Source organism: Somniosus microcephalus, chromosome 6 (genome assembly GCF_052327205.1).
Source record: "Somniosus microcephalus isolate GS21.2 chromosome 6, FLI_Smic_1.0, whole genome shotgun sequence".
Taxonomy (NCBI): Eukaryota; Metazoa; Chordata; class Chondrichthyes; order Squaliformes; family Somniosidae; genus Somniosus; species Somniosus microcephalus.
The window spans coordinates 164,756,017-164,828,105 of record NC_140992.1 but is presented as its reverse complement, the minus strand read 5'-3'; the positions used below and the strand labels follow the sequence as shown (position 1 = coordinate 164,828,105).

Genomic DNA, 72,089 nt, shown 5'->3' with positions numbered 1-72,089 from the left:
CCAAAATTATATTCCATCTGCCAAATTTCTTCCCACTCACTTAGCCTGTCTATGTCGTTTTGCAGGTTTTTTATGTCCTCCTCACACACTGCTTTCCCTCCCATCTTTGTATCATCGGCAACCTTGGATATGTTGCACTTGGTCCCCTCCTCCAAATCGTTAATATAGATTGTAAAGAGTTAGGGTCCCAGCACTGACCCCTGCAGACTACCACTAGTTATTGGTTGCCAACCCACAAATGAACCATTTATCGCAACTCTCTGTTTTCTCTTAGATAGCCAATTTTCCACCCATGCCAGTATATTACCCCCAGTCCTGTGATTTTTTATCTTGTGTAGTAATCTTTTGTGTGGCACCTTGTCAAATGCCTTTCAAGGCTCTTACTCCCTGTGAGGACGGGAATGGGAACTGCTGGCAGGATGAGCAACCTGGCCACAGCACCGTGGAACAAGGGGCCATTCAAGTGGGGGGAGTAAAAAGAAATGTTGTATTGGTGGGGGATAGTAACATCAGTGGCATAAATAGGGTTCTTTGCAGCCAAGAGCAAGAGTCCCAAAGGGTGTGTTGCCTGCCCGGTGCCAGGTTTAAGGACATCTCCTCTGGGCTCGAGAGAAACGTGGAGTGGGAGGGTGAGGATGCAGTTGTCGTGGTCCATGTTGGTACCAACGACATAGATTAGACAACGAAAGAGGTTCTGCTGAGGGAGTACGAGCAGCTAGGGGCCAAATTATAAAGCAGACCCACAAGGGTAATAATCTCTGGATTACTACCTGAGCCACGAGCAAATATGGCTAGTGTAAATAAAATCAGAGAGTTAAATGCGTGGCTCAAAGACCGGTGTGGGAGAAATGGGTTTTGCTTCTTGGGACACTGGCACCAGTACTGATACAGGAGAGAGCTGTTCCATTGGGACGGACTTCACTTGACCAGTGCTGGGCCTAGAATCCTGGCAAATCGAATATCTAGGGCTGTAGAGAGGGCTTTAAACTAATTAGTGGGGGGGGAATATTCAACAGAGTGAAAAATAAAAATGTCAGCGGATAAGGCAATAGAGCAAGGTAGAAGTGGCGGAATTAAAAACCAGAGCATGTTAGGAAGGGACAGAATATATAAAGATAAAGTTAAAGTAGTAAAGGGGGTAAAAGCAGGAATAAATAGTCACAAAACATATTTAAAAGTACTTTATCTGAATGCACGCTGCATTCGTAACAAAATAGACAAGTTGACGGTACAAGTAACAACACATTGGTATGATCTGTTGGCCATTACGGAGACATGGCTGCATTGTGACCATGACTGGGAACAAAACATCCAGGGGTATTTGAATTTTAGGAAGGACAGACAGGAAGGAAAGGGAGGTGGGGTGGCTGTGCTAATAAAGGATGGAATCACTGCAATAGTGAGAAATGATATTGGGTCAAAGGATCAGGATAGTGAAATGGTTTGTGTGGAGATAAGGAATAATAAGGGGAAAAAGTCACTAGTGGGCGTAGTCTATAGGCATGCTAACAGTTGCAACTCTGTTGGTCGGAGTATAAATCAGGAAAGAGTTGGGTCTTGTAATAAGGGAACAGCTATAATCATGGGAGATTTTAACTTTCATATTGACTGGACAAATCAAATTGGGCAGGGCAGCCTTGAGGAAGAGTTCATAGAGTGCATTAAGGAAGGATTCCTTGAGCAGTACGTTACTGAACCTACCAGGGGTAGGCAATCTTGGATCTGGTCCTGTGTAATGAGACAGGATTAATAAAAAATGTACTAGTAAAGGATCCCCTTGGAATGAGTGAGCATAACATGAACAAATTCCAAATTCAGTTGGAGGGTGAGGGAGTTGAATCTCAAACCAGCGTACCAAGATTAAATAAAGGAGACTATGAAGGTATGAGAGCAGAGTTGACTAAAGTGGACTGGGAAAATAGATTAAGGTGTAAGACGGTACATGAGCAGTGGTGTACATTCAAGGAGATGTTTCACAACTTTCAAGAAAAATATATTCCACTGAGGAAAAAGAGGCATAAAAGAAAATATAGCCATCCATGGCTAAGTAAAGTAATAAAGGATAGTATCCGACTGAAAACAAGGGCATATAAAGTAGCCGAATCTAGTGGGAGGATAGAAGATTGGGAAGCATTTAAAAGGCAGCAAAGAATAACTAAAAGATTAATTAAGAAAGGGAAGATAGATTATGAAAGTAAACTAGCAAAAAATATAAAAACAGATAGCAAGAGTTTCTACAGTTATATAAAAAGTTAAAGGGTGGCTAAAGTGAATGTTGGTCCCTTAGAGGAAGAGACCGGGATATTAGTAGTGGGGGACATGGAGATGGCAGAAACGCTGAACAAATATTTTGTATCAGTCTTTACATGAGAGGGCACTAAAAATATCCCAACACTGGATGAACAGGGAGCTATAGCGGGGGAGGAGCTCAACACGATTAAAATCACTAAGGAGATGGTACTCAGTATGATAATAGGACTTAAGGCGGATAAATCCCCTGGTCCTGATGGCTTACATCCTAGGGTCTTGAGAGAAGTGGCAGTAGGGATTGCGGATGCATTGGTGGTAATTTTACAAAACACCCTGGATTCAGGAAAGGTCCCAGCAGATTGGAAAACTGCTAATGTAACGCCCTTATTTAAAAAGGGAGGTAGACAAAAGGCTGGAAACTATAGACCAGTTAGCCTAACATCTGTGGTTGGTAAAATGTTAGAGTCCATTATTAACGAAGCAATAACAGGACATTTGGATAAGCATAATTTAATCGGACAGAGTCAGCATGGTTTTATGAAGGGGAAGTCATGTTTGACAAATTTGCTCGAATTCTTTGAAGATGTAATAAACAGGGTGGATAAAGGGGAACCAGTGGATGTGGTGTATTTGGATTTCCAAAAGGCATTTGACAACGTGCCACACAAAAGATTACTGCACAAGATAAAAAATCATGGGATTGGGATAATATACTGGCATGGGTGGAAGATTGGCAATCAAACACAAAACAGAGAGTTGGGAAAAATGTTTCATTCTCGGGTAGGCAATCAGTAACTAGTGCTGTTCCGCAGGGGTCGGTGCTGTGACCCCAACTCTTTACAATCTATATTAACGATTTGGAGGAGGGGACCAATGCAACATATCCAAGTTTGCCAACGATACAAAGATGGGAGGGAAAGCAGTGAGTGAGGAGGACATAAAAAACCTGCAAAAAGACATAGACAGGCTATGTGAGTGGGCAGAAATTTGGCAGATGGAATATAATGTTGGAAATTGTGAGGTTATGCACTTTGGCAGATAAAATCAAAGAGCAAGTTATTATCTAAATGGAGAGGAACTGCAAAGTGCTACAGTGCAAAGGGATCTAGGGGTCCTGGTACATGAAACACAGAAGGTTGGTATGCAGGTACAGCAGGTGATCAGGAAGGCCAATGGAATCTTGGCTTTTATTGCAAGGGGGTTGGAGTATAAAAGCAGGGAAGTCTTGCTTCAGTTATACAGGGTACTGGTGAGGCCACACCTGGAATATTGCGTAGAGTTTTGGTTTCCATATTTAAGAAAAGATATACTTGCTCTCGAGGCAGTTCAGAGAAGGTTCACTCAGTTGATTCCGGAGATGATTGGGTTGACTGATGAAGAAAGGTTGAGTAGGTTGGGCCTCTACTCATTGGAATTCAGAAGAATGAGAGGCGATCTTATCGAAATATATAAGAATGTGAGGGGGCTTGATCGGGTGGATGCGGGGAGGATGTTTCCACTGATGGGTGAGACTAGAACTAGGGGGCATAATCTTAGAATAAGGGGCTGCGGTTTCAAAACTGAGATGAGGAGAAACTTCTTCACTCAGAGGGTAGTAATCTATGGAATTTGCTTCCTCAGGGAGCTGTGGAAGCTGCGACATTAAATAAATTTAAAACAGAGATAGACAGTTTCCTAGCTGATAAGGGAATTATGGGTTACGGGGAGCCGGCAGGGAAGTTGACGTGAGTCTAGGTTCGGATCAGCCATGATCCTATTGAATGGTGCAGCATGCCGAGGGGCCCTTTGGCCTACTCCTGCTCCTACTTCTTATGTTCTAATGTTCTTATTTTCCACTTACAGAGTCTTCCCCATATTCTGCATTATACGGTTTCAATTATTTTGGAAACTGCCAAATGTGGCAATTGTGTTCCCATTCAAAGTTGAACAATGATGGTTATGTATTGGAGGATGATGGTGTCATCAAACTTGTAAAATGTTACAAAGACGTAGAGAAGGATGAGGAGGGACAGTTGACCATGGTCACCATCACAGAGGATGTCCTTATAACTTTGTTTCGGGTGATTTCAGTGCTTTGACAGTGAGGAACACTGATTGTAATGGTCAAAACATGATGTTGCGGGACTGATTGTCATTAATATGGGTGGCATACCTTGTTCAGGAGATTGGAGGGAAAGGAAGGTTGTAAATGAAGCCGTATTGTGCAAATGCAGAGGGAGCAAGATTTTATCCATTGAATAGGGGTGCATGCAGTTATCAAAGTGAGGAGGGCAGTGCCTGAGGAGAGGGAAACTTTCACAATCTCAGCTAGCACCAGGGTCAGGAGATGGAGCTGAGTGTTGAGCAGTTTTGTGGAAATTGTAAGCTTTCAGATCACAGGTCACACACAGATTAACCAAAGGGTCGTAGGAGTAATAGGTCATTATATTAAGGAGTGGCAATTCAAACATATTTAAATCAGGATAGACATAGGAGACATACATAGAGTCATAGAGTAGACAACGGCACAGAAGGAGGCGATTCGGCCCATCGAGTCCGTGCCAGCTCTGTGAAGAGCGATCCAGTCAGTCCCAATGCCCCGCTCTGTCCCCGTAGCCCTGCAAGTTTATTTCCCTCAAGTGCCACAAATGTTTAAAATTAGAAAGGGGTGCGACAGACTGATAGAAAGAGAGGGCTCTAGAACAAGGGGGACATAGATACAAGATTAAATGTAAAAGATTTTAGGTCCGAGAGCAGGTGCAACCATTTCTACAGAGATGGTCGCGAGACTGTGGAATGCATTCCCGCAGTTAGCAACTGAAACATAGACTGCGCCAACATTTAAGAATGGGTTCAATCGGTGGTTCAAGGAAATGGGAATAAAGGGATATGGGAACAGGACGGGTACATGGGATTAGGATACTGCTACCGAGGCCCACAGCCCCGAGACCGGAGAAGCAGCAGACCTGCGCGGGAGCAGCCCGAGGCGGGAGAGCTTGAAGGCTTGAGAGGGAGCAGTCAGAGGCACCGAGGCCCACAGCCCTGAGACCGGAGAAGCAGCGGACCTGCGCGGGAGCAGCCCGAGGCGGGAGAGATTAAAGGCTTGAGAGGGAGCAGTCAGAGGCCCGACCAATCCAGGTTCCAGGAGAGAGGTCATAGAGTCGTAGTGTCATAGAGTTTTACAGCACAGAAAGAGGCCCTTCGGCCCATCGTGTCCGCGCCGCCCATCCACCCCTGTCCTGTCTAATCCCATTTTCCATCATTTGGTCCATAGCCTTGTATGCAATGGCATTTCAAGTGCTCATCCAAATGCTTCTTGAATGTTGTGAGGGTTCCTGCCTCTACCACCCTTTCAGGCAGTGAGTTCCAGATTCCAACCACCCTCTGGGTGAAAAAGTTCCTCCTCAAATCCGCTCTAAATCTCCTGCCCCTTACCCTGAATCTATGCCCCCTTGTTATTGACCCCCCTACTAAGGGGAAAAGTTCCTCTTTATCTACCCTATCTATGTCCCTCATCATTTTGTACACCTCAATCAGGTCCCCCCTCAGCCTTCTTTGCTCCAAGGAAAACAACCCCAGCCTGTTTAGACTTTCTTCATAGCTGAGGCGTTCCATCCCAGGTAACATCCTGGTGAATCTTCTCTGCACCCTCTCCAAAGCAATCACATCCTTCCTATAGTGAGGCGACCAGAACTGCACACAGTACTCCAGCTGTGGCCTCACCAGCGTTTTGTACAGCTCCATCATAACCTCCCTGCTCTTATATTCTATGCCTCGGCTAATGAAGGCAAGTATCCCATATGCCTTTTTAACCACCTTACCGACCTGTTCCACTGCCTTCAGAGATCTATGTACATGTACACCAAGGTCCCTCTGACCCTCTGTACTTCCTAGGGTCCTACCACTCATTGTGTATTCCCTTGCCTTATTTGTCCGTCCAAAATGCATCACCTCGCACTTTTCAGGGTTAAATTCCATTTGCCACTTTTCCGCCCATCTGACCAACCCGTTTATATCGTCCTGTAGCCTGAGGCTTTCCTCTTCGCAATTTACCACCCCACCAATTTTCGTGTCATCTGCGAACTTACTGATCATACCTTTTACATTCTCATCCAAATCATTTATGTAGATCACAAACAACAAGGGACCCAGCACCGATCCCTGAGGTACCCCACTGGACACAGGCTTCCAGTCACAAAAGCATCCTTCGACCATCACCCTCTGCCTCCTGCCACTCAGCCAGTTTAGGATCCAATGCGCCAAGGCACACTGGATCCCATGGGCTCTTACCTTCTTGACCAGTCTCCTATGCGGGACTTTGTCAAAAGCTTTACTGAAGTCCATGTAAACCACATCCACAGCATTTCCCTCATCCACCCCACTAGTCACCCCCTCGAAAAATTCAATCAGATTTGTCAGACATGATTTACCCTTGACAAAGCCATGCTGACTATCCCCGATTAATCCTTGCCTCTCCAAGTGGAGACTAATTTTGTCCCTCAGAATTTTTTCCAATAATTTCCCTACCACAGATGTTAGGCTCACTGGCCTGTAATTCCCTGGTTTATCTCTGCTACCCTTCTTGTATAATGATACTACATTAGCTGTTCTCCAGTCCTCTGGTACATCCCCTGTGGCCAGAGAAGTTCTGAAAATTTGTGTCAGAGCCCCTGCAATCTCCTCCTTTGCCTCCCACAGCAGCCTGGGATACATCTCGTCCGGGCCTGGGGATTTATCCACTTTTGGCCTGCTAAAACCGCTAGCACCTCCTCCCTCTCGATGCTAATATGTTCAAGTATGTCACAGTCCCCTTGCCCGATTTCGATGTCTGCATCGTCTTTCTCCATAGTGAACACAGATGCAAAAAATTCATTTAAAACCCCGCCTACATCATCTGGCTCTACACACAGATTGCCACTTTGGTTCCTAATGGGCCCTACCCTTTCCCTGGTTATCCCCTTGCCCTTAATATACTTATAAAACATCTTAGGATTTTCCTTTATTTTGCTCGCCAGTGTTATTTCATGGCCGCTCCTTGCCCTCCTAATTTCCTTTTTAAGTATGCCCCTGCACTTTTTATACTCCTCTAGGGCTTCTTCCGTCTTTCGTCTTTTGTAACTGCCAAAAGCCCCCCTTTTATGTCTAATGCATTTTTGTATATCCCTTGTCATCCAAGGTTCCCTTTGCTTGTTGGTCCCACCCTTGACCTTTAAAGGAACATGTTGGCGTTGTACTCTCTCTATTTCCCTTCTGAAAGTCTCCCACTGTCTTGATGTGGATTTTCCTATAAGTAGCTGCTCCCAGTCCACTTTGGCCAGATCCTGCCTTATCATATTAAAATCGGCCTTCCCCCAATTTAGAACCCTTATTTCCGGGCCGTCTTTGTATTTTTCCATGACCACCTTAAATCTCACCGAATTATGGTCACTATCGCCAAAATGCTCTCCTAATGACACTTCCACCACTTGCCCGGCTACATTCCCCAGAATTAGGTCCAGTATCGCCCCCTCTCTTGTAGGACTTTCTACATGTTGGCTCAAAAAGCTCTCCTGGATGCACTTTAAGAATTCTGCACCCTCTAAGCCTTTCACACTCTGACTATCCCAATTTATATTGGGGAAGTTGAAATCCCCCACTATTATTACCCTATTATTTTCGCACTTTTCTGAGATTTGCCTACATATCTGTTCCTCTATCTCCCCCTGACTGTTTGGGGGCCTATAGTACACTCCCAGCAAAGTGCTTGCCCCCTTTTTGTTTTTAAGTTCTACCCATATGGCCTCATTAGAGGAACCCGCAAATATATCATCCCTCCTTACAGCAGTAATTGACTCCTTAATTAATATTGCAACACCCCCTCCCCTTTTACACCCCCCTCTGTCTCGCCTGAAGATTCTATACCCCGGAATATTGAGCTGCCAGTCCTGACCCTCCCTCAACCATGTCTCCGTGATAGCAACAATATCGTACTCCCATGTGTTCAACAACAACTTCAGTTCGTCCACCTTATTTGCAAGACTCCTTGCATTAAAATAAATGCCTTCCAGCCCTGCCATATTCCCTTTTGCCTTCGCATATTTGCTCTGCCTTGTTTTTTTCTCTGTATTTGGCTGTAAATCACCCCCTGCTAAAGCTCCACTGTGTACCCCATCCCCCTGCCAAGTTAGTTTAAACCCCCCCCAGCAGTGCTAGCAAACCTCCCCACAAGGATATTGGTTCCCCTCTGGTTTAGGTGTAAACCGTCCGACTTGTACAAGTCCCACCTTTCCCAGAAGCAGACCCAGTGATCCAGGAAACTAAAGCCCTCCCTCCTGCACCATCCCTTTAGCCACGCATTCATCTGTTCTATCTTTCCATTCCTATACTCACTAGCACGTAGCACCGGGAGTAATCCAGAGATTACAACCTTTGAGGTCCTGCTTTTTAATCCTTCACCTAGCTCCCTAAATTCTTGCTGCAGGACCTCATCCCTCTTTTTACCTATGTCGTTGGTACCAATGTGGACCCCGACCTCTGGCTGTTCACCCTCCCCCTCCAGAATGCCCTGCAGCCGCTCAGTGATATCCTTGACCCTGGCACCAGGGAGGCAACAAACCATCCTGGATTCACGCCTACGGCCACAGAAACGCCTATCTGTTCCCCTTACTATAGAATCCCCTACCACTATTGCTGTCCCACTCTTTTTCCCCCCTTCCTGGGCAGCAGGAGCACCCCCAGTGCCAGGAAGTTGGCTGCTGCTGCCTTCCCCTGGTGAGTCATCCCCATCAACAGTATCCAAAGCGGCATACCTGTTTGAGAGGGGAATGGTCACAGGGGTCTCCTGCACTACCTGCCTGCTTCTATTGCTCCTCCTGGTGGTCACCCATTTCCTATCTTCCTGTGCAGCCCTTCCCTGCGGTGAGACCAACTCACTAAACGTGTTATCCACGAACCTCTCAGCATCGTGAATGCTCAACAACCCATCCACCCGCAGCTCCAGCGCCTCAATGCGGTTTGCTAGTAGCTGCAGATGGATGCATCTCTGGCACACGTGGTCATCAGGGGCACCGGCAGTGTCCCTGAATTCCCACATAGAGCAAGAGGAGCATATCACGGGGCTGGGCTCACCTGGCATGACCTTCCCTTTACTTAATTTAAATTAATTTACTATCACCAATTAAAAATATCTCTAAGGCGCTTGTATAGTCTACCAACAGTCCCTGCTACACCAGAAAAGACCCTAGTTACTATAAACTACAGAGTTTAAGTTTAAAAAAGAGAAATACTCACCAACCAATCACTTACATGCTCCCTGGTGACGTCACACTCTGATTACTTTTTACCTCTCTCCTTTGCTGTTGATTTGGTGCGCCTCTGCTGAACCCGCCGGTTTTAAGTGCCGCCGGTCGCGCTGCTGCTCTCCCACAGATCCAAGCTCTCTGACCTCGCCTCTGCTGAACCCGCCGGTTTTAAGTGCTGCCGGTCACGCTGCTGCTCTCCCACAGGTCCAAGCTCTCTGACCTCGCCCCTGCTGATCCCGCTGGTTTTAAGTGCCGCCGGTCGCGCTGCTGCTCTCCCACAGGTCCAAGCTCTCTGACCTCGCCTCTGCTGAACCCGCCGGTTTTAAGTACCGCCAGTCGCGCTGCTGCTCTCCCACAGATCAAAGCTCTCTGACCTCGCCTCTGCTGAACCCTCCGGTTTTAAGTGCCGCCGGTCGCGCTGCTGCTCTCCCACAGGTCCAAGCTCTCTGACCTAGCCTCTGCTGAACCCGCCGGTTTTAATTGCCGCCGGTCGCGCTGCTGCTCTCCCACAGGTCCAAGATCTCTGACCTCGCCTCTGCTGAACCCACCGGTTTTAAGTGCCGCCGGTCGCGCTGCTGCGGGTTCAGCAGAGGCGAGGTCAGAGAGCTTGGACCTGTGGGAGAGCAGCAGCACGACCAGCGGCACTTAAAACCGGCAGGTAAAAAGTAATCCAAGTGTGACGTCACCAGGGAGCACGTAAGTGATTGGTTGGTGGGTATTTCTCTCTTTTCAATACAAGCTTGAATTCTGTGGTGTTAAATTTCTGTGGTGTAGTGGGGACAGTTGGTAAATAAAGCGCCTAGAGTATACCTGTAACTGGGGTATTGAATAATTTTTTTAATTAATTAAAGGAGTAAGTCATGGCAGGAGAGCTCAGACCCGTGTTCTGCTCCTCTTGCTCCATGTGGGAAGTCAGGGATGCTGCCAGTGTCCCTGATGACCATGTGTGTGGGAAATGCATCCAGCTGCAGCTACTTGTAGATCGCATTGTGGCGCTCGAGCTGCGGGTGGATGAATTTTGGAGCATGCGCGATGCTGAGAGGCTCGTGGATAGCACGTTTAGCGAGTTGTTCACGCCTCAGGGTAGGGCAGCACAGGGGGTGACCATCAGCCGGAGCAACAAAGGCAGGCAGGTAGAGCAGGGAACCCCTGCGGACATCCCCCTTTCAAAAAAGTATACCGCTTTGGATACTGTTGAGGGGGATGACTCACCAGGGGAAGGCAGCAGCAGCCAACTTCCTGGCACTGGGGGTGCTCCTGCTGCCCAGGAAGGGGGGAGAAAGAGTGGGAGAGCAATAGTGGTAGGGGATTCAATAGTAAGGGGAACAGATAGGCGTTTCTGTGGCCGTAGACGTGAATCCAGGATGGTTTGTTGCCTCCCTGGTGCCAGGGTCAAGGATGTCACTGAGTGGCTGCAAGGCATTCTGGAGGGGGAGGGTGAACAGCCAGTGGTCGTGGTCCACATTGGTACCAACGACATAGGTAAAAAGAGGGATGAGGTCCTACAGCAAGAATTTAGGGAGCTAGGTGAAGGATTAAGGAGCAGGACCTCAAGGGTTGTAATCTCTGGATTACTCCCGGTGCCACGCGCTAGTGAATATAGGAATCGGAAGATAGAACAGATGAATGCGTGGCTAAAGGGATGGTGCAGGAGGGAGGGCTTTCGTTTCCTGGATCACTGGGTCTGCTTCTAGAAAAGGTAGGACTTGTACAAGTCGGACGGTTTACACCTGAACCAGAGGGGAACCAATACCCTTGTGGGGAGGTTTGCTAGCACTGCTGGGGGGGTTTTAAACTAACTTGGCAGGGGGATGGGGTACAGAGTGGAGCTATAGTAGGGGGTGATTTACAGCCAAATACAGAGGGAAAAACAAGTCAGCTGGGAAGGCAGAGCAAATATGTGAAGGCAAAAGAGAATATGGCAGGGCTGGAAGGCATTTATTTTTTAATGCAAGGAGTCTTGCTAATAAGGTGGATGAACTGAAGTTGTTGTTGAACACATGGGAGTACGATATTGTTGCTATCACGGAGACATGGTTGAGGGAGGGACAGGACTGGCAGCTCAATATTCCGGGGTATAGAATCTTCAGGCGAGACAGAGGGGGGTGTAAAAGGGGATGGGGGTATTGCAATATTAATTAAGGAGTCAATTACTGCTGTAAGGAGGGATGATATATTAGCGGGTTCCTCTAATGAGGCCATATGGGTAGAACTTAAAAACAAAAAGGGGGCAAGCACTTTGCTGGGAGTGTACTATAGGCCCCCAAACAGTCAGGGGGAGATAGAGGAACAGATATGTAGGCAAATCTCAGAAAAGTGCGAAAATAATAGGGTAATAATAGTGGGGGATTTCAACTTCCCCAATATAAATTGGGATAGTCAGAGTGTGAATGGCTTAGAGGGTGCAGAATTCTTAAAGTGCATCCAGGAGAGCTTTTTGAGCCAACATGTAGAAAGTCCTACAAGAGAGGGGGCGGTACTGGACCTAATTCTAGGGAATGTAGCCGGGCAAGTGGTGGAAGTGTCAGTAGGAGAGCATTTTGGCGACAGTGACCATAATTCGGTGAGATTTAAGGTGGTCATGGAAAAGGACAAAGACGGCCCGGAAATAAGGGTTCTAAATTGGGGGAAGGCCGATTTTAATATGATAAGGCAGGATCTGGCCAAAGTGGACTGGGAGCAGCTACTTATAGGAAAATCCACATCAAAACAGTGGGAGACTTTCAGAAGGGAAATAGAGAGAGTACAACGCCAACATGTTCCTGTAAAGGTCAAGGGTGGGACCAACAAGCAAAGGGAACCTTGGATGACAAGGGATATACAAAAATGCATTAGGAATAAAAGGGGGGCTTTTGGCAGTTACAAAAGACTAAAGACGGAAGAAGCCCTAGAGGAGTATAAAAAGTGCAGGGGCGTACTTAAAAAAGAAATTAGGAGGGCGAGGAGGGGCCATGAAATAACACTGGCGAGCAAAATAAAGGAAAATCCTAAGATGTTTTATAAGTATATTAAGGGCAAGAGGATGACCAGGGAAAGGGTAGGGCCCATTAGGGACCAAAGTGGCAATCTGTGTGTAGAGCCAGATGAGGTAGGCAGGGTTTTAAATAAATGTTTTGCATCTGTGTTCACTATGGAGAAAGACGATGCAGACATAGAAATCAGGCAAGGGGACTGTGACATACTTGAACATATTAGCATCGAGAGGGAGGAGGTGCTAGCGGTTTTAGCAGGCCAAAAAGTGGATAAATCCCCAGGCCCGGACGAGATGTATCCCAGGCTGCTGTGGGAGGCAAAGGAGGAGATTGCAGGGGCTCTGACACAAATTTTCAGAACCACTCTGGCCACAGGGGATGTACCACAGGACTGGAGAACAGCTAACGTAGTACCATTATTCAAGAAGGGTAGCAGGGATAAACCAGGGAATTATAGGCCAGTGAGCCTAACATCTGTGGTAGGGAAATTATTGGAAAAAATTCTGAGGGACAAAATTAGTCTCCACTTGGAGAGGCAAGGATTAATCGGGGATAGTCCGCATGGCTTTATCAAGGGTAAATCATGTCTGACAAATCTGATTGAATTTTTCGAGGGGGTGACTCGTGGGGTGGATGAGGGAAATGCTGTGGATGTGGTTTACATGGACTTCAGTAAAGCTTTTGACAAAGTCCCGCATAGGGGACTGGTCAAGAAGGTAAGAGCCCATGGGATCCAGGGTGCCTTGGCGCGTTGGATCCTAAACTGGCAGAGTGGCAGGAGGCAGAGGGTGATGGTCGAAGGTTGCTTTTGTGACTGGAAGCCTGTGTCCAGTGGGGTACCTCAGGGATCGGTGCTGGGTCCCTTGTTGTTTGTGATCTACATAAATGATTTGGATGAGAATGTAAAAGGTATGATCAGTAAGTTCGCAGATGACACGAAAATTGGTGGGGTGGTAAATTGCGAGGAGGAAAGCCTCAGGCTACAGGACGATATAAACGGCTTGTTCAGATGGGCGGAAAAGTGGCAAATGGAATTTAACCCTGAAAAGTGCGAGGTGATGCATTTTGGACGGACAAATAAGGCAAGGGAATACACAGTGAGTGGTAGGACCCTAGGAAGTACAGAGGGTCAGAGGGACCTTGGTGTACATGTACATAGATCCCTGAAGGCAGCGGAACAGGTAGATAAGGTGGTTAAAAAGGCATATGGGATACTTGCCTTCATTAGCCGAGGCATAGAATATAAGAGCAGGGAGGTTATGATGGAGCTGTACAAAACGCTGGTGAGGCCACAGCTGGAGTACTGTGTGCAGTTCTGGTCGCCTCACTATAGGAAGGATGTGATTGCTTTGGAGAGGGTGCAGAGAAGATTCACCAGGATGTTACCTGGAATGGAGCGCCTCAGCTGTGAAGAGAGGCTGGACAGGCTGGGGTTGTTTTCCTTGGAGCAAAGAAGGCTGAGGGGGGACCTGATTGAGGTGTACAAAATGATGAGGGGCATAGATAGGGTAGATAAAGAGGAACTTTTCCCCTTAGTAGGGGGGTCAATAACAAGGGGGCATAGATTCAGGGTAAGGGGCAGGAGATTTAGAGGGGATTTGAGGAGGAACTTCTTCACCCAGAGGGTGGTTGGAATGTGGAACTCAATGCCTGAAAGTGTGGTAGAGGCAGTAACCCTCACAACATTCAAGAAGCATTTGGATGAGCACTTGAAATGCCATTGCATACAAGGCTATGGACCAAATGCTGGAAAATGGGATTAGACTGGACAGGGATGGATGGGCGGCGCAGACATGATGGGCTGAAGGGCCTCTTTCTGTGCTGTAAAACTCTATGACTATGACTCTATGACTGCTGGAGTGGAGGCCAGACACCAACACGGACTGGATGGGCCACGTTTCTGTCTTGTAATTTCTATGTAAAAAAATTATGCAAATATCTCCCAAGTTGATTCAGATACAAAATGGCTTTGCAGCACAGAGGGTAGCGAAAGCTGAGGGTAGCGAAAGCCGAGGGTAACCCGTAACAGATGAGAACAGTTTACAGGCCCAGGAATGGATGGAGGGAGGGATGGAGGTAGACGCAGAATGATAGTCCTGGATCCATGCTGCCTGCGGCAGCGGTCTCTTCCTCTTTGTTCATCTTCTGAGCTCGCGGAGGTGTTAGCCAAAGCTAGCATGGAATTGACTTCGAATTTAAAGTCGACCAGGGTGTTAAGCCGAAGCTAGCATGCATCCACCTTGGGGAAGCTATCCACCCTTTTTGCCTGCCTTTCCCTCTCGGCTGCCCATATATATACCTTATATTTTAGGGGCTGTTGAATACCTCACGCCAATCACTTGTTTTAATCAACTTTACCCATTCAGTTGCCCATTTACGGAGGAATGTGCACCTGTAGCACATCCCTCACAGTCTTACAAGACCACCCCTTTGCTTATCTCTTGCCCTTTCTCCTAGACAGCGTGTTTATCTTACTGAACATCTTATCAGCCCCAGTTATGCCCACTCGAAGGGCTGTTTTGTGTTATGACCTTGCAACGACTTCAGCTGTTTGTACAACAGCTGCATCAGCAGCTTATTCTGGCTGCTCAGCTCGGATGAGCTTATTTGTTTTATAAATCCATTGTTTCTTATGATTCACAATTTCTTCTAATTCACGATGTCCCACTTTGGGAAGGAAATATAGTTATTGACTTCTCACAATCGTCTCTTGACTAATATAGCTAGTTCTTATTGCTTTCTCAATTTATGAGTTCGTTAGTATGGAGTCTCAGAAATGAAAAGTTCCCCCATTGTACAATCCATTCTTTTGAGGGGGAATAGCAACCTCCTACCCTTCACACAGTTTCCATTCACGGTTCCGGTGTTCAAATTCTGTCCCACCTGGGTTATCCTTCCTGATCTTACACCAACTGGGGTCTCCCCTACATTGCTTTGGATCTTCTCCTTCGGTGTGCTCAATTAATTTGTTAGTGCCGGTTAGTCATAGGCCTGAGTGCACGATTGGCTTTTGCATCAAAGTCTTACTACATGGGTTGCATATATCAAATACACTAATGTTACAAGTTGGAGAACTACCAAAGCATGTGAAATAATATGAATCTTAAATGTGTGCTGATATATTGAGCTCAATGTCCCACCAGTGTGAATCGTCCCCTCTGCTGCCAATTTCAATATCTATTCTTGAGTTGTATTTCTCCAAAACATAAAAATGCTTTAGCAAGGAGTTCAGTCGCATCATGAGCTTACAAAGGCCCTCACACAACAGAGGAATGTCGTACCCAATTGTCCACATAATTGTACAGCTCCCACTTAAGCATCTCATTTACTGTCAGTTTCACTTGAGCATAGGTTTTGATACTGAGTAAAACGTGTTGTTTGATGTGATGTGAAGCAGAAACTGGTCCTGTTAGACAGGCAGTAGTGACACAATGGCACCACCAAAACCACCTCATACTGGCCTCGTACTGGCTTTTCCCATGCTCTGTTACCTACAAACCACAATTATTACAGTTACAAGTTATAATTCAGTCTTACAATCAAGTAGATGCATTTCAAGCGGCAATGATGCAGACATACTGTGCCCGAGTCCATTTTATCAGTTCAAACGTATCCCAAGTCCAATTAGCAGAATTGTTGGACTGATAGGTTTTGCCAATGTTCAATTTTATTTCCCCGCAAACTTTCTTCCTTGATCACAGCAATTGGCAGGACCACCTAGACTGCTCTCAACAAGTTTATTTTAATGAAAATGTAATTATCCCCTTCAACTTCAGGTAGATTTCCTCTTCTTGTACCTTACATTATGAGCTCCAATTTCAGAGACAAGTGATTCCCAGGCTAGGTGGTTTACATGGTGGTTTAACAATAGAGACGGAAGTGCTGCAATTATTTTACAAGGTATCTTCCATATAACAAAAGAAAGCAGAAAATCCATTGTGGCACTGCTTAAGAGCTCAAGGGATTAATTCATCAAATTATAATAGTCCTTCTGTCACTGCGGGGCAATATTGAATTACAATTAAGGAACTTAAATTTAATAGTGTCCAATATCTTTAAATTTCATTCAGCAATACAAAAGTTGCTGTGTGGTGAAAAAGAAACGGTTGTTAGCAGAAAGGGTTAAGTCCTTGGCAGTTTTGTCAGAAGATGGAGCAAATATTGTCAGATGCACACAATTGCGTCACTTCACCTAAATTTAGAAAAATCTTTCCCGATCGAAAAAGACAGTTTGGTTTTGACAATTTAATAGGTTCGTTTACTTCAATAATTCCACTAAAATTCAGTCCAATATTTTATCAACTAAACACGATACAAGACAGATAAAACAAAATAGAAGAGCACCTGATTGCAGAAAGCATTAAATTACATCATATTTCTTATTGTCCTCTCTTCAGGTGCCTTTTTAAATGATTGTAAAATACTAAATATAACTGGCGAAAAAATTGTTGTTTCACATTCCTTCCTGCCACCTCTTCACGTTGCAGCTGCAGTAAGCTTAAATGTATAGATTTTTATGAACATGAAATATCAAAGCACAGTTTTGTGTGCAGAAATTTCAGGTCGCCATGGCTCTGTAATATGCATTCGGTTGTATGAACTGGAAAAACACTTTAGTTACAGATATCTTGCGAAACCTGGTGACTTAGAAATTGTGTCTCCAAAATATATCAGGTTATGCGAATGAAACTGTGATGTGAATAAAACTGTATTTACTTGACTATATCAGAACTTGAGACAAAAAATTCTCTTCACACTATCATTAGAGTAACTAGATAGATGCTTAGAATCTGCTTGTGTTTTGATTCGCTAAAGATGTAATAGCATTCCATACTGTGGCGATATATATATAATTCTCTTTCCAATCTAGCTATTTGCTGTTTGTAAGTTAGGATTTTTACTTTGTTTGACAAAACTTATTTATAACGCATAAGTTAACTGGTATATGAGAATAGAATAGAAGATATATTTGTAAATATAATGATGCATTCCATGGTACAATAGCTTGATAAGGAAATAGTTGGTTGAGCACAGCTTAAGCTACATGAACAGTTTGATCATAAATAACTGATAGCAAGCAGCTACGGACATCTGAAGGCCAAGAATGGCAAGTCTGACTCCAACCGTGGGATGATTTCAACGTTGTTTTGTGCATTGTTAATTTGACCAATGAGAGCTCAACACCTATGTTTCTTCCATTATTGCAAATAACCATATTATTACGCTAAGTTAGAATTTGGCGTTCATTTAACAAATCAGCCTGCAAAGATAATTAATATAAAAGATGTAGAAAAAAGTAATTTATGGGAGGTAAGGTATCATCACAGGGTTGAGTAGACTGTTCGATCAAAGGGAGATAGTTTGGATAACGACAGGCTGAGCAGACAGCCCCTGATTAATAGAGTACAAGGCCAGGACTTGTACTGGTTGTACCAGCGAAGATAAGGGACAAGAGAGATAAGACGAACTCCAATGCAATAGCCTTCAGGATGGATAAACAGGAAAGACAAATGGGCAAAAAGAACACGAGGCCCAGTTGGGGAATGTTTCCATTCGAAAGTTGAGACAAGAAACTCGATGTGCCATTGGGCACCTTGGTTTACAATTAACCCTTACAGGTCAGATAGCTCTGTCCATATCAAACTTTAGGCCCACGCCTAAAAAGAGGAATAAAGAAAAACCTAGAGAGTTTTTTCACATAGACAGTGAAGGGGAGAGCTTCCAGGACTGCAGACATGCTGACCAAAGTTAACACTCTTGGAGGTGCCAGATGAGTGAAGGAAAGGCCGTAAGCCAGAGAACTGCTTGCGCATGCCAACCATCTGTCCGATCGGGTCCAGTACCAGCTGTTTGTCACGGTTGCAAGTTTTGGATAAATAACTAGTGTGTTATTTTCTGTCCAAAACTCTGATTAGATACAATATTCCCACCATATTAGTTTGCAGTCGATCCTGATTATTTGAAATACTAGAGATAGCTGATGAAACGAGACTATCTTCATTTGTGAACAAAAACATTTGCTGATATATTATTGATTCATGTCATGATGACCGAGTGAGATGAGTAAACACGCACCTGAATACTCCATGAATATACACCAACACTTGATATCACTTTATTGCAGAGGTAGCCTCATTTAGTGCCTCTGAGAAGCATGGCACTGTACAAAATGTTGTTTGATGAGTTGCAATTAAAAATCAGCGCAATATTGGGACACTACAAGGGTTGATCCAGTGGCCATGGATAGGTGATTGCTGGAAACACTGGCCAGGAAATATTAGGTCCGCAGTACGTGAAGTTCTGTGTAGTTAAGTTAAAGGACGGAAGGGCAGGCATTATAGACCACCAATTTGCTGGTCAGCTCCCCCTGCGGGCACCCTTCGGCCCCTGGAGCTCCCAAAGGCTCGAATCAGCCCTTGTATATGCTTGAGCAGAGAATGCTGTGCAATGCCCTAATTATGTTTGTAACTCTTCTGTGCAGAACATGGATTTGTTTTGAGGTTTAATTGCACAGTTTCAGGAAAGGTTGAATAGATCAATAAAAGCAAGGGAACAACTGAAAATTGTTAACTGACCTTGTGCAGGGTTTATTCCAAGAATAAACAAGGGAAGCGAGCAAAAGTTTAAAAAACTAAATGAAGGCACAGGCTCTTAGTGGAATACATTAAGGTATTAGATAATTTTAAGTAACACAATTGTTCAGTATTTTTCAAAAAAGTCCAAGTGTAGGACTTTATTCCTATAATGAAGATGTTACCTTAGTTTAGAATGGCTTTGTTTCAGAGTCATGTTTTAGAAATGCGACTTAATCTCAAAAGTCTTTGAAATGTCGGTTTTGCTTTCTCTAGTGCACCGTGGATATTTATTGATAGAACAGGTGTCCTGGTGAATATTTATCCCTCTGCCAGCAGCACCAAAACAGATTATCTTGTCATTCTTTCATTGCTGTTCGTAGGATCTTGCTGTGTGAAAATTGGTTACATTACAGCAGTGACGCTTCGATAGTAGTTTATTGTATGCAAAGCGCTTTGGCAGGTCCTGATATAATGAAAGGCGCCACATTGTTCTTTCTTTCTTTCTTTGCTTTCCTTCGTTCTGCTAGCTCTTCATATTTTTTCAACCTTAATGTATTCCACTAAGAGCCTGTGCCTTCATTTAGTTTTCTTTTAAATTCTGCTCGCTTCCCTTGTTTGTTCTTGGAATAAACCTTGCACAAGGTCAGTAAACAATTTTCAGTTGTTCCCTTGCTTTTAATGATCTATTCAACCTTTCCTGAAACTGTGCAATTACACCTCAAAACAAATCCATGTTCTGCACAGAAGAGTTACAAACATAATTAGGGCATTGCACAGCATTCTCTGCTCAAGCATATACACGGGCTGATTCGAGCCTTTGGGAGCTCCAGGGGCCGAAGGTTGCCCGCAGGGGGAGCTGACCAGCAAATTGGTGGTCTATAATGCCTGCCCTTCCGTCCTTTAACTTAACTACACAGAACTTCAAGTACTGCGGACCTAATATTTCCTGGCCAGTGTTTCCAGCAATCACCTATCCATGGCCACTGGATCAACCCTTGTAGTGTCCCAATATTGCGCTGATTTTAATTGCAACTCATCAAACATCATTTTGTACAGGGCGATGCTTCTCAGAGGCACTGAATGGGGCTACCTCTGCAATAAAGTGATATCAAGTGTTGGTGTATATTCATGGAGTATTCAGGTGCGTGTTTACTCATCTCACTCGGTCATCATGACATGAATCAATAATATATCAGCAAATGATTTTGTTCACAAATGAAGATAGTCTCGTTTCATCAGCTATCTCTAGTATTTCAAATAATCAGGATCGACTGCAAACTAATATGGTGGGAATATTGTATCTAATCAGAGCTTTGAACAGAAAATAACACACTAGTTATTTATCCAAAACTTGCAACCGTGACAAACAGCTGGTACTGGACCCGATCGGACAGATGGTTGGCATGCGCAAGCAGTTCTCTGGCTTACGGCCTTTCCTTCACTCATCTGGCACCTCCAAGAGTGTTAACTTTGGTCAGCATGTCTGCAGTCCTGGAAGCTCTCCCCTTCACTGTCTATGTGAAAAAACTCTCTAGATTTTTCTTTTATCCTCTTTTTAGGGGTGGGCCTAAAGTGGGATATGGACAGAGCTATCTGACCTGTAAGGGTTAATTGTAAACCAAGGTGCCCAATGGCACGTCGAGTTTCTTGTCTCAACTTTCGAATGGAAACATTCCCCAACTGGGCCTCGTGTTCTTTTTGCCCATTTGTCTTTCCTGTTTATCCATCGTGAAGGCTATTGCATTGGAATTCGTCTTATCTCTCTTGTCCCTTATCTTCGCTGGTACAACCAGTACAAGTCCTGGCCTTGTACTCTATTAATCAGGGGCTGTCTGCTCAGCCTGTCGTTATCCAAACTATCTCCCTTTGATCGAACAGTCTACTCAACCCTGTGATGATACCTTACCTCCCATAAATTACTTTTTTCTATATCTTTTATATTAATTATCTTTGCAGGCTGATTTGTTAAATGAACGCCAAATTCTAACTTAGCGTAATAATATGTTTATTTGCAATAATGGAAGAAACATAGGTGTTGAGCTCTCATTGGTCAAATTAACGATGCACAAAACAACGTTGAAATCATCCCACGTTTGGAGTCAGACTTGCCATTCTTGGCCTTTAGATGTCTGTAGCTGCTTGCTATCAGTTATTTATGTTCAAACTGTTCATGTAGCTTAAGCTGTGCTAAACCAACTATTTCCTTATCAAGCTATTGTACCATGGAATGCATCATTATATTTACAAATATATTGTGGTGACACGCCACCACTGGACATAATCCGCTCACGGCGGCACAGACAGTCTAAGCAGAAGCCCCCAGCCGGGGGCCCTTTCCTCCAGCAACTTGTTTCCCACAGGGACAGGCTGCCGGGAGCTCTTCCTGTCTGGGAAGTATTTAAGTGGATGCGCGGGCTTTTCCAGTTCCTGTTTGTCATGTGGTTAGAATAAAGCAGTTGTGTTTTCAATAGCTCTGGTCTCGACTCCCACGTTTGCCGCGGTATCTCAACGCTGGTGACCCCGACGCTCAGGACGAATCCTAAGCTAGCATGGCGGATACAAACGCAGTCACGGTTAAATTACCAGACTTTTGGGAGAACCTCGCCGAAGCCTGGTTCGTTCAAGCTGAGTCCAGATTCCGGCTGAAAGGCATTACAGTCGAGGCCACGAAGTACGACTACCTCGTCGCCTCGCTCACCTACGCTACAGTCCCCAAGGTTTGGCCAGCGCTGCAGAATCCACCAACGGATGGCAAGTACGAACATCTGAAGGCTGCGCTACTTAAAAAATTTCAAACGTCCTCTTACCAGCGCCACTGCCAACTCCAGGACATCCCCGGCCTTGGTGATGCTTCACCATCAGACCTGCTTTCCCACATGCTGTCCCTCTCAGACGACAAAAATCCCGGTGCCCTTTTTCGCACGCTTTTCATTCGGCAGCTCCCCGCCAGCATCCGCCCACTCATTGTGGAGTCTGACTCCACGGACCTGAATGATATAGCCGAAAAGGCCGACCGGCTGCTCTCTGCACAGGCTGCTCGCGACGTCGCGCCCGACCTCACGGCAATGACCACGCGGTCTTCCCGGGCCGCTAGGCCCGACCGCCCTACCACTCCGGGTCACTGCTACTACCACACCCGTTTTGGCGCTAGGGCTCAACGCTACACGCCACCGTGTTCCTTCAAACACCCCCCCGCACCAGCCCCCGTGATGGCCGCGGGGCAGAAGGAGCCCCTACTGTACGTCACTGATGACAGAACCAACCGCCGATTTCTGTGCGACACAGGGGCCCAGCACAGCATCACACCCGCCTCCGCCCTCGAGATCCAACGCGGCACACGGGGTATCACACTGGCTGCAGCCAATGGCTCTGAAATCCGCACATATGGCACCCGCATGGTCACGCACGACCTCGCGGGCCGCCGCTACCGCTGGGAGTTCCTCACAGCCAACGTCCTCTGCCCACTCATCGGCGCCAACTTCCTACGCGCCCACGGCCTCCTTGTCGACATTCCGAGGCACCGCCTCGTCGACATCAACACTATGGCCCCCATCCCCGGCGCCTTTACCCCGGCCCGTTCGGCCGGCCTGACGACCTACTGCCTCGCCAGAGCCACGGACGACTACTCGGCACTCCTAGCTGAGTTTCCCGCCCTCACTAACCCGACCTTTTCGGCCAAAGCCGCCAAGCACGGTGTGGAACACTATATCCCCACCACCGGCCCCCCAGTTTCTGCTCATGCCCGCAGACTCAACCCGGCCAAGCTGGAAATCGCGCGGGCCGAGTTCACCACCATGGAACAACTCGGCATCATCCGCCGCTCCAGCAGCCCTTGGGCCTCGCCCCTCCACATCGCCCCCAAGCCCGGCGGAGGCTGGCGCCCTTGCGGGGACTACCGCCACCTCAACGACGCCACCACCCCCGATCGATACCCGGTGCCACACATCCAGGAATTCTCGGCCCGACTGGCCGGACGAACCGTCTTTTCCAAAGTCGACCTGGTGCGTGGTTACCACCAAGTCCCCGTACACCCCGCGGACATCCCCAAAACGGCCTTCATCACCCCATTCGGCCTGTTCGAGTTCCTGAGGATGCCCTTCGGCCTCAAGAATGCAGCACAGGCTTTCCAGCGCCTTATGGACTCAGTCCTCTGGGACCTGAACTTCCTATTCGTCTATCTAGACGACATTCTCGTGGCCAGCTCCTCCAAACAGGAACACCTCGAACACCTTCGCATCCTGTTCGGGCGCCTAGCCCAACACGGGCTCATTCTCAGCCCGGCGAAGTGCCAATTCGGCCTAACCGAGATCGATTTTCTCAGTCACCACATCACCCCTGCTGGAGCCGTCCCCCTGCCCAACAAGGTGCAGGCCGTCCAGCAATTCCCCCGCCCCACAACCATCAAGGGCCTCCAGGAGTTCCTCGGGATGGTGAACTTCTACAACCGGTTCATCCCCAGAGCCGCAGCCCTCATGAAGCCCCTATACAACTCCCTCCGAGGAAAATCTGGCAAGATGGACGTAGCCTGGGCCACTGACACGGCAGCCGCCTTCGACGCCACCAAAAACGCGCTCGCCGACGCCACTCTGCTCGCGCACCCGAGGGCCGATGCCCGGGTCACGCTCACCACCGATGCCTCCGACCACGCGGTCGGGGCTGTGTTCGAGCAGTGGGTCAATGGCGCGTGGCAGCCACTTGCCTTCTACAGCCACCAACTGCGACCCCCGGAGGTCAAATACTCCGCTTTCGACCGCGAGCTTCTCGCACTCCACCTGTCGGTCCGCCATTTCAGGTTCCTCCTGGAAGGCCGCCCCTTCACCGCGTATGTGGACCACAAGCCACTCACATACGCGATGGCCAAGCACACCGAACCCTGGTCCGCTGGGCAGCAACGCCAGCTCGCGGCCGTCTTCGAGTTTACTACGGACATTCAGAACGTCTCCGGTAGAGACAACGTGGTTGCCGACTGCCTTTCCCGTCCCGCCGTCTGTGCGAATCACCTCACGGTCGACTACGCATCACTAGCAGCGGCCCAGCTCACGGACCCAGACCACCTCTCAGCGGCTACCAGCCTGCCAGGGCTACGGCTAGCCAAGGTCGCGCACGGGCCCGAAGCCACGGCAGTCACGTGCGACGTCTCACTCGGCCAACCCAGGCCGGTCGTCCCTGAGACCTTGCGCCGCCGCGTCTTCGACGCGCTCCAAGGGCTCTCTCACCCGGGTTCCCGCGCATCCGTCAAACTCCTCTCCAAGCGCTTTGTCTGGCGCGGCCTCAGCAGAGATGTTCGGACTTGGGCCACCACCTGCCTCGCCTGCCAATGGTCTAAGGTACAGCTGCACACCAAAGCACCCCTGGGAGACTTCGAGGTACCCAGCCGCCGCTTCGACCACGTACATGTCGACATCGTCGGTCCCCTGCCGCCATCGCAAGGCCAAACTTATCTCCTCACGATGGTCGACCGCAACACACGCTGGCCTGAGGCAGTGCCGCTGACCTCCACCACCACAGCCGACATCGCCAGGGCATTCGTTAACACCTGGGTTGCGAGGTTCGGCGTACCGGCCGACATAACCTCCGACAGAGGCGCCCAGTTCACCTCCGAACTCTGGACGGCCACAGCACGCAACCTTGGCGTGACGCTCCACCACACCACGGCGTACCACCCGCAGGCCAACGGACTTTGTGAACGCTTCCACAGGTCACTCAAGGCCTCACTCCGCGCCGGCCTGCAGGACAGTACCTGGACTGACCGCCTACCGTGGGTGCTACTCGGCCTACACACCGCGGTCAAGGAAGACCTCCAGTCCTCGGCAGCAGAGTTAGTCTACGGACAACCGCTGCGCGTCCCAGGTGAATTCCTTCCGGAGCCTACAAAGCCTTGGTCGGCCGAACAGCAGCGGCTCGAATCTTTCTCTTCCGCTCAGCAGTTCGCCCCACTTCCGGTCAACCGACACGGCGAACTCACACCTCACATCCCACCAAATTTACAGCAGGCGCGCTTCATCTTCGTGCGACACGACGCGCACCGCAGGCCTCTGCGACCCCCGTACGACGGTCTGTATGAGGTACTACAAACCGGGGACAAGGTCTTCAAGCTGTGACTCGGCGACAGGGTCGAGACAGTCTCCATCGACCGGCTCAAACCAGCACACACAGAACCAGGGGAACAGGTCCCCGTGGCCCAGCCTCCAACTAGAGGCCGTCCCCCCGGCAAGCCAGCACAGCCGGCGGCGAACCGCCCGACCCAACCAACCATACCGGCGACCACTCAGAGCCGCTGCGGCAGAACCATTAGACCACCGTCACGACTCGTCCACTCCTCCTAAGCGGATTCTGGGGTGAGCTCTGTGGCGACACGCCACCACTGGACATAATCCACTCACGGCGGCACAGACAGTCTAAGCAGAAGCCCCCAGCCGGGGGCCCTTTCCTCCAGCAACTTGTTTCCCGCAGGGACAGGCTGCCGGGAGCACTTCCTGTCTGGGAAGTATTTAAGTGGATGCGCGGGCTTTTCTAGTTGCTGTTTGTCATGTGGTTAGAATAAAGCAGTTGTGTTTTCAATAGCTCTGGTCTCGACTCCCACGTTTGCCGTGGTATCTCAACAATATCTTCTATTCTATTCTCATATACCAGTTAACTTATGCGTTATAAATAAGTTTTGTCAAACAAAGTAAAAATCCTAACGTACAAACAGCAAATAGCTAGATTGGAAAGAGAATTATATATATATCGCCACAGTACGGAATGCTATTACATCTTTAGCGAATCAAAACACAAGCAGATTCTAAGCATCTATCTAGTTATTCTAATGCTAGTGTGAAGATAATTTTTGTCTCAAGTTCTGATACAGTCAAGTAAATACAGTTTTATTCACATCACAGTTTCATTCGCATAACCTGATATATTTTGGAGACACAATTTCTAACAGTCAGCAGGTTTCGCAAGATATCTGATACTGAATTGTTTTCCAGTTCATACAACCGAATGCATATTACAGAGCCATGGTAACCTGAAATTTCTGCACACAAAACTGTGCTTTGATATTTTATGTTCATAAAAATCTATACATTTAAGCTTACTGCAGCTGCAACGTCAAGAGGTGGCAGGAAGGAATGTGATTTACATTTATTTTAACAGAACACATTTTACAAGTTGATTTATTGCTGAATACAAATGAGTAAAATAAGAAAGGAAAAATTACTATATCCATATTCTATTGTATTAATACTCTTTCTTCTGGTCATTCTGTTAACTCTCGAATAACAGTGACACACTGGAAAGTAGGTTACAGCTAAATTGATAATAACAACAGAATGAAAGTGAAGGCACAATAAAGACCAGTCATCCCACTGAACCTCATCGCCCAGTAACCCAGCTCTCCCACTGGAGCATCCAGACACATTTACAATACACCTAACAATTTTGGTTCTGTAGCCCATTTTGAAGAAGTGGTCAAGCCTCTGAGTAAAAAAAAACACATCCTAATACCTGTTTTTTAAAACTATTTCTTACTTGTTTAGTTATGTTTTGTCCTTCAGTACTACTTCCGAGATTTACTTTACAATTCAGCATTCACCTTCTCTGAAATATTTAATGTATTATAGATTACAGTAAGTTCCTAAGTTAACTGCTTTCTTCCTGGGCATTAGTGCTTGACTTGCTCTAGTGCCCCTCTTCGCTCAGTGGTCGCATTCTCCTTTCTGAGTCAATTTTTCAATCGCCACTCACAGACTTGAGCACATAATCTAACCTGACACGTCGTTGCAGCATTGAGGGATCCTGCACTGTCAGAGGTGCCGTCTTTTGGATGAGCCTTTAAATCAAATTCATGGCTGCCCTCTCATCATAATGATCCTGTTGTAAGAAAACTACTAGGCACTTGGTCTAAGCGTTAAACAAAGATTTAATCAACTGTTTTACAACATGGAGGTCTAGTTGTGTCATTCACTAGTTCCTGTTAAGAATGTCCTGCGCAAGCTGGGCCCGTGCCCGAGTATTTATACTCTACCTGGACAGCACCACCCACTGGCCGCACAGTATTTTTCCATAAGTCTTTCTTTCATGAATGACTGATACATGTCAGATCCCATGGCAAAATTTGAAGAAAAGCAGCGAAGTTCTCCTGGACTCCTGGCCAATATTTATCCCTCAGCCAACATCAGTGAAACAGTTATCTGATCATACATTTATTCACTGCTTGTGGGATCCTGCTGGGCGTAAATTGGCTGTCCAATTTTCCCTACATGACAATAGTGATTCAACTTGTAATGTACTTCCATGACTATGAAGTGATGCTGGATGTGTTGAGATCTCAGAAAGGCATATATACATGCAGTTTCATTATAACTTTCATCCAACTCATTCCCTGTTCAGTAAGATTAATTTTGCTCCTTGCAGCAAATCCAAAACCAGACTTCAATATAAAGGAAAATCGAGTGTAAGCCAGTTGTCTATTCTCTTGTGCTCATTTTATGCTCCCGCTCAAAATGAATTGATACCCAATGTAGATTAAATGCACGTTCCTTTAAATTTCAAATAACTCAAGTTACTGATACTTGGGCGATCATGGTGTTGTGATTGAGGATTTATCTGCCAATCTGGAAACCATGCAAAATCGAAGCCCTTCCAAAGCTGCACACAATTCAAACAGCACAAAACAGCAACTACCAAATAGAAGTGCGAACACGAATTGGATGCTTGGCCTTGGACGGCTGGTAACTGTTAGAACAAAGCTTGGGCATCGTGTCAGTGGGATTTTACAATCTATTTCATCTGCAGCTGCGAAAATAAGGCCAATAGGGCAGTCAGACAGGAGTGCCGCTTTTAATTCATGCTGGCCGTTAGTTGCTTAGTATTTCTAACGTGATGCTCCGCACCACTCCCCATAGAATAGTTGCAATAATTTTGCCTGTTATTGATGTTAGGTTAAGTGGCCTCCAATTAGATATACACAAATAAAACGGGTTCCGTTTTGGACGCCACTATTTCCTGGCTTTGCGTTCCATGTAAATAAAGTCTGCTCTTTGATTTGTCATCTGTAGCTGAGCATACCTCCGTGCTCTTATCCTTAAAATAAGGCTTTGCTGTTCTCTTGGAGCCTGTCATGTCTAGAGCAGTGTAAGTCAGCTTATTATCAGGCGCCCTTTGCTTGGTCTGTTAAATCAATGATTGGGAATATCATTACTTTGATATTGTAGTTGTTTATAGTATAATGTTTAGCAGATTCATTGGAATAGCTGGGTCCTCACAGAATTAGCATTAAATATAAAAGATTACCATAGTACTGTTCAAGGTATTTCTTACACTACCCCACATGCCCATTAATTACAGTTAATCTGTGTCTCTTTGTTCTGTTCCTCAGCCCTACCTGGGCATAAAATGTCCTCTCTTGATGCTTTTGTCTTGGACCTTTCTGGGAATTGGTCAGAACTAATGCCGCATAAGGCGCCATCACAGCGGCTGCTCCCTGCATGGAAGGGACGTTAAAAATATATCTTGTTACGGCCTAAGGGCAGATAATGCGGTTGGCCGCTCCCTGCGCAGATCGATGCGAGCAGGCCGAATAACCGCAGGTCCAGAGTACATCCATTAAATGAATTGATGGAATATCAGTCACTGCTGCCACAAACTCCTTGCCTGTGCTCAATGTCTTCACTGTAAGTGCCCAGCAGGCGGCATCAGTCGGATTATCACAAGTATTCAAGCAGTTTGGGGGAGGGTGCAAGGAGGCTTTTTCTTTATTTCGTGGACCTGAAGCATCGTCAGGGCTGAGCATGGAGTGGAAAATCTTTCGGAGCCGCTGCTGGCAACAGAACCAGTGCATTTTCCTAAAATTGAAATGAATGCAAAGAAATTCCCTCGGGATAAGTGATCCTCCCCACCAGATGTTGCTTCTTGTGCTCCACCAATGCATTGCTTAATGCTCAGACGCAAAAGACTAAAATCTACCCCCTCAAATCCGCAGGTCTCCTGGTCTCACTTTGCTGGATGACCAGCAGAAGCCCCATAGTACGTTGTAATAGGCTGAAAGCGCTCTTTACGTCATTTGTCTGGGAATTCCATGCAGGTCCCGCCGAAGTTACGGAAATCCCATGAAATTTACAAGTCAAGAAAATAAAAAAATTAACGGATCAAAGTTCATCCCTGAAGTACATTGGTATTAATCTTGTTAAAATATCCTTCATCTGGCACGGTGTCCATACTTGAAGTTACACTTTCATTGCAGCAAAAAATAATAAAACCATTTAGAATCTTTATAAAATTGAACTTTAGACATAATAGGTGAATGTGTCGTAGTTTGGATAATCATAATTTAATAGGACAAAGTCAGCATGGTTTTATGAAGGGGAAGTCATTTTTGACAAATTTGCTGGAGTTCTGTGAGGAAGTAACATATAGGGTGGATAAAGGTGAACCAGTGGACGTAGTGTATTTAGACTTCCAAAAGGCATTTGACAAAGTGCCACACAAAAGATTATTGCTTAAGATAAAAAATCACAGGATTGGGTGTAATATTCTGGCATGGATAGAGGATTGGCTATCTAACAGAAGGCAGAGTTGGGATAAATGGTTCATTCTCAGACTGGCAATCAGTAACTAGTGGTGTTCCGCAGGGGTCAGTGCAGGGTCCCCAACTCTTTACAATCTATATTAACGATTTGGAGGAGGGGACCGAGTGTAAAATATCAAAGTTTGCAGATGATACTAAGATGGGGGGGGAAAGTAGTGAGTGAGGAGGACATATAAAACCTTCAAGGGGACATAGACAGGCTAAGTAAGTGGGCAGAGATTTGGCAGATGGAATACAATATTGGAAAGTGTGAGGTTATGCACTTTGGCAGGAAAAATCGTAGAGCAAGTTATTATCTTAATGGCAAGAAACTGGAAAGTACTGAAGTACAAAGGGATCTGGGGGTCCTGGTGCACGAAACTCAAAAGGTTAGTATGCAGGTGCAGCAAGTGATTAAGAAGGCCAATGGAATGTTGGCTTTCATTGCTAGGGAATAGAATATAAAAATAGGGAGGTATTGCTTCAGTTGTACAAGGTATTGGTGAGACCGCACCTGGAATACTGCATACAGTTTTGGTGTCCATACTTAAGAAAGGACATACTTGCTCTCGAGTCAGTACAAAGAAGGTTCACTCAGTTAATCCTGGGGATGAGGGGATGGACATATGAGGAGAGGTTGAGTAGATTGGGACTCTGCTCATTGGAGTTCAGAAGAATGAGAGGCGATCTTATCGAAACATATAAGATTGTGAAGGTGTTGGATCGGGTGGATGCAGGGAAGATGTTCCCGATGATGGGTGAAACTAGAACTAGGGGGCATAGTCTTAGAATAAGGGGCTGATCTTTCAAAACTGAGATGAGGAGGAACTACTTCACTCAGAGGGTGGTAGGTCCATGGAATATGTTGCCCCAAAAAACTGTAGAAGCTACATCATTACATAAATTTAAAACAGTAATAGACAGTTTCCTAGAAGTAAAGGGAATTAAGGGTTACGGGGAGCGGGCAGGAATTTGGACATGAGTCTAGGTTCGGATCGGTCATGGCCCTGTGGGTAGCGGAGCGGGCCCAGGGGCCATGTAGCCTTCCTGCACCTATTTTGTGTTTCTAATTCTGTTAGATGCAGGAGATGGTTCTGTAATAGTGGATTGGCAGTTAGGTTCAGATCAGCCATGATCTTATTGAATGGCGGAGCAGGCTCGAGGGGCCGATTGGCCTACTCCTGCTCCTATTTCTTATGTTCTTATGTTCTTATGTTCTAGTTATACAATGGATGGAATTAAATTAACACAGGGAGACAGAAAGGGCTCTGGGGTTAATAGTAGTCAGCTCATTTTGGATGAGAAGACAAGTAAACAGCGAATATAATTCTGGAATCAAGCATCAGAACATGGACTACAAGAGATTTTATTAAAGCTTGTCATTGATCTCCTGGACTACACATAGAGTCTTATGATCAGCTTTTAGTTCATCTGCAATGTCGCAATATCAATTTCAATATCTATAACTATATATAATATCTATCTATCTATCTATCTATCTATCGATATCTATCTATCTATCGATATATATATATATAGATATATATATAGTGTTATTTATACATCAATGTCCATCTCTCTTTCACATTAAGGTAGATGCTGATGACTCAATCAAGGAGAGGAATTAGAACTAGGGATACAAATGGGAAACAACTTTCGATAAGATATCTGGAAAAACGTATACACTGAAAGAATCAGAAGCTAATTTGGGGGAAGGTCGATTTTAACATGATAAGGCAGGAACTGGCCAAAGTGGACTGGGGTCAGCTACTTGTAGGAAAATCCACATCAGAGCAGTGGGAGTCATTTAGAAAGGAAATAGGGAGAGAGTACAGCACCAACATGTTCCCGTAAAGGTCAAAGATGGGACCAACAAGTCCAGGGATCTCAAGGGATATACAAGAATGGATTGGAATAAAGGGATGCTTTTGGCAGATACAAAGGACTAAAAACAGTGGAAGCCCTAGAGGTGTATAGAAAATGCCGGGGTTTACTCAAAAAGGAAATTAGCAGACGAAGAGGGCGCATGAAAAAATACTGGAGGGCAAAATAAAGGAAAATCGCAAGGTGTTGTATAAGTATATTAAGGGCAAGAGGATAATCAGGGAAAGAGTTGGGCCCATTAGGAATCAAGGCGACAATCTGTGTGTAGAGCCAGAAATGTAGCTGAGGATTTAAATGAATATTTTGCATCTGTGTTCACTATGGAGAAGGATGATGTAGGCATAGAATTCTGGCAGGGAGATTGCGGTATACTTGAACAAATTAGTATTGAGAGGGAGAAGGTACTAGCTGTTTCAGCGGGCTTAAAATTGGATAAATCCCCAGGCTCAGACGAGATGTATCCCAGGCTGCTGTCTGAGGCAAGTGAAGAGATTGCAGGGGCTCTGCCACAAATAGTCAGTACCTCTCTGGCCACAGGGGAGGTGCCACAGGACTGGAGGATAACTAACGTAGTACCATTATTCAGGATGGAGAGTAGGGCTAAACCAGGGAATTAAAGGCCAGTGAGCCTAATATCAGCGGTAGGGAAATTATTTTTAAAAATTCTGAGGAACAGAATTAGTCTACACTTGGAGAGGCAAGGATTAATCAGGAAGAGTCAGCATGGCTTTGTCAGTGTAAGATCATGTCTAACCAATTTGATTGAAATTTTCGAGGGGGTGACTAGGTGTGTGGATGAGGGTAGTGCAGTTGATGTATACTATATGGACTTCAGTAAGGCTATTGACAAAGTTCTGCATGGGAGACTGGTCAAGAATGTATCAACCCATGTGATCAAGGACAATTTGGCACACTTGATCCAAAATTGTCTTAGTGGCAGGAGGCAGAGGGTGATGGTCGAAGGTTGATTTTGTGACTGGAAGCCTGTGTCCAGTGGTGTACCACAGGGATCGGTGCTGGATCCCTTGCTGTTTGTCGTGTACATTAATGATTTTGATATGAATGTAGGAGGTAGGATCAGTAAGTTCGCAGGTGTCACGAAATTTGGTGCAGTGGTAACTAGCGAGAAGGGAAGACACAGGCTACAGGATGATATCGACGGGTTAGTCAGATGGGCAGTTCAGTGGCAAATGGAATTTAACCCTGAAAAGTGTGAGGTGATGCATTTTGGGAGAACTAACAATGCAAGGGAATGACCAATAACGGGTAGGACCCAAGGAAGGACGAAGGATCAGACGGACTTTGGTGTGCATGTACATAGGTCCCTGAAGACAGCAGGACAGGTAGATTAGGTGGTTAAAAATGCATAGGCGATACTTGCCTTCATTAGCCAAAGCATAGAATATAAGAGCAGAGAGGTCATGATGGAGCTGTACAAAATGCTAGTAAGGCCACAGCTGGAATACTCGGTGCAGTTCTGGCCGCCACACTATAGCAAGGATGTGATTGCATTGGAGAGTGTGAAGAAGATTTTCAGCAGAATATTTCCTGGGCTGGAGCACTTCAGCTATGAAGAGCAACTGGAGAGGCTGTGGTTGTTTTCCTTAAAGCAGAGAAGGCTGAGGGGGGACCTGATTGAGGAGTACAAAATTATGAGGGGCATAGATAGGATAGATAGAAAGGAACATTTCCCCTTCATAGAGGGGTCAATAACTAGAGGGCATAATTTTAAGGTAAGGGGCAAGAGGTTTAGAGGGGATTTGAGGAGAAACCTTTTCAAGGTGCCTGAAAGGGTGATAGAGGCAGGCACCCTCACAACATTCAAGAAGCATTTAGATGAGCACTTGAAACGTCATAGCATACAAGCCTATAGACCATGTGCTGGAAAATGGGAATAGAATAGACAGGGCTTGATGGCCGGCGTGGACACGATGGGAAAAAGGCCTCTTTCTGTGCTGTATAGCTCTATGACTATGAATCTATGATATGCTTGACATAACTCTCTTGATGGACTGGAATTTTTGGGAAGCTTCCCGGGATTGTTAATCACATTAAGATGGAGAGTGAAGAAGTTGACTCAGAGACTAGGGTGCTGAATTTAAATAAAGGAAACTACGATGGTATGAGGTGGGATTTGGGTAGGATTGATTGGGAAATGTCACTCAAAGGGCTGATGGTTGATAGGCAGTGGCAAACATTCAAAGATCGCATGGATGAACTACAGAATTTATTCATCACAGTTTGGCATAAAAATAAGACAAAAAAGGTGACTCAACCGTGGCTAACAAGGGATGTGCTGTCTTTCTTTAGGGATTTATGTTAGTTTTCCAGTTAATTCAGGGCTTTGAGTAATTTGGGTCGATTCCCATTGTGTGCCGCCACCTAGTGGATATTTGGTACCTAGCAACTGCATTAAAGGTGCAGTAAAGTGCAGTAAAGCACAGTAAGTGCAGTAAAGTAAACTACTGTATATCACAGACATACAGCCACACATGGTCTGGGAAGTTATATTGTTGCCACGCTTCAGCCTTGGGCACTATTTGTCTGTAAGTACTTGAGAATGTTATAGATGATTAGTGTACACTATATTTTGCAGAAAATGTTTAGTTTGTAACCTTTCTTTGTAAGCAAACTTACACAGCTAGCCGTGAAGTGCTCACTCTCTGTCTAGCTGGTTAACTTATAGCTATATTTTGATGCACTATGTACAGGGCTAATTTAAAGAGAATGCCTTCCAGTTTGCTAAATGTATATTCACAGTAAGCTGTGTTTCCACGTGTTTGGTAAGTTACATGCCAAATGTACTGTGTTGCTCAGGCGCACCTAAATTTGTGTATGCATATCAGTTATGTGCTTGTATACTAATGTGTGCTTCAATTTCTGCATTGTATTTCAGTTTCACAATAAGAATCTTTCAGTAAAGTTTACAGGAAAAGTCAAGCCTTGTGATTTTTATGGGAAGATATCAAGTTGTTAGCTACCTGTCTAGCTCTGCACAGGAACATGCTGCAAGGGCAGAATAGTGAAAAGACAACAGCACAGCGGGCTCAAGCACAAGAAGATACCTCTCAGCTACCATGAGTCTACGCTCACAGAATCACAGAAACCCCACAGTGCAGATAGAGGCCATTTCGGCCCATCGAGCCTGCACCGACACATATCCCACCCGATCCCCGTAACCCCTACGACAACACATGTCCCACTCTATCCCCGTAACCCCACGTGTTTAATCCCCCTAACACTAAGGGTCAGTTTATCATAGCCAATCAACTTAACCCGCACATCTTTGGACTGTGGGAGGAAACCAGAGCACCCGAAGGAAACCCACGCAAACACGGGGAGAATGTGCAAACTCCACACAGACAGTCACCCGAGGCCGGATTCGAACCCGGGTCCCTGGCGCTGTGAGGCAACAGTGCTAACTACTATACCAGAGAGGACGTCGAGCAGCCAACCGAGAAGCATGAACCTCTCCGAGCAAATGATGCCAAGTCACAGTCCTCTAAAGCATCCTCTAGATCATCTCGGCGGTCCAGCAGACCATCGTCATCGACAGCTTCTGCAGCCACCAAAGCACGTGCCAAGGCAACAGTTGTCCAGGCTCAAATGTCCTTCGCTGAAAAAGAAGCTAGTGTGATGAAGCAGAGAGCTGACCTCGATGCCAGTCTCCACATTCTCCAAAGCCAGAGTGCTGCCGCTGCTGCTGAAACTGAAGCTGCAGCTTATGACAAGGGTGAGGAGAATGAAGGCGGGGAGCACAGCCATGAAGCATATGTTCTAGAACAGCCCCTCAGTCCAGTACAACGTACAAGTGAGTATGTCCAACAACACTCCAAATTGTTCTTCAAGGAAACATCCAGGTATCTTGATGCAGAACCAGCTACTCACCACAGTAACAATCAGCCTGTTTTCGGAGACACTGAGCTTAAAAGAGAAGAAACAAGTAAGATTTACCTGCAGAGACCTTCACAGCACTCGGCCAATCCAGCCAAGCAGTCCTCACCCGAGCCACAAGGTGCACAAGACCTCGCTAGGTACCTCATCCACCGAGGATTGTTAAGTTCAGGTCTTCTAGAATTTGATGACCGTCCCGAAAATTATTGGTCATGGAAAGCATCCTTCCTGAGTACCACCAAGGACTTGAATCTGTCAGCCAGGGAAGAACTAGATTTGATGACAAAGTGGCTAGGAGCTGAGTCGTCAGAACAGGTGGGGAGAATTCGCTCAGCGCACGTCCGCAATCCCACAGCAGTCCTCAACCTGGTTTGGTGACGTCGCGAAGACTGTTATGGGACACCAGAAGTCATTGAACACGCACTGCTTAAGAAGATTGAGGACTTTCTGAAGCTAACCAACAAACTTAATGTCGAGCTTCGAGAACTGGGCGACATTCTCCTCGAACTGGAGTGTGCTAAGGGAGAAGGTTACCTGACAGGCCTCTCGTATTTGGATACAGCTCGTGGGGTAAACCCAATAGTGGAAAAGCTCCCCTACAACCTTCAAGAGAAATGGATAGATAAGGGATCCAAGTACAAGGAGGACAACGGAGTTGCATTTCCTCCCTTTTCTCTCTTCTCCAGGTTCATCCAACAACAGGCAAAGGTGAGGAATGATCCAAGTTTCACTTTCTCCACCTTCAGCAGTCATGCTCCTTCGAGAACAGAGAAACCCACAAAGTACAGCAACAAAGCCTCTGTGAGCGTGCACAAAACAGATGTTCCAACCGAACCCCCAGTCAACCAATCCAGTTCTGCTGGGAATAAAGTGGATGACCCAGATCGTCAGTGTCCAATACACAAGAAGCCCCACACACTCAAAAAGTGTCGAAGCTTTAGAGACAAGCCTATTGATGAGCGCAAATCATACCTGAAAGAGAATCACATCTGCTTCAGGTGTTGTGGGTCGACTATGCAAATGGCAAAAGACTGCAAGGCGACAATCAAGTGCTTCGAGTGCAATGGTGAAAAACACATCGCAGCCCTGCCTCCAGGTCCTCCTCCTTTGACCACTGAGTGTGCTGCGGTTGACAAAGAGGATAGCGGGGAGCACAAAGTATTGTATTTCAGTGTCACAATAAGAATCTTTCAGTAAAGTTTACAAGGAAAGTCAAGCCTTGTGATTTTTATGGGAAGATATCAAGTTGTTAGCTACCTGTCTAGCTCTGCATAGGAACGCGCTGCAAGGGCAGAATAAGGGAAATTCGGGATAGCATAAGATCCAAGGAGAGCACATATAAATTGGCCAGAAAAAGCAGTAAACCTGAGGATTGGGAGCAGTTTAGGATTCAATAAAGGAAAACAAAGGGATTAATTAAGAGGTGGAAAATAGAGTATGAGAGTAAGCTTTCAGGGAACATAAAAACTGACTGTAAAAGCTTTTATAGATATGTGAAGAGAAAAAGATTGGTGAAGTGAAGCATAGGTCCCTTGCAGTCAGAAACAGGGGAATTTATCATGGGGAACAAAGAAATGGCAGACCAATTGAACACATACTTTGGTTCTGTCTTCTCAAAGGAGGACGCAAATAACCTCCCAGAGATGTCGGGGAACAAAGGGTCTAATGAAAGGGAGGAACTGATAAAAATCAGTATTTGTAAGGAAATTGTGTTAGGGAAATTGACGGGATTGAAGGCCGATAAACCCCAGGGTCTGTTAATCTACATCCTAGGGTAATTAAGGATTTGGCCATAGAAATAGTAGATGCATTGCTGGTCATCTTCCAAAATTCTATAGACTCTGGAACAGTACTCATGGATTAGCAGGTAGCTAATGTTACCCCACTATTCAAAAGATGTGGTAGAGAGAAAACGGGGTATTAAAGAACGGTAAGCCTGACATCGGTAGTGGGGAAAATGCTAGAGCACCATTATAAAATATGTAATAGCAGAGCACTTGGAAAACAGTGACCTGATTGGACAAAGTCAACATGGATTTACAAAAGCTAAATCATGCTTGACTAATCTACTGGAATTTTCTGAGGATGTAACTGGTAAAATAGATCAGGTAGAAACAGTGCATTTGGACATTCAAAAGGCTTTCAATAAGGTCCTGCATAAGAGATTAGTGTGTAAAGTTAAGGTACATGGGGTTTGGGCAAGGTATTGACTTGGATAGAGAACTGGTTGGCAGACAGAAAGCAAAGATTTGGAATAAATGGCTCTTTTTCTGAGTGGCAGGCAGTGCCTAGTGGGGTACCGCAGGGATTGGTCCTTGGACCCCAGCAATTCACAATATATATTAATGATCTGCACGAGGGAACTAGGTGTAATATCTCCAAGTTTGCAGGCGACACAAAGCTGGGTGGGCGTGTGTGCTGGGAGGGGGATGCCGAGAAACTTCAGTTTGATTTGGACAGGTTGGATGATCGGGCAGAAGCATGGCAGATGCAATTTAACGTGGATAAATGCGAGGTTATCCACTTTGGTGTCAAAACCAGGAAGGCAGATTATTATTTAATGGCAATAGATTGGGAGAATGGGAAGTGCAACGAGACCTGGGCGTCCTTGTGCACCAGTCGCGGAAGGTAAGCATGCAGGTACAGCAGGCGGTTAAGAAGGCAAATGGTATGCTGGCCTTCATAGCGAGAGGGTTTGAGTACAGCAGCAGGGATGTCTTGCTGCAGTTGTACAGGGCCTTGGTGAGACCACACCTTGAGTATTGTATGCAGTTTTGGTCGCCTTATCTGAGGAAGGATGTTCTTGCCATGGAAGGAGTGCAGCGAAGATTCACCAGGCTGATACCTGGGATGGCAGGAATGATGTATGATGAGAGATTGTGTCAATTGGGCTTGTACTCGCTGCAGTTTAGAAGAATGAGAGGGGATCTCATTGAAACTTCTAAAATTCAAACAGAACTAGACAGACTAGATGCAGGAAGGATCTCCCAATGGTCGGGGAGTCCAGAACCAGGGGTCACAGTCTATGGATAAGGGGAAGCCATTTAAAAGAGAGATGAGGAGGAATTTCTTCAGCCAGAGAGTGGTGAACCTATGGAATTCTCTACCAAAGAATGCAGTAGATGCCAATTTATTAAATATATTCAAGAAGGAGTTAGATATATTCTTTAAGGCTAAAGGGATCAAGGGATATGGAGAGTAGGCAGGAACAGGGTACTGAATTTGGATGATCAGCCATGATCTCATTGAATGGTGGAGCAGGCTCTAGGTGCCAAAGAGCCTACTCCTGCTCCTATCTTCTATGTTTCTATGTTTCTGTGCAACAGGCGATATATATTGAATAATCTATACATAATATCAACTCGTTCCTGCCTATTGATTTCAATATGTGGGAGATGTTGGACAAATAACCCTCTAGTATTCAATATTCTTCTCCGTGCTTGCTTGTTCTCACAGCCTGTGTGGTGAAATAACAAATTCCGCCCAAGGAGGTGAAGGTTGGGCGTTGACATTAGAGGTGTTCCAAATTCATTTGGCTACTATCACGGGAGAATGAGCCGACTGAAGGGAATGCCGATTGATCATCACCTGCCTCGTTGTGTTCTTAACATTTCCGCAAATTCACCCACATTTCAGTTTCTGTGCTGTGGGCACAAATGGGAATAACAAATCACTAAACTGGCACCGCCAGCCTGTGACATTGTGTTTGTTTTTATATTAATTCCAGAGATGTGGGCATCGTGGGCAAGGTGGGCATTTATTGTCCATCCCTGGTTTGCCTCAAAAAGTGGTGGTGGTGGCCTTCAGAGGAGCCTTTCTCTCTACATATAACAGGAAGTTCTGGCACACACTCTGATTAAAAGTTGTTCTTACTTTAGTAAAAAGTCAAACTTATTTCTTTCCTATGTTTTTCTTTGAGACACATTGCTTCCCAATGATGAGAGCCAGAACCAGGATTACCAACCCACCCCCTGCACTTGAAGAAATCATCAAGTAACGGCTGATCTCACCACCTACAAGATTTAGATGAAACATATCAGTATGATGCCCAACAGTGTTCAATTCAATAAGACGATGACCTTAAAAAACAGAAACATCACAATATTTTAATCAATTTATTTCATTTTTTTTGTATTAAGGAACAATTTCATGAAACAAAATCAAAATGTTGGTCTTTTTTAATTTGTCATGCTTTAATATTAGTTATTTTAAGTTATCCTGCTTAATCTCAAATGTGATTGTTTCCTTGTTTCTTCTGGAAATAAGACTGCGATATCAGGTGTAATTCTTACATTGTGCATTACTGTAAAATGGGCGATAGCCAATCGGCAGTGATTTATATTTTTCCCCTTTTTTATTTCCACTGACTTCGGTGCAATGATGCTTAGTTAGTTGTTTTATAAGATGGCTAATTGAAGATTACAGCACGATTTAAGGAATGCAGGAGACAGCGGTTCAGCTCCGACATGTTGCGACTTGGAACCACAGGGTGCGAGTTACTTCGGGATACTGTCCCACATGTCAGTTCCAAACCGCGATCGTGACTTCCACTGAGGCAAAAGATGCCTAACAGCTGTTGCAGAGACTATGGAGCACAACACCTGGCAGAACACGGCGGATAATTGTGCCTGAGTAAAAGTAAACAAATGATGGAGGGATGGATCACAGCAAACCGTTTACATGCACGATAATTGAGAGAGATAAACCAGTTAACTAAATTCTAGTATATCTAACGTTAATGGGAAATAAATACCAGAAACCCTTGGTAAGGACAACATTAATTCTCACTCGGAGAAGCAAGGGTTAGTAAGAGACAGCCAACATGGATTTGTTAAAGACAAATCATGTCTGATTTACCTGATTGAGTTCTTTGATGAAGTAACAGACAGGGTGGATGAAGGTCGTTCAGAAGATATATGGATTTTAAAAAGTTTGAAAAAGATTTAAAAAGGTTAAAAATGTTAACTCCTAATAGACTTATTCGGCAAATAGATGCACATCGGATTTTAGGGATGGTTGTATCTTGGGTATCTAATTGGTTAATTGAAAGTTGGCAGAATATAGCGGTGAAATAATGCCTTTTCTGACTGCAGAGAAGTATGTGTTGGGAGACCCCCATGGGTAGATATATGGACCAATGCCTTACTTGATATGCCTAAATGACCAGGAGCTGGATACAGGGAGTAAAATTTCGAAGTTTGCAGATGATGCAAAACTTGGCAATGTAGTAAATAGTGAGGATGATAGTAGAAGACTTCAGAAGGACATAGATATTGTAGTAACCATGGAGATGGCTAACAAGGACATTAAGGACTTAAACAGTATGAGCAAGGAGAAATGGAGAAAAACAGTGGGAGGAGCTGTTTTCAAGATGGAAGCTGGCGCGAAAAGTCCACCAGTCGGTGTTGGGGATTGCTACCAATGTTGCGGGACAAGCCATTATGCAAAGGGCTGCAGGTTTGCAAAGGCAAAGTGCCACAATTGTGGAAAAATAGGGCACTTAAAGAAAGTCTGTAAAAGGGCAGTGAGTGAGAGAAGCAGTGCTAAAGGGGCAAAGCTTGCTAAAGGGGGGAGGGAGAAGTACACAAAGCGGTCAAATTATATACAAGAGGAGGAAGAGTCTAGTGAGGAGGTTTTCACTATATACAGTATAGACACTTCAAGGCATAATGTACCCGCTCTCACTCAGTATTTGATAGTGAATGGAGGTCAAGTAAAGTTTGAGAATGACACCGGATGTAGTGTAACCATAATGTCGCAGACTGAGTACGCCAAGCTATGGGGGGAAGCAAAAGTACCAGAGCTAGGTACATGCCCCATTAGTCTCAAAACCTAAATAGGACAGAAGGTGGACATTTTGGGGGCGGCCGAAGTACAATTGGAACACAAAGGAGTCACCAAAGAGCTTACGGTGGTAGTGGTAGCAGGGTCAAGGCCAAGCCTGTTAGGGCGAGGGTGGATCAGTGAGTTGAGTGTGGACTGGCAGGCAATGAATAAAATGGAGGACAGTACAGAGGCACCGCAAGAAGTGCTGATGAAGCATGAGTTACTGTTCAAGGAGGAACTGGGCACCTCAAGGGGAGCCACAGCCAAGATTCATGTAGCCAGTGATGCCACGCCTCGTTTCTTTAAACCAAGGTCGGTACCTTTTACAATGAAAACCAAGGTTGAGGCGGAACTTGATCGCCTGCTAAAGGACAAAGTAATAGAACCAGTGAAATTTTCAGACTGGGCGGCACCAGTAGTCCTGGTATTGAAGCCCGACGTTAACGTAAGGGTGTGTGGTGACTATAAGTTAACAGTGAACAGAGTATCATCAGTGGAACAGTACCCCATTCCGAGAATGGAGGACATGTTAACATCGCTCGCTGGGGGGGGAAAGATTAAGCAAACTGGACATGAGTCATGCGTATCAGCAGATATTGCTAGATGAAGAATCAAAAAAGTTTGTCACAGTGAACACGCACAAGGGGCTTTTCACGTATGCCAGGTGGCCATTTGGTGTCAGTTCTAGCCCAGCAATATTCCAACGGACTATGGAGGGCATTCTGCAGGGCATTCCAAAGGTGGCCGTGTACTTAGATGATATTCTGCTAACAGGTAGTGATGATCAGGATTACGTAAAAACACTGGACAAAGTGCTACAGCGGCTGAAAGAGGTGAGGCTACACCTGAAATGGAGTAAGTGTAGTTTCATGGAGAAGGAAGTTACATTCCTGGGACATCGGGTGGATGCCACAGGCCTCCATCCATTACCAGGGAAAGTGCGGGCAGTGCAGGATGCACCTGCACCCACCTCAGTGACTGAACTGAAAGCCTATCTAGGGCTCCTGAATTATTATAACCGGTTTCTTCCAAATGTATCGATGCTACTGACACCCCTGCACAAAGTGCTGAGAAAGGAGGAGCCATGGCGTTGGGGGCCAAAGCAAGCAAAAGCGTTTCAGCAGTCAAAGGAGCTACTTCAGTCCAGCAGGGTGTTAGTGCATTACGACGAGAAGAAGGAGCTGATAATGTCCTGTGATGCATCACCTATGGAGTGGGGGCAGTGTTGGCCCACCGCATGCCAGATGGAGCGGAAAAGCCCATCGGGTTTGTTTTCACGCACGCTCACAGCTGCGGAAAAGAGCTATTCTCAGCTTGATAAAGAGGGGTTACCATTATATTTGGAGTATAGAAATTCCATAAGTGCATATATGGGTGGAAGTTTGTAATCAGTACTGACCACAAGCCTCTTATTAGCTTACTGAATGAGATGAAAGCGGCGCCTCAAATGGCATCACAGAGAATAATGAGATGGGCAGTAATAGGAAGACCCTATGAATATGTGATCACGTACAGAGCCGGCAAGGAAAACGTGAATGCTGATGCTCTCAGCCGCCTGCCCCTCTCAAAATCTCCTCACAGTACTTCCTCTGAGGAGCAGGTCCTGATGCTGGATCAGGAGATCAGTCCCCTGATGATTTCAGCGCAAATCCAGGGTTGGACAGCCAATGGCCCCGTTCTGTCAAGGGTCCGTGTGTATGTGTTGAAAGGCTGGCCAGGTCAACATGAGGGACCGGAGTTCGCGCCGTACAGACAGAGACAGCACGAGCTCAGTGTCCAAGATGGATGTGTGCTATGGGGAGCACGCATCATAGTCCCAGAGTGGGGATGCTCTACTTTGATGGAACAGTTGCATCAATCGCACCCAGGAATGACTAGAATGAAAGGACTGGCTAGGAGCGACCTGTGGTGGCCTAACTTGGATGCTGAAATTGAGTCAAAGCTAAAGTCATGCACTATATGTCAGGAACAGAGGAAAGCACCTGCCAGGGTACCACTCCATCCCTGGGAGTGGCCCAGCAAACCCTGGAGGAAAATTCACATAGAATATGCGGGACCTTTTATGGGCAAAATGGTTTTGGTGCTGGTAGACGCTCACTCAAAGTGGATCGACGTTTATCCAGTGAGCTCTGCAATGATTGATGCCACACTGGATTGTCTCAGGAACAGCTTCAGCACGCATGGTATTCCAGAAACGATTGTATCTGACAATGCACAGTGTTTTCTTAGTGTAGGGAGCAAAGAATTCATGGTAAGGAATGGAATCACACATGTCACCTCGGCTCCATATCACCCAGCCACAACTGGGTTAGCCGAGTGAGCCATGCAGACTTTTAAGGAGCTCATGAGGAAGAGATCAGGTGACACCCTGGGGACCAAGCTCAATAGAGCCTTGTTTAGTTATCGTATAACACCCCAAGCTACCACGGGGCTTTCTCCGGCTGAGTTGATGATGGGGAGAAAGTTGCCATGCACGTTAGAGCTAATACACCCAGATCTCAAAATCAAGGATGAGACAAAACAAACAAACCAAAAAGTGTACCATGACAAACATTCTAAAGCTCGCCATTTCGCCATAGGGGAGTTTGTGTACACCCCGAACTTCGATTATGGACCTAAATGGATACCAGGACTAATCCAGGACATTACAGTACCTGTGTTGTACTCCGTGTTACTAGGGGACGGTCGAGGGGCTTGTCGGCATGTGGATCAGCTTTTCAGCCAGCAGCAGGGGGAACTGTCTCAGATGGAACAAAGGGCAGTAGAGGAGGCTGTTCCAGGACCCAGCACGGCTTATAAGGTGCCAGTGGACACTGATACTGCCAGACCACAGTGGTACAGAGTAAAACCAACATCAGAGACTACCCCAATCTCAAGTGCGAGTGAATCTGAGAATCCACCACAAGTGGAATTAAGACATTCACAAAGCTTTCGCAAGCAACCAGAAAGACTTATACAAACCTATTAAATTAGTCAGGGGTTAACCATGGTTAGAGCATACTGGTTAATTAAAACGTAGTACCTAGTAAGGGTTATTGTTTCAGAATTGCATATGGCAATCTAAAGGGGGGAGGAGTGTAGTAACCTGGGAGATTATGAGTAAACTGATCCATCAGGTGGTGCTGTGGCAATTGGTCTCCTGAGTTAAATCTGGTCTATACTGGTTGTACTTTTTGTTTGTGCTGCCTCATGGCAGAAGCTTTTATGTGCAAGTGTTGATTAAACCATGTTACGGAGTTAACCTGTGTCCGTCTCCATCTATGGCCACCTCAAGATACCACAGATATAGTGGTGAAACGGGCAGTCACATGTCTGGATCAATTTAATGCGGGCAGGTGAAGTGTGTACATTGGGTGGAACAACATGAAGAGGCAGTATAATTGAAATAGTACTATTTTGAGGGGCTTACAAAGGCAGGGGAACCTGGGCTGCATATTCACAAATCTTTGCAGGTGGAAGGGCAAGATGATAATGTGGTTAATTAAGCAAATTGGATAATTAACTTTGTAAATAGAGGAAGTGAATTCAAAAACAAGGAAGTCATGCTAATTTTTTACAAATCACTGGCTAGTCCTCAGCTGGAGTAATGTGTCCAATTCTGTGCACCACAATTTAGGAAGGATGTCAATTTCTTGGAAAGCGTACAGAGGAGGTTTACCAGGTGGATAACAGTGATGAGGGCCTTCAGTTATGTAGAGAGATTGGAGAAACTGGGATTATTCTCACAGGAGCAGAGAAGATTAAGGGGATAGGTAATAGAGGAATTCAAAAATATGAGAGATTTTGTTGGAGCAAGTAGGGAGAAACAGTTTCCTCTGGAAAATGGGTCAGTAACCATCAGTCATAGATTTAAAATTATTGGTCAAAAACTAGAAGCGAATTGAGGAGAATTAATTTCTCATGAAGTGTTGTTAGCATTTAGAAAGCATTACCAGAAAGGTTGGTCTAACCAGTTTCCGTACGAACTTTCAAAAGGCAATTGGACGTGAACTGGAAATGGAGTATTTGCAGAGTTATGGGGAAAAAGCTGGTGTGGGGGAAGAAATTGGACAGATCTTTCAAAGACCCCTCCCCCTGCAAGTCGTGCCGAATGGCCTCTTTCTTTGCTGTAAGATTCAAAGATTCTATCTGAAATCTTACCTGTGTTAGGGTAGGTGACAATATGAGTGGCCGTGGCTGAAATTTTGAGGGTATTGTGAGACAACAGGCCGGTATAAACGGTACCAGTCTGGAGAGCCTGCGTCTCTTCCAACCGGCTGGAAGCTTCATAAAGTCCATCGGAGTTGGATTGATTAATGTTATGTAACTTTGTTGTAATTTTGGTGCCATCTTTATACCAGGTGAAGCTGATACTCTGCGGGTAAATGGAAGATGTTCTGCACAGTAGAGTCAGAGATGCAGGTGAATCCTTTTCATGTTCCTGAGAGACAATTTTCAGTAGAGTTGTTGGAACTAGAAAAATGGAGGAAAAGAACGTTACTTGTACATTATTCAAGATTGTCAACCCAACATTTTGTTTCAGCCCATTCTAACAGCACAATGTGGGCGGGGTGTGTGAGGGGGGCAGGAATGTGGTGGTGGGGGCCTGGTGTTCACTGATCACAATTGGTACCTATATTGCGCACGGCATCTTCATAAATGTCAACTTTATATCAGCGGTAATTTTAACTGCATTCGCCGGGGAAACCCAGATGAAAGCGAACAGGCCGCCCTTTTTACAACTCGCCTGATTTTCTTTCCTAATGGGAAACAACATTGTGTGAGTTGTATATCGGTCTGCCGATTCACTGTTGCTTGTTTTGCGGTATGGCTGCAGACAAATTCCATACCATCTGAGCATAACATCTGATGAGAAAGTATAATATACCCAAGATAGAGGGGCTATGGCACGAAGTTGCGGGTGAAACTTTAATTGCTGGAGGCTGCAATGATGATTCAAATAAGGGGTCTGAGAGTCATGCTACAGAGTGCAGAATTTAACTGTTAGCAATTTGGCTTTAAAAGATATTAAGATATAGACCATTAAATTATAAAGGTGCAAATCTGTACCCCAATATAATTAGTCAGCACTCCGTAACCAATGCAGACAAAAGAAACCATCAAATAGGGTAAGATTGGTGCTTACAGTGATGGAAACCCGCTCCTATTCATTATACACATCCTTAACGGACACTGCAATTTTAACTTCAAATACTTGTTGTATATATGCTTACAGTGTACTTTGGATGGAACCGAAAATGCTCATCTTAATTCATATTGCTGAAATATTGTAATACAAATTAGCATGTAATGAGTAGCAGTCAACAGTCCAATTTCAATATATACACATGAAACGACTGGAATTTAAGTTGCATTGTGAATCCTACAAAGGACAATCGAGATTTGCTTCACAGTGTGAAATAATAGTCAATGGATCTCATTCGACACTTCATTAATACTTACAACAGACAGCTAAATTGGATCCCTTTCTGTTTCCAACTATTCTGCCTTGATGGGCGACAGTGCAATAATATAATCCCGAGTCCTGGACACTCACATTGATTAACTGAAGGAAGCCGCTAAATTTCGTTTTGGAGTCAGTTACATTTTTGTCATCGGGTCCTTTGCTTAGATATTTATTATCACGCTGTTTCCACCAGTGAACCTTCACCCGTGGTCCATGTTGAAAGAAGGGAATCGATCAATGAAAGGAAACGCTTGTACCATGTTGATGTTTGCACTTTTAGAGAGCTGGATCATTTTGATCGAAGTTTCACAGGAGCCTGTCAGAAAAGAAAATCAAAATTGAATGAATGAGAATATTAGAGGAGAAAAAGTGCGAGACAGGCAATGTGTGCAAAGGACAATAACAGATGTTTTATCAAATGGAAGTTAAGAAACTCCACGTTTTAGCGAGAAAGCAAGGTACAGAAAAAACATGTACCTGTGAACATCATCCGCAGAAGAGAGAGGCACTGAAGTACAGCACTCGCCAACATTCTGAACCAATTGATCACTCAGAGTGATAGACCGTGAACAGGCTGATGGTTCTTAAGAAGGTTGAAGCACCGTAGAATGAAATATGTGACAGCCTGTCTATGTGTTCAGAGCACGACTTTGTCTCCCTTTATTGAGATTTGCTGAAACAGTTGTATATGCACCAGAAGAGGCGCCAGTTTGGAATTTGATGTTTCTACACAGACAGCTGGACCGGCTTCACCGCGGGTCCAACTAATCTAAGGAAAGATGTGAAGCAAAGTTCCTGGAACGTTCCATAATTCCGTGCTCCACACGTAGAATTTCCATGCTATTCTATGACGGGAGAACAGTGAACTCCTCCGAGATTGGCTAATCATGATCATTACTTCATATCTGCAGGGTTTCCATTGATCATCCAGCGAAGATACGGTGGAGATTGTGAATACAGTGCCAAAGTTCTCCTCCAGTGTCCTGCACCATTTCAGATCAGACAGGAAAGATGTTTCGGACGTGCTGTAGGAAATTGTGAAAGATTTAAAGTACTACAGCCCATACATTTAATGACATATCTCCAGGCCTCCCAGGAAATTAGTGACGCGTGCAAAAGGGCACAGCAGCTATCATGGGTGACTTTATTCTACATATAGATTGGGCTACCCAAATTAGCAACAATACTGTGGAGGAGGAATTCCTAGAGTCTATAGGGGATGGTTTCTTGGACCAATATGTCGAGGAACTAACTGGAGATCAGGCCATCTTAGACTGGGTATTATGTAATGAGAATGGATTAATTAGCGATGTTGTTGTGTGTGGCCCCTTGGGGAGGAGCGATCATAATATGATAGAATTCTTCATAAGAGAGAGAGTGAAGTAGTTGACTCAGAGACCAGGGTCCTGAATTTAAATAAAGGGAACTACGATGGTATGAGGCTCGAGCTGGCTCCAATGGATAGCAGAATGTTACTTGAAGGGTTGACGGTGGATAGGTAATGGCAAACATTTAAAGATCGCATGGATGAACTACAGAATTTGTTCATCCCTGTTTGGCATAAAAATAAAACAAAAATGGTGACTCAATCGTGGTTAACAAGGGAAATTAGGGATAGCACAAAGTCCAAGGAGCGGACATATGAATTGGCCAGAAAAAGCAGCAGAACTGAGGATTGGGAGCAGTTTAGGATTCAGCAAAGGAGGACAAAGGGATTAATTAAGAGGGGGGAAATAGAATATGAGAGTAAGCTTTCAGGGAACTTAAAAACTGACTGTAAAAGCTTCTGTAGATATGTGAAGGGAAAACGATTGGTGACGTCAAGCATAGGTCCCTTGCAGTCAGAATCAGGGGAATTCATAATTGCGAACAAAGAAATGGCAGACAAATTAAGTACGTACTTTGGTTCTGTCTTCACAAAGGAGGACACAAATAAACTTCCAGAGGTTTCGGGGAACATAGGGTCTAATCAGTGGGAGGAAGTGAATGATATCAGTATTTGTAGGAAAGTTGTGCTATGGAAATTGACGGGATTGAAGATCGATAACTCCCCAGGGCCTGTTAACCTGCATCCCTGGGTACTTAAGGAAGTGACCCTAGAAATATTAGATGCATTGCTGGTCACCTGCCAAAATTCTATAGACTCTGGAATAGTCCCCATGGATTGGAGCATAGCTAATGTAACACCAATATTTAAAAAAGGTGGCAGAGAGAAAATGGTGTATTATAGACTGGCAAGCCTGATATCCGTAGTGGGTAAAATGCTAGAATCCATTATAAAAGATGCAATAGCAAAGCATATGGAAAACATTGATGGGTTTGGACAAAGTCAACATGGATTTACAAAAGGTAAAACATGCTTTACTAATCTACTGAAATTTTTTGAGGATATAACTGGTAGAATAGATAACGGAGAACGAGTGGATGTGGTGTATTTGGACTTTCAGAAGGCTTTTGATAAGGTCCCGCATAAGAGATTGCTGTGCAAGGTTAAAACACATGGGATTGGTGGTAAGGTACTGACTTGAATAGAGAACTGGTTGGCAGACAGGAAGCAAAGAGTTGTAATAAACGGGTCTTTTTCCGAGTGGCAGGCAGTGACTAGTGGTGTGCCGCAGGGATCGGTGTTGGACCCCAGTATTCACAATATATATTAATGATCTAGACGAGGGAACTAGATGTAATATCTCCAAGTTTGCAGACAACACAAAGCTGGGTGGGCACGTGTGCTGTGAGGAGGATGCAAAGAAACTCGAGTATGATTTGGACAGGTTGGATGATTGGGCAGATGCATGGCAGATGCCGTATAATATGGATAAATGCGAGGTTATCCACTTTGGTGGCAAAAACAGGAACACAGATTATTATCTGAACGGAAATGAATTGGGAAAAGGGGCCTTCATATGGAGAGGATTCGAATACAGGAGCAAGGAAGTGTTGCTGCTGTTGTACAGGGCCTTCGTGAGACCACACCTTCAGTATTGCGTGCAGTTTTGATCTCCTTATCTGAGGAAGGATGCTCTTGCCATGGAGGAAGTGCACCAATGGTTTACCAGACTGATACCTGGGATGGAAGGAATGATGTATGAAAAGAGATTGAGTCGATTAGGCTTATATTCGCTAGGTTTTCGAAGAATGAGAGGGCATCTCATTGAAAATTATAAAATTCTAAAAGGACTAGACAGACTAGAGGCAGCAAGGATGTTCTCGATGGTGGGGGATTCCAGAAACAGGGGTCACAGTCAAAGGTTAAGGTGTATGCCCTTTAGGACTGAGATGAGGAGGAATTCCTTCACCCAGAGAGTGGTGAACCCGTGGCATTCTCTACCACAGAGGGCAGTGGAGGCCAACTTATTAAATATATTCAAGAAGGAGTTAGATATATTTCTTAAGGCTAAAGGGACATGGGGTGAACGCAAGGGCAGGGTACTTAATTTGGATGATCATCCATGATCTCGTTAAATGCTGGAACAGGCTCAAGTGACTGAATAGCCTACTCCTGCTCCTATCTTCTATGTTTCAATGTTTCTATGATGGTTCCACAGGCTGATGCAAACACAGCAGAAATCACGTGTCATGTTGAACACGGCCGGTCACGCTGTTTTTCGTGCCACTTTTTTAGTTGATTATTGGTAACAGTAGGTGGTAGACTAGACACGACTATCTGATCAATGGTCTGTGATTCTGCTGTCAAAATATCATCAGCAATTTTGATCTTTTCCATGTTTCATCCATACTGTGAGGCGTCGTCACTGTTATTCAGTGACCAAGGTCAATAAAGCTTTGGGGTTTGGGCGGGGTAGGCTCTTGCGGACATTAATGGCTTGCAGATGCTTCAACCGGCCATGGAATAGACACAACCCAAACAGATATGTGTAAAACACAAAGGTTCATAGAATACTAATCTCCGGCACGTGCACAGGGTGACAAAGAGACCCTAGGATCCTTGATGATCTGTTGGTGAGGGACAGAGGGATTGGGTTTGTGAGGTGAGAGTGGAGGGAGAGGCTTTTGACACAGAACATCGCAGGGCCCGAAAGAGAGAGTTTCAAAGTCAATGGAAGCTGGTCACCAGGGCAGCCAATGCATAAAATGTCCACTGATTCCCAACAATTATGTATAGAAGGATAATGGCACGGATATTGTGGTCAGGGGCGAAAGAAGAAATCTCGCCATTGATTGCCGATACAGCTGTACAAAGACTTTACCTGTGCTTTTGAGTGGCAACTTAAGGTTGCTTGAGATCCTTTTCAGTGTGCTGCCCTCTACAGGGGATCTGTGCCGTGTGTGCGCAGGGCAAGCAACAACGTGTCTCTTCCACAAATCAGATTGAAGAATCCACACTGAGACATGCAGAATCTAAAGCAGCAAGTATGATTTAGAATATTTAATTTAATGTAAAATGATATACAAAGGTCGACCTAAAGAGAAGAAATTAAACATAGGTTTGTGAGAGAGGGAGAGAGTTAAAAGAGACAGAAAGAAATAGCTAAAAAAGTATACATCTTTATAATCTCCAATAATAAAGTTCTGAAAGAATGAGAGGCCACATTTGTAAAATAAAATTTTCTTGGCCAGAGTGGTTGTTTGGCAGTAAGTAAGACTTATCAGGCTGTTAAAAATGACTTATACCTGAATGCACCAATTCTAACTTTATCTGACATGTATAGTAGATAACTATTTGTTAAGGACTGCAATTACTCGCCCTTCATATATTTTAATGTTGAATCTATCAGCGAGGTACTGGTATACCGAAGCTTGTGCAGGATCAGAGCAACTCAGACAGTAATATTAGCCATTCATGTTGAACTTTGCATGCGCTGATGCCAAAAGTTGTGCCGATTTACTTCATAATAACACTGAGTGCTGATAGCCTCACCGTTATTATTATCACAAAATTAACTCCCTTAGAATGTCAGCTGCGATAAATAGAGCTAGCCATATCCTATAAGAATCAACAGTATTGAGAACGTATACCACTTACAGTGACTTCCCAATACTTTGTGTTATATGGTTTAAATTGTTTACCATGATGCGCAGAAGGCTCGTCAATCTGTTACATCGTAATCTTCAATGACAGCCATCCCTTAGGCTGAGCGCCTTCCAACAAAAAGAAGTTGCATTTATAAAGCATTTTTAATGAAGGAATAGGAGGGTATGGTTTTGAAGCTCAGTACGCATTCAAATCGGACGCCAAGTTCCTGATTAAACTGATTCAACCTGAGAAACAGGCCGTGGTGGGAATGGAACAAATATTGCTGTGGAGATAGAAAATGATGGTGTCAGTCTTGCGAGTGTTTATTAGGAGGCAATTTTGGCCCATCCAGGACTGAATGTATAGAGTCATAGAGTCATAGAGTTATACAGCATGGATAGAGGCCCTTCGGCCCATCGTGTCCGCACCGGCCGTCAAGCCCTGTCTAATCTAATCCCATATTCCAGCATTTGGTCCGTAGCCTTGTATGCTATGGCATTTCAAGTGCTCATCCAAATGCTTCTTAAATGTTGTGAAGGTTCCTGCCTCCACAACCCTTTCAGGCAGTCAGTTCCAGACTCCAACCACCCTCTGGGTGAAAACGTTCTTTCTCAAATCCCCTCTAAACCTCCCGCCCATTACCTTGAATCTATGCCCCCTAGTTATTGACCCTTCTACTAAGGGAAAAAGCTCATCAGTATCCATCCTATCTATGCCCCTCATAATTTTGTACACCTCAATCATGTCCCCCCTCAGCCTCCTCTGCTCCAAGGAAAACAAACCAATCTGCCCAGTCTCTCTTCATAGCTGAAGCGCTCCAGCCCTAGTAACATCCTGGTGAATCTACTCTGCACCCTCTCCAAAGCGATCACATCCTTCCTGTAGTGTGGTGACCAGAACTGCACACAGTATTCCAGCTGTGGCCTAACCAGTGTTTTATACAGCTCCGTCATAACCTCCTTGCTCTTATGTTCTATGCCTCAGCTAATGAAGGCAAGTATCCCATATGCCTTTTTTACCACCTTATCCACCTGTTCCGCCGCCTTCAGGGATCTGTGTACTTGCACACCCAGATCCCTCTGACCCTCCATCTTGCCTAGGGTCTTACCATTCATTGTATATTCCCTTGCCTTGTTAGTCCCCCCAAAGTGCATCACCTCGCACTTTTCCGGGTTAAATTCCATTTGCCACTGTTCCGCCCATCTGACCAACCCATCTATATCATCCTGCAGACTGAGGCTACCCTCCTCGCTATTTACCACCCTACCAATTTTTGTATCATCCGCGAACTTACTGATCATACCTTTTACATTCATATCCAAGTCATTAATGTAGTCTGGTATGATAAGTGGTCTGGCACTTCTCTGTCGAGTTGGTTGCATGTGGTGGGGGGGGCGCGGAGTGGTTCGGTAGCCCGGAGGTTCTATCCACGCGTTCTGCGATAGTTTTTTTAAGGAAGCCATTGCCACTGAATCAGTCATGCAGCTTTCCCGGCCAATTAACTAGAGCGGACTGATGACATCATGGACGTTTTGACGCCAGTTCAGCTTTTTAAGGGAGCAATGTACAGATAACAGTTATAGGTGCAGAAAAAGTCGTGAGGGTGAAAGTGGAATGTTGTCAGACTTAGCTCGTTATCGGAATATAAAGTTAGAAAGTTTGTTAAGCAAAAATGCAAAAATGCAGGCTCAGCAATAAAAAGCTATCCAAAGATTAATGATGCATTGCTGGAAATCCTGTTACAGGGAGTGAGAGTCCACAGGCTTTGATTAATACATTCCGTGGCCTCATTGATTGGCCTCCTCAAGTGTAGCATTAGCCACCTCTACAGTGCATAATGATTGTCTCCAAGCCGGTAATTCTGAGGGAGGGTGAACTGGCACAGGATGAAAAGATAATGACATTTCCCTGGAAATCTGAAAAACACATGCATGAAGATATTTGTGTGGTTGCAGACGAGTTGCACATTGAGGGAGTGGAAGCTCTTCCAGTTCAAGAACACGCCTGCGTGAACTGGGGTTGCCTTGATGGGCACATGTTTGCAATTGATGATGCGCTGCACCAGTGGGAAGCCAGGCAGAGCCACAAAACTGAAAGCCCGCTCAGTCAGACTTGCTTCATCAGTGGCAAAGTGTACATAAGCGCCTGATTTGTGAAACATGGCATCGGTAAGTAGCATCGAATCCAGCTCTACAGAGTACTGCTTGTACAGAGTAGTAACCTCGGGAATTTGGTGAGGGAGGTATTTTTAAGTGTTGATCTCTTTCTAAAATTTAGTTAAGTTTTGTATTTTACTTTGGCCATTTAACTTAACTTTAACCTTAACTTGTAGTTTCTTTCACAGTGGTAAACAAAGTGCCTGCTGGTGGCATTTGCAGAGTTAATTCGGTGGTTAGATAGAATTGGCTACCTGGTAATTACTGTCAGCAGGGGCTGACTCAGGGCTTGGAATTTCTACTGGTATATAAACAAGATTATGCTAATGCACAGAGCTAAGTAGCACAGAGTGCAGTTCTATGGAGTACTGCTTCTACAGAGTACTAAACTCGGGAATGTGATGAGTGCGTGATTCGGTGAGTTGGGGGTAAGAGGTGCTGCTTGATACATAAAAAAAAATTATGAGGTTTAAATTAGGACAGTGGGCTAAGATACAGTAAAGAAAAACTATTAATAGACAATATAATAATTCAAAACTTGAAAACCTTATTAGTTAAATAAAATACAATACAGATGGCAGGGCAAGTGATATCTTGCAGCTGTAGCAGGTGGGAGCTGGTGGACCCCAGTGTGACCCACAGCAGCCATATGTGCAGTATGTGTCTGCCGCTCGAGGAACTGCGCCTCAAAGTTGATGAGCTGGTGTCCGAGATTCGGACACTGCTATACATCAGGGGGGGAGAAAGTTACCTGGGCACTTTGTTCCAGGATGCAGTCACACCCCTCAGGATAAAAATTTCAAATAGCATGGGATGGTACCGTGGGGAGCGGAAGTGAGGGGCTTGAAGGACTGCTCACTCCACAACACCCTGGTCCTCTCCGCAATCACCCCAAACAGCTGCTTCCCTCCCCACAGTACATTCCCCTGCAGGTGCAGGAGATGCAACAGCTGCACTTTTACCTCCTCCCTTCCCACTGTCCAGGGCCCCAAACACCCTTGCAGTTGAAACAGCGTTTTACTTGAACTTCCTGCAATTCAGTATACTGTATTCACTGCTCATGATTCGGTCTCCTGTACATTGGGGAGACAAAACGCAGATCGGGTGACCGCTTTGCTGAAAAATTCCATTCAGTTCATTCTCCCCAGAGACAGCGGATGTGGGGAAAACTGGAGCAGCAGCGGGAGCAGAATTAGGAGCGTGGCGAGTGGGGGACTGAGAGCAGAGCCAGCAGGGGAGAAGCAGCGAGGCTCTAATTCAAAAAAATAATCAAGGTGTGACGTCAACGCTAAGCAGGTAGGTGATTGGTGGTGAGTATTTCTTTTCTCTTCGAACTTAGCACTAAATTAAAGTAAAGACCTATAACATATAACTAAATGTATAACTTGTAGGAACGGAGGTTCCTATCAAAAAGACTGAGTTCGAATCAGATAATTAAATTAATGAACTTTAATGAAAACAAACGAGTTTAAACTGGAAACTGCTAGGACACATCAATAACAGGTCTATTCTCCTTGAGGACTCCATGAGGACTGATCCACTGATCCGGTGAGTGACGTCATGACATCATCACGTTCTTCCCGCCGTTGGGGTATCACGTGACTAACAGCATGACGTCATCACGTGCTGTAAATGTAACTGGCATTGTACAGTCAAACAGTGTAATTCAAGGTACAGGCACAGACAGTAACTACATTGCTGTTAAAGGAATTATGTGCAACCGCTGTGAGTCCTTTGGTGGGCCCACCACATGCTCCCCCCAGAATTGTCTTTAACAGATAAGGTGAGGCGAGGAGGAGGCCTGATGAGCCTGTCCAATTGACTTCGATACCCTGGTAGAGGAAGTTGATGACCGGTGGATGTGTTGGCAGTCGCTGGTGGCTGAGCAGGCGTGGCGAGCGCAGATGGATTGTCAGGCGGCTTTAGTTGATCAGGTGCAGAGGTCATGGGCGGTCGGCCATGTTTGGGTGGTTGAGCGACTATGACAGGGTGATCCAGGTCCAGGTGAGCCGGCTTCAAGCAGTCCACTGAAATGTGATCCGGTTTCCCTCCGACATCGACCAAAAAGGATTTGTCACCCGGATCGATGATACGGAAAGTACCAATGTAAGGAGGCTTGAGCGGATCCCGATGAGCGTCATGTTGGATGAAGACATACTCCGCAGTCTTCAGTCCCGGTGGCACATAAGAGATCTGCAAACTGTGATTGGATGTAGGGATCGGGGCAAAGCATCTGGCCACTTCTTGGTGGCAAATGATTTGCCGGGAGGCGGATCATGTCTCTGTGGGCGAAGGAAGGAAATCTCCTGGTACCCAGAGCGGATGGCCATGGACGAGTTCAGCTGAAGACGATTGTAGATCATCTTTGGGTGCCATACGGTGACCCAAAAGGACTCATGGGTGTCTGTCTACCAATCCTGCACCTTGACGACTGGCCCAAAGAGAGGCTTTAAGCGACCTGTGAAATCGCTCACAAAGGCCGTTTGCCTGAGGATGATAGGTGTTGGTGCAATGAAGCTTGGTACCGAGCCCCTGAGCCACAGCATTCCAAACATCCGAGGAAAACTGTGGCCCGTGGTCAGAGGAGATGTCCGCCGGTTCGCCAAAACGGGCATCCCATAGGAGATGAAAGCTCTAGCGATGTCTGCCGACGTGGTGGAAACCAAAGGAATTGCCTCTGGCCACCTAGTGGTGCAGTCCACTTTGGTAAGGAGATGAGTATAACCCTGAGAAGTCGGAAGCGGCCCCGCGAGATCCACATGCAAGTGGTCGAAATGACGCTCCGGAACAGTGAACGCAGCTACTGGAGCCTTGACATGACACTGGACTTTGGCCTTCTGGCATACGACGCAGGTATTAGCACAGTCATGGACATCGATGTGCATCCCCTTCCAGACGAACTTGGCCGACATAAGCCATTGTGAAGCCTTCATCCCTGGGTGTGACAACTCGTGTATGGCATCAAAAACCCTCCAGTGCCATGCGACTGGCACTATGGGACGAGGAACTCCCATGGAAACGTCGCAAAGGAGCGTGGCACCTGCATCCTGGAAGACGACGTCAGTCGCTTGGAAGCTGGAGTGAATGGTTCGATATGATCGGACCTCCGAATCCGAAACCTGATCTTTCACCATGAGGGCGTAGTCAATCCCCAGGTGCACTGTGTGGACCATCGCACGGAAGAGGCAATTTGCTACCGGGTTGTCCTTACCAGACACATGTTGAATGTCCATAGTAAATTTGGAAATGAACGTCAAGTGACATTGTTGATGAGTGGACTATGGTTCGGTGGTCCTGGCCATGGCGAACGTAAGGGGTTTGTGGCCGACAAAAGCCGTGAAGGGACGCCCCTCCAATAAAAACTGGAAATGGCGTATGGCAAAGAAAAGGGCCATTAGTTTCCTATCAAAGATGCTGTAATTTTTTTCATATGTTCGCAGTCGATGGCTGAAAAAAGCCAGCGGTTGCCATGTGCTGTTGACCCATCGCTCTTGCACCACACCGATGGCGTAGTCTGATGCGTCGTTGGTAAGGGCGATAGTAGCACCTGGAGGTGGGTGTGCCAGCATGGTTGCGTTGGCCAAAGCATTCTTGTTGTCACCTGGATCATTTCAGCTGTCCAGCTGATTGGGTCTTTACCGGACTTGCCCTTGAGGGCCCAGAACAAGGGCTGCATGAATTGAGCCACCTTGGGGATGAAACGGTGGCAGAAGTTGACAATCCCCAGGAACTCCTGCAAGGCCTTGACTGTCGACGGCCGCAGGAAAGAAGTAACTGCCTCAACCTTCGTTGCCAAAGGGATGGCGCCATCTGATGTTATGCGGTGTCCCAAGAACTCAATTTGTTGCAGGCCGAACTGGCACTTGGCCGGATTGATGTTTACCCTTGTTGGCTGAGGCGCGTATAGAGGGAACGCAAATGGGAGATGTGCTCCCCATTGCTGGCACTGGCAATGAGTATGTCATCCAGGTAGCCAGAAAGGAAGTGCAGGTCCCGGAGAATGGAGTCCATTAAACGCTGGAACGCCTGTGCTGCATTCTTTAAGCCAAACAGCATCCGCAGGAACACAAAGAGGCCAAAAGGTGTGATGACCGCAGTTTTCTGGACGTCTTGTGGGTGCACCGGAACCTGGTGATATCTATGGATGAGTTCGAATTTAGAGAAGATAGTATTTTCCGCCAAGTGGGCCAAGAAGTCCTGGATATGTGGAATCGGGTACCGATCCAGAGTGGTGGCGTCGTTCAGGCATCGGTAGTCACTGCATGGCCGCCAGCCGCCGCCTGGTTTCGGCACGATGTGGAGAGGTGAAGACCAGGGGCAGTTCGATCACCTAATGATACCGAGCCGCTCCATTGTGGTGAACTCCGCCTTCGCAGCTGCAAGCTTGCCAGGTTCGAGCCTTCTAGCCCGCGCATATACCTGGGAGCCAGTAGTGCTGATGTGATGTTCAACACAATGTTTCATCGCTGAGGAGGAGAAGGTGGGCCTTGTCAGCTCCGGAAACTCCCCTAGGAGCCACGTGAAGTCATCTGGAGGAGGCCAAGCACAGACAATGGAAAGCGCCACGGAGGTACCGTGGAAGCACGGGATCAAGTGAAAGGTGGCCGCATTGATCAGCCGGTGGTGTCAGACATCGACTAGCAGGCTGTTGGCACACAGAAAATCTGCCCCTACGATAGGCTGTGAGAATGTAGCCGTGACGAAATCCCGAAAGAAGTGCTGACCGCCGAAACAGGCATCCACCCGCCGGTTTCGGAATATTCGAATAGCTGTGCCATCAGCCGCTACGAGGGAATAACTGAGGTTCCCATTCTGTGTGTTGAGCTTCGACACAGGTAGAATGCTACACTGCGCCCCGGTGTCACAAAGGAAACGATGGCCCAAGAGGGAATCGGTGATATAGAGGAGTTTCCCCATAGAACCGACAGCCATCGCCACTGTGGAACTTCTGTTAGATTTGGTCATCCATCGCCAGGGATGCCACCTGTGCCTTCTTCGGTTTTTTTTGGCGAAAAACTGCAGGGGGAACGGCAGCATCATGCTTTCGCGCCAGAATGGGTGTGGTAGAAGCACCAGCCCGCTGTAGGAGAACCGGGACCACGTCTGTGGGGGGTGCGTGCCTCGTGGCCATGCAACACTGCTGGGTAACTGTGAAAATCTTATTGGCTTCGGCTGCAAGCTTGGCGCAGTCAGTATTGTCAGAGCTGGCCAAGGCAGCCTGAACCCGTTCAGGCAGTTGGTAGAGGAAAAGCTCCCGGAAGATGAAACATTCTGGTTCAGCACCCAAGAGCGTGAGCATTTGGCTCATGAGCTCAGGCGGTTTGGAGTCCCCGAGGCCGGGCAGCGTGATGAGCCGACGAGCATGCTCCGACTGTGATAGCCCAAAAACCTGAAGCAACTGCGCCTTAATTGCATCATACTTGCTGTCAGTAGGAGGACTACCGATGAGGCTGATGATCCGGGATGCAGGTGCGCTGTCGAGGGCGGAGACCACGTAATAATAATGGGTCTGATCTGCGCTGATGTACCGAATGGCGAACTGGGCTTCAGCCTGGATGAACCAGGTGTCTGGTTGTTGCTCCCAGAACTGTGGCAGTTTCAGCGTGACGGCATTCATGTCCATGTCGAATCTTCCACGAAAATCGTTCGTAGAACTCGGGGCCACCAATGTAGGAATGGAGGTTCCTATCAAAAAGACTGAGTTCAACTCAGATATTTAAATTAATGAACTTTAATGAAAACAAACGAGTTCAAGCTGGAAACTGCTAGGACACATCAATAACAGGTCTATTCTCATTGAGGGCTCCACGAGGACTGCTCCCCTGATCCGGAGAGTGACATCATGGCGTCATCACGTTCTTCCCGCCGTTGGGACATCACGTGACTAACGGCATGACGTCATCACGTGCTGTAAAGGTAACTGGCATTGTACAGTCAAACAGTGTAATTCAAGATACAGGCACAGACAGTAACTACAATGCTGTTAAAGGAATTCTGTACAACCGCTGTGAGTCCTTTGGTGGCTCTGCCGCAAACTAACTAAACTTGTTTTAATAAATGTAATATATTAAACTAGGTTCTTACCTAGATTACCTAGATTAAAAACTATAAATATATTGATTGATATTTACGCAATGAGATGGAAGGCCAGGTGATGTAATGCAGCTGTAGCATGTGGTAGCTGGTGGACAACAGTGTGATCCAGGGTGACCACATCTGCAGAAAGTGTCTGCAGCTCGAGGAACTTCGGCTCAGAATTGATGAGCTGGAGTCCGAGCTGCAGACATTGCGATACATCAGGGAGGGAGAAATTTACCTGGAGATTTTGTTCCAGGATACAGTCACACCCCTTAGCTTAAATACATCAGATTTGGCCCGTATCAAGGAAAGGAGTGCATTAATGTGAGTGAGGCAGGTATGTTGATCCAGGAGGTAGCATTGGAGGATCCTCAGCCCTTGCACTTGTGCAACAGTTAAGCGTTTCTTGCAACTTGTGTGGATGAGAGCAGGGACTGCAGGGAGAATGGGCAAACTGACCATGTCACCGTGGTACAGGGGGCCATTCAAGTGGGTGGAGTAAAAAGGAATGTCGTAATGGTAGGAGACAGTATAGTTACGGGGATAGATACTGTTCTCAGCAGCCGAGAGCATGAGTCCCGAAGGCTGTGTTGCCTGCCCAGTGCTCGGGTTAAGAACATCTCCTCGGGGCTGGAGAAGAACTTGGATTGGGCGGGGAGGATCAAGTTGTCGCAGTCCACGTAGGAACCACTGACATGGGTAAGATTAAGAAAGAGGTTCTGCTGAGGAAGTATGAGCATCTAGTGTCTACATTAAAAAAACAAAACCACAAATGTAATAATATCTTACTACCTGAGCCACGAGCAAACTGCCATATGGACAAGAAGATAAGACAGTCGATGCATGGCTCTAGGATTGGTGTGGGAGAATGCGTTTCGAATCATGTGGCACTGGCACCAGTACTGGGGAAAGAGTGAGCTGCTCCATTGGGATGGCCTTCACTTGAGCCATGCTTGGAACAGGTTCCTGGCGAATCGAATATCTAGGACTGTAGATAGGGCTTTAAACTAAATAGTGGGGGGGGGGGAGTGTTCAGGTGAGGGGAAATTTAGAAAGTTAAAGAGAAAGTACAGGAGCCGGTCAGTCCATAAGGGTGACCCCGAGCTTCCAGTCACCTGTCATTTTAATTCACCGCTCCATTCCCACTCAGACATCACCGTCCTTGGCCTCGTGCATTGTTCCACGGAAGCTCAAAGTAAACTCGAGGAACAGCACATCATCTTCAAATTAGGCACTTTACAGCCTAATCTCAATATCGAGTTCAACAATTTCTGATCATAACCTCGGCCCCTATTACATTTTTACTTTTATTTTATATCCACCCCTTTGTTTTGGTTTTTCCCTCCCCCCCTTTCCTTTTTTTTTCTCTCTCCCACATGGCAGCTGTCTCTCATTCTGCCAGAACATTTCACACCTAATCTGAGCCGTCTTTTGTCTCCACTAGTCCTATCACCATCTCGTCTCGTTTTGAATACCTCTTAATGTCTTTTCACTTCTTTTGTTCTCTCGCAGCCCTGCCTTCGATCTATTTCATTTCCTTTCCAGTTTTGAAAAAAGGTTAGACCCGAAACATCGACTCTAATTTCTCTCCATGGATGTTGCCTGGCCTGCTGAGTTTTTGCAGCATTTTCTGTTGTTAGTACCTGCTGGGTGTTCGTTATTAGGACCACTGCTTATTTTTATATATATTAATGGCTTAGTCTTGGGTGGACAAAGAAATATTTCAAAATTTGTAGATGACATGAAACTCGGACCGGTACTAAACAGTGGGAAGGAGAGTTGCAGACTTCAGGAGGATTGGGGAAATTGGCAGATACATGGCAGATTCATTTTAAATGCAGAGAAGTGTGAAGTGATCCATTTTGGAAGAACAAACGAGGAGAGGCAATATAAACAAAATGGGAAAATTTAAAGAGAATGCAGGAGGAGGGAGATCTGCATTTTTCATACACAAGAGTCAGCCGTGTCTCTGGGACGTCCGGTGGTCGGGAAAGGCGCTATATAAATGCAAGGCTTAGTTTTTTTCTTTTTACAAATCTTACAGGTTGCAGGAAAAGTTGACAAGGCTTTTCAGAAAATCATATGGGATCCTTGTTCTTTTTAAATAGAGGCATTGAGCGCAAATGCAAAGAAGTTATGCTAAACCTTTATAAATCGCTGGCTATGCCTTACCTGGAGTATTGTGTACAATTCTGGTCAGCACACTTTAGGTAAGAGCCTTGGCCAACATGCAGTGGAGAATTACTAGAATAGTACGAGGGATGAGGGAATTCAGTTATGCAGAGTGGCGAGACAATCTGGGATAAAACAGAAAATGTTGGAAATACTCATCAGGTCAGGCAGCACCTGTGGAGAGAGAAACACAGTTAATGTTTCAGGTCAATGACCCTTCATCAGAACTGGAAATAGCTGGAGATGGAACAGGTTTTTAAGCAAGTGCAGGGGCAGAGAAAGAGGGGAGGGGAGGAAAGAAGAAAAGGGAAGGTCTGTGATAGGATGGAAGGCAGGAGAGGTTAAAGAGACAAAATGGATGATGGTGCAAGGCAAAAGGGGATGGTAGCTGGACAAGTTAAGAAAAAAGATGGCTCTAGATGAAGTAAAAATGGCACTGGCAGGCTGAAAGACAGCTGCCATGTGAGAGAGAGAAAAAAATGGAAAAAAAGATAGAGGCAGAGATTATGGTCTGAAATTGTTGAACTTGATGTTGAGTCCAGAAGGCTGTTAAGTGCCAAATCGAAAGATGAGGTGCTGTTCCTCGAGCTTACGTTGAGCTTCATTGGAACAGTGTAAGAGGCCAAGGAGGTTGAGGACTGAGAGGGTTTGCAGCAGAGAATTAAAGTGAAAGGCGACTGGAAGCTCGGAGTCACCCTAACGGACTGAAGAGAGGTGTTCCACAAAGTGCAAAGCCTAACCTGCTGAGTATTTCCAGCATTTTCTGTTTCCCTTTCAGATTTCCAGCATGCGCAGAATGTTGCTTTTGCATTAGACAACCTAGGATTGTGCTCGTTTGAGCAGAGAATGTTAAATGTGCATTTGACAGATGTTCAAATAAACATGAGGTTTTGGTACTGTAAGTTCAGAGAAACTGTTTCCACTGAGAGGAGGATCGGTAACCAGAGGAAACAGTTTTAAGGTAATTGGCAAAAGAACAAAAGGGGAGATAAGATGTTTTTCTAACGCAGCTGGTTGTTATGATCTGGAATGCATTGGCTGAAAGGACGATGGCAGTAGAGTCAATAATAACTTTCAGAAGGTAATTGCTTAGATTGTTGCAGGGGAATACGTTGCATGGCTATAGGAACGTGACATTGCAGTGGGACTAAATGGATAACTCTTTAACAGAACCGGCAAAGGCACGATGGGCCTTATGGCCTCCTTTCCTGTATAAGTCTACGATGCTATGATTCATTCTTGTAATGATATGTAATTTAGATTGTGGCCCCTAATATTAAACGGTTGATATGGGCTCAGACGCCCTTTATAAACCTCTCAGGATGGCAATGATAATCGAGAGAGATCACAGGATTACAAAATGGCGATAGGGGATCAGCCACCCTTTTTAAACCTCGCCGGACTTTCCTTTCCATTGAATTCAATATTAATATCACTCCTGCCGTTAAAACTTTAATCCAGGATATTACAGCTCTGACTATGTATTCTGTTTCTCTGGTGCAATTTATTTTCACCTCTTCCACGTTGTTCTAATGCAATTTAAAAGTTGCTCTTATTTCCAGTTCTGACGGCGTGTTACGCCCAGAACGGTAATTCGTGTGATATCTCCTCAGATGTTGAGCGACCTGCTGAGATGATCCAGTATTTTCTGGGTTGTTGTTTCTGAGATATTTGCACACAATGCTGCAGGGATAGGCCGTAGAAATGTCACTGCATATGAATTAACTTTCATCTCAGGTAATAGACAATTTGTATATATGATAAGCTACCATCATCATAAGAATCTAACACCAAGCATTCTATTCCAAGTGTCATTGAGTGTTCAGCTACCCCCACGCAATTCACAAATTAAAATCAGCTGCTTCATTCGCTCAGCCATTTCAGGAAAATGTCATCAGCTCGCGTAGCTTTGTGCTTCCTCGCAGCAAACGGTAAACGCCCATTGTTAAACATGTTTATGGCCGAGGTACTTCAGTCCATACGGGTCCTGGGGATTATGTGCACAGGTATTTTCTACAGTTCCACCAACTCCGCTGAGGATTTTCTCCAAAGTAACTAAATTAAACTCCTCTGCTCTGAATCTTGTGTGAGAACGGTTGAGTTTTACCCGGGATCTCTCAAACTCACCTGGTATAAAGATGGAATTGAGATTTTGATTGGCATAGCGACAAGCACAAAGTTGAACATGAATGGACTGTATGAAATTTCCAGCCTTTAGAAGGAGACACAGCCCGTCCAGAGCGGAGCTGTTTATACTTCTCAAGTGTCTCACCTCCCACTCATGGCTCGAGCTAAAATTACTATCATTTTTGAGGTTTCTAACATGGGTAATATGATGAGAGCTTCAAAAATTTTTAGAGCTGAAGAACATTGCAATTTAGTGTCGGCGGGATAACATTTAGCTTATCACCACAGCAAAATTTAACGTGTAATAGGGGAGTCAGGACATCTCTATGGAGAAACAAGGGCGAGTCTATCAGAGACTTTAGGCCTTGGCCAATGTCAGCTTGATTGTTTGGAATTCTAATGCCATTAAACTATGAATATTGTCCGAAATAACGCTGCATATGGATGACAGGTCATCGAAACATAGAAACATAGAAGGTAGGAGTAGGAGTAGGCCATTCGGCCCCTCGAGCCTGTTTCACCATTAAATGAGATCATGGCTGATCATCCAAATTCCGTTCCCTGTCCCTGCTTTCTCCCCACATCCATTGATCCCTTTACACTTAAGAAATATATCTAACTCCTTGAATATATTTAATGAATTGGCCTCTACTGCCTTCTGTGGTAGATAATTCCACAGGTTCACCAATCTCTGCTTGAAGAAATTCCTCCTCATCTCAGCCCTAAATGGCTTATCCCTTTTCCTTAGACTGTGAGCCTTAGTTGTGGACTCCCCCGCCATCGGGAACATCCTTCCTGCATCCTTCTAGTCTGTCTAGTCCTCATAGAATTTTATACGTTTCAATCAGATCCCCTCTCATTCTTCTAAACTCTAGCGAATACAATCCCAATCGACCCAAACGCTCTTCATACATCATTCCTGCCATCCCAGGTATCAGTCTGATGAATCTTCGCTGCACTCCCTCCATTGCAAGAACATCCTTCCACAGATAAGGCGCCCAAGTCCTGTACAACTGCCGCAAGACATCCTTGCTCCTGTACTCGAATCCCCTCGCTATGAAGGCCAACATATCATTTGCCTTCTTAACTGCCTGCTGCACCTGCATGATTACCTTCAGCGACTGGTGCACAAAGACACCCAAGTCTCGTTGCACTTACCATTTTCTCAATCTATTGCCGTTCAGATAATAATCTGCCATCCAATTTTTCCACCAAAGTGGATAACCTCGCATTTACCCACATTATACTGCATCTGCCATGCATCTGCCCAATCACCCAACCTTTCCGAATCATACTGGGGTTTATCTGCATCCTCCTCACAGCACACAATAGATGTAAATGGATATGCTAAAATTGGGATTGCGGAGACATGGCTCCAGGGTGAACAAGGCTGGTAATTCAACATCCAGGGGTATTCAATATTCAGGAAAGACAGGCAAAAAGGAAAAGCATGTGGGGTAGCATTGCTGGTTAAAGAGGAGATTAATACAATAGTAAGGAAGGATATTAGCTCTGATGATCTGGAATCTGTATAGGTAGAGCTGAGAAATACCATGGGACAGAAAGCCTTAGTGGGAGTTGTATACAGACCCCCAAACAGTAATGCTGAGTTTGGGGATCGCATTAAATGGGAAATTATAGATGCTTGCAGTAAGGGCACAGCATTTATCACGGGTGACTTTAATCTACATATAGATTGGGCTAACCAAATTAGTAACAATACTGTGGAGGAGGAATTCCGAGAGTTTATACGGGATGGTTTCCTGGACCAATACGTCGAGGAACCCACTAGAGATCAGGCCACCTTAGAGTGGGTATTATGAAATGAAAAAGGATTATTAGCAATCTTGTTGCTCGAGTGCCCTTGGGGAGGAGCGATCATAATATGATAGAATTCTTCATTAAGATGGAGAGTGAAGCATTTGACTCAGAGACTAGGGTCCTGAATTTAAATAGATTAAAATATTGTGGTATGAGTCACGAGTTGGCTAGGATGGATTGGGGAACATTACTTAAAGGGTTGACTGTGGATAGGCAATGGCAAACATTTAAAGGTCGCGTGGATGAACTACAGAATTTGTTCATCCCTGTTTGTCATAAAAATAAAACAAATAGGTGACTCAACCGTGGCTAACAAGGGAAATTAGGAACAGCATAAGATCCAAGGAGAGTACACATAAATTGGCCAGAAAAAGCAGCATACCTGAGGATTGGGAACAGTTTAGGATTCAGCAAAGGACGACAAAGGGGTTACTTAAGGGGGGGAAATAGAGTATGAGAGTTAGCTTGCAGGGAACATAAAAACTGAGTGTATAAGCTTCTATAGATATGTGAAGAGAAAAATATGGTGAAGTCAGGCATAGGTCCCTTCCAGTCAGAATCCAGGGAATTTATAATGGGGAGCAAATAAATGGCAGATGAATTAAATACATACTTTAGTTCTGTCTTCACAAAGGAGGACACAAATAACCTCCCAGTGATGTCGGGGAAATTAGGATCTAATGAGTGGTAGGAACTTAATGAAATCAGTATTTGTACGAAAAGGTGCTTGGGAAATTGACGGGATTGAAGACCGATAAATCTCCAGCGTTTCATAATCTACATCCAAGGCTACTAAAGGAAGTCGTCCAAGAAATAGTAGATGCATTGCTGGTCATCTTCCAAAATTCTATTGACTCTGGAACATTTCCTATAGATGGAAGGGTAGCTAATGTAACCCCACTATTTAAATGATGTGGTAGAGACAAAACGGGGAATAACAGACCAGAAAGCCAGACATCGGTCGTGGGGAAAATTCTAGAGTCCATTATAAAAGATGTAATAGCAGATCACTTGAAAGAAGATGACAGGAACAGAAAAAGTCAACATGGATATACAACAGGTAAATTATGCTTGACTAATCTACTGTGTTGTTTTGAGGATGTAACTGGTAGAATAGTTAAGGGAGAACCAGTGAATGTGGTGTATTTGGACTATCAGAAGGCTTTTGATAAGGTCTCGCATAAGAGAATAGCGTGCAAAGTTAAAGCACATGGCATTGGGTGTAAGGTATTGACTTGGATAGAGAACTGGTTAGCAGACAGGAAGCAAAGAGTAGGAATAAATGGGTCTTTTTCCGAGTGGCATGCAGTGTCTCATGGGGCACCGCAGTGGTCAGTGCTGGGGCCCCAGTTATTCTCAATATACAGTAATGATCTAGATGAGGGAACTAGATGTAATATCTCCAAGTTTGCAGACTACACAAAGCTGGGTGGGCATGTGTGCTGTGAGGAGGATGCACAGAAACTCCAGAAACTCCAGTGTGATTTGGACAGGTTGGGTGATTGGGCAGAAGCATGGCAGATGCAGTATAATGTGGATAAATGCGAGATTATCCAACTTGGTGGCAAAAACAGGAAGGCAGATTATTATCTGAACGGCAATAGATAGGGAAAATGGAAGTGGAACGAGACCTGGGTGTCCTTGTGCACCAGTCGCTGAAGGTAAGCATGCAGGTGCAGCAGGTGGTTAAGAAGGCAAATGGTATGTTGGCCTTCATAGCAAGAGGATACGAATACAGGAGCAAGGATGTCTTGCTGCAGTTGTGCAGGGCCTTGGTGAGACCACACCTTGAGTATTGTGTGCAGTTTTGGTCGCCTTATCTGAGGAAGGATGTTCTTGCCACTGAGGGAGTGCAGCGAAGATTCACCAGACTGATGCCTGGGATGGCAGGAATGACGTATGAAGAGAGATTGGGTTGATTGTGCTTATATTCACTGGAGTTTAGAAGAATGAGAGGGGATCTCATTGAAATTTATAAAATTCTATCAGGGCTAGACAGACTAGATGCAGGAAGGATGTTCCTCATGGTGGGGGAGTCCAGTACCAGGGGTCGCAGTCTAAGGAAAAGGGATAATCTATTTAAGACTGAGATGAGGTGGAATTTCTTCACCCAGAGCGTGGTGAACATTTGTAATTCTCTACCACAGAAGGCAGTTGAGGCCAATTCATTAAATATATTCAAGAATGAGTTTGACTTATTTCTTAAGGCTAAATGGATCAAGGGATATGGGGAGAAAGCAGGGACATGGATGATCAGCCATGATCTCATTAAATGGCGGAACAGGCTCGACGGGCCGAATGGCCTACACCTGCTCCTATCTTCTTTGTTCTATTCGGCCCTTCGAGCCTGCTCCGCCATTCACCGGCCCTATCATCATATCCCTTGATGCCTTTACTAGTAAGAAATCTATCGACTTCTGTTTTGAATATACCCAATTACTGAGCCTCCACAGCCTTCTGGGGTAGAGAATTCTAAAGATTCACCACCCTCTGTGTGAAGACATTTCTTCTCAGCTCAGTGCTGAATGGCCTACCCTTTATCCTGATGCTGTGGCACCTGATTCTAGACTCCCCAGCCAAGGCAAGCATTCTCCCAGCATTCACCCTATCAAGCCCTGTAATAATTTTGAATGATTCAATGAGATCCCCTTTCATTCTTCTGAATTCAAGAGGATACTTGCCTAGTTTACTCAATCTGTTCTCATACAACAGTCGCGCCATCCCAGGGATCAATCTGGTGAACCTTCGTTGCGCTCCCTCTATGGCAAGCATATCCTTCCTTAGGTAAGGAGGTCAAAATTGTACACAGTATTCCAGGTGTGGTCTCACCAAGGCCCTGTATAATTGGAGTAATACTTCATTACTTCTGTACTCAAATCCTCTTTTAATGTAGGCCAGCATACCATTTGCCTTCCTAATGGCTTGCTGCACCTGCACATTCAATTTCAATGACTCATGTACAAGGACCCCCAGGTCCCTTTGAGCATCTGCATTCTCCAATTTTTCACCATTTAGGAAATACGCTGCTTTTCTGTTTTTTTTACCAAAGTGGATAACCACATTTGATTTACCACATCTTCCCAAATGTGGTCCCTTGTCCCCACTATTTAGTTTAAAGCCCTCTCTACCGGGCTAGATATGTGACTCGACAGAAAACTGGTCCCAGCACAGTTCTGGTGAAGGCCGTCCCGACAATGCAGATCCCACTTTGCCCAGTCCTTTTGCCTGTGTCCCAGGAATCAAAACTAATTCCTGCCACACCAGTCTTTGAGCTCCGCATTCATCTCTCTAATTTATTTAACCTGTGCCAATTTGCTCGTGGCTCATGTAATAATGCAGACATTATTACCCTTGAGGTTCTGCTTTTTAATTTAGTATCTAGCTGCTCATATTCTCCCAGCAGATCCTCTTTCCTAGTTCTAGCTATGTCATTGGTACCTACGTGGAAGATGACCACTGGATCCTCGCCCTCACTCTTTAAGTTCCTTTCCAGCCCAGAGCAGATGTCCTGAACCCTGGCACTGGGCAGGTAACGCAGCCACCTGGACTCTTGCTCTTGGCCGCAGAGAATTGTATCTATCCCCCTTACTTTGCTGTCCCCTATTGCCATTACATTCCTATTAACTCCACCAACTGGAATGGTTTCCTGTCTCACGGTGCCATGGTCAATTTGCTCATCAACCCTGCAGCCACCACTTTCATCCATTCAGGCTGCAAGAACCTCAAACCTGTTGTCAATTGCAACAGCTCCTCTACGTTGTGGGTGCCCATACCTGCCTCACTCCTAGTCACACCCTCCTGTCCCTGACCACCGACCTAATCAGAAGACCCTAATCTAAGGGGTGTGACTGCCTCCTGGAATAAAATGTCCAGGTAACTTTCCCCTTCCTGATGCATTGCACTGTCTGCAGCTCGGCCTCCAGTTCACCAATTCTGAGGTGAAACTCCTCGAGCCTCAGATATTTACTGCAGATGTGTTCGTCCTGGACCATACTGGCATCCAGGAGCTCCCACAACCTGCAGTCGCAACACTCGGCCAGATCATTCAGCAGTGGTGTTACCAAAAATCTCTTGGTGATGCCACTGAGTCCCCCGCTCTCATAACATTCTGAGCCCTTGGAATCCTTAATGTTTTTTCCAAGTCATGTTCAACAGCTGAAGGTGTGCAGTAGGTATTATTCAGCAGGAGATTTCCTTGCCCATATTTTCCCTGATGCTGTGGCATTTCATGGAGTCCGAAGTCAATATTGAGGACTTCCAGGGCTAATCACTCCAGACTGTGTACCACTGTGCCACCACCTCTGGTGGTCTGTCCTGCCACTGGGGCAGGACATATCCAGGGATTTTGTTGGAGGAGCCTGGAACAATGGCTGATGTTTATGTGAGTATGACTATGTCAGGCAGTAGGTTGACTAGCTTGTGGGACAGCTCTTCCAATTCTGACAGAATTCCACAAACGGACGTGAGGAGGACTTTGCAAGATCGACTAGTCTGGGTGTGCATTTGCCATGCCCGATGCCTAGGTAGAAACTGTATGTCCCATCCGGTTTTATTCGTATTTTACTTTTTTTAGTGGTATAATTGTTCTGGGATATTAGTAACTCCTACAATTGTAAAACAGCAAATAGGCATTTTAATATTACATATTACAATGTTTGGAGATGGAAACATATTTCTAACTAATTGGCGTTGCATATATCATGACAAACACATTGGAGAGGTGCAATTAAATACAAATTCTCAATAGGAAGTTTTGCTTTAGTTTCGTTTCCAAAACAACTCTGTTTTTAATGGAGCACACCAAACCACAGAAGTAATTGGATTACATCGCCGAACAATGTATAATTAACAGCGCAAAGAGATCTCACTTTTAAGAATAAATTGCTTTTTGCATAACCCCAGAAGCTTGCATAGAACAAATGTATCTGTAATGAATTGCAGGGCTTGATTCCATTCAGTTTATTTACTCATTCCTCATTTTCAGCTTAATTGGAAACATCTCGTTAAGAAATTGCTGTTTTGGTGAAACCTGTACAACTCCACCACCACAAGTCAGTCCGCCTCCCTACATTAATGTCAAATGAATTTCTGATCAATACAGTTTGTATCATTGATAATCCTTACATTTCTTGATTACGTTTACAGGTCGCCACTTTGCACCACCAACAAGTTGCTGCTGTGGCTATATGATGGAGTGCGGCCAAGTCCATAATGCCCATTTTACACCATCACCCAATGTTAAAATGATCCTACAATCTTCTTCCATTTTTTCAGTTGATGTTTGCCCATCAGTGATAAATGATTAGCCCAGAAATTCGGGTCGGGGGCTTCCCACTGGTGCAAGCCCCCGACCAACACTTACCTAGCGTGCCGGCCGTTGAGCTGTGGGCCCCCGTGGAATTGTGATCCTGGGCCTCCTCCAACTGCCGGTGTGCAGTGCTTGCGTATCCGAGAGGCGCAGTTAGTTCGATGCATCCCCTGGGATCATGTGGGCCATGGAGAGCTAATGGTAGCAGGGAATGCTTCATGCATAAGTTTGACAGGAGACCTGTCAAACCTATAAATAATATAAGCCCCCAAAATCACTAAATCTTCAAATAATTTATTTTTTAAATCACATTTTTAAAATCTATATATATAAAAGGAAATACATCTGTGTGTCTGTCTGTCTGTCTGTCTGACCGTCTTTCTGTCTGGCTGTACAATCTAAAGTTATAGAGCGTACCTACACGTGCGTTATATCAAAAGAAAGTTTATGATTCCAGAATGGTCGTAAGCGCATTTACGTTTCGGTGAGACAAAGATTGCGCCTGCGGTATTCAAAGAACGTTCAAAATTCCGCTCATTATCCGCTCATTAGCATTGAATGATGTCGAGGTCGACCAATCGTATGGTCGAGCGACTCGACGGTTGACCAATAGCTGCGTGGTGGGGCCGGGATCCTGGCGCGTGCGGGCGGGCACTCCTAGAGTCAAGTGATGGGATGATTGACCAATCCTACGCTTTGGTGACCTGACGGTCGACCAATCTGTGTGTGTGTGGGCGGGCCTTATCGTTCTGAACCGAGGTGAGTCACCGCCATCTTGATTCCAAACTTTTCATTTC

General features: G+C 45.5%; 1 pseudogene; it reads right to left on the bottom strand.

The window, feature by feature from the left end:
* Positions 1 to 27,976: 27,976 nt before the first annotated feature.
* LOC147116174 (uncharacterized) lies at positions 27,977 to 47,187 on the bottom strand (annotated as a pseudogene).
* Between the last annotated feature and the right edge of the window lie 24,902 nt (positions 47,188 to 72,089).